General features: G+C 35.5%; 4 protein-coding genes across 5 annotated transcripts; 1 reads left to right on the top strand and 3 right to left on the bottom strand.

The window, feature by feature from the left end:
- Positions 1-14,605: 14,605 nt before the first annotated feature.
- Positions 14,606-16,818, bottom strand: LOC131060615 (small ribosomal subunit protein uS19). The gene is made up of 5 exons (XM_057993924.2): positions 16,474-16,818; positions 16,167-16,312; positions 15,991-16,048; positions 15,128-15,262; positions 14,606-15,036 (listed from the first exon to the last, which is right to left on the bottom strand). Exons 1-5 carry the CDS (start codon positions 16,474-16,476, stop codon positions 14,923-14,925), a joined length of 456 nt encoding a protein of 151 aa, XP_057849907.1. The 5' UTR covers positions 16,477-16,818; the 3' UTR covers positions 14,606-14,922.
- Positions 16,819-41,645: 24,827 nt separating this feature from the next.
- LOC131060614 (cyclin-B1-2) lies at positions 41,646-56,150 on the top strand. 2 transcript variants are annotated; one of them, XM_057993923.2, is made up of 5 exons: positions 41,646-41,879; positions 45,543-45,643; positions 55,452-55,549; positions 55,803-55,910; positions 55,941-56,150. In XM_057993923.2, exons 1-4 carry the CDS (start codon positions 41,754-41,756, stop codon positions 55,901-55,903), a joined length of 426 nt encoding a protein of 141 aa, XP_057849906.1. In that variant the 5' UTR covers positions 41,646-41,753; the 3' UTR covers positions 55,904-55,910; positions 55,941-56,150. The 2 variants fall into 2 exon arrangements, with proteins under 2 accessions (XP_057849906.1, XP_057849904.1); XM_057993921.2 differs by having other exon boundaries at positions 55,803-56,150.
- LOC131060612 (uncharacterized) lies at positions 47,709-48,854 on the bottom strand. Its single transcript, XM_057993919.2, has 2 exons — positions 48,450-48,854; positions 47,709-48,326 (listed from the first exon to the last, which is right to left on the bottom strand). Exons 1-2 carry the CDS (start codon positions 48,799-48,801, stop codon positions 47,821-47,823), a joined length of 858 nt encoding a protein of 285 aa, XP_057849902.2. The 5' UTR covers positions 48,802-48,854; the 3' UTR covers positions 47,709-47,820.
- Positions 49,671-50,761, bottom strand: LOC131060613 (uncharacterized). The gene is made up of 2 exons (XM_057993920.2): positions 50,085-50,761; positions 49,671-49,989 (listed from the first exon to the last, which is right to left on the bottom strand). Exons 1-2 carry the CDS (start codon positions 50,684-50,686, stop codon positions 49,749-49,751), a joined length of 843 nt encoding a protein of 280 aa, XP_057849903.1. The 5' UTR covers positions 50,687-50,761; the 3' UTR covers positions 49,671-49,748.
- Positions 56,151-72,089: the final 15,939 nt, after the last annotated feature.

Below are 72,089 nucleotides of genomic sequence, written 5' to 3' on the forward strand. Positions count from 1 at the left end.
TAGACAACCAGGTGCACCCCCGCCCGTTAATAAATGGGCATTGATTGGTCCAAACCTTGTGGTTCTTCCCAAGAGTGCGGACCTAGCACATGTTACAAATAGTGTGCCAGATGACACTCGACAATCCATATTTTCCAGTATTGCTACTATAGCCACACAAGTGGATGAGATGACATCAGATTGGGTGGGTAGATATTTTTTGTGTGCTCTCATACTAGCATTCATGATGAATCAGTGAGTGATGATCCATATGTTCGAGTAGACATACCATCATCGATGGATGTTGCACGCATGCATGACATAGATCATTTACGAAAGATGAGTGCATGCTTATCCAGTGATCTCTTGGATGCATATCAGGTCATTGCTATGGATCATGGGATCCCACTACAGGATGCCCCATCATTTGTTAGGAGTGCACTTGGTAGACCGAGTGCATCTAGCCGTGGTTGTGAGCATACAGATTCTTAGCCTACTAGTACTGCACATCCTACTGCCCTGCCCCAGCATACAGCAGTTGGTCAAGATACACCTCCTCCCCCTATTTATACATCAGTTGATCAAGCCACAATACCTAATACTGGATTTTTTGGGATGTTCACTACCATGCTTATGGAGCCAGATAGTGAGGGGGATCATGTTGCAGTGGGCTCCTTGCATGATTCTGACATCAGCAGGATCGGATGAGCCTTACATGCTGCAAGAGAGGTATGAATTATATAATATATAATTTACTGATTTTAATTTTGATATTTTATATAGCTACTTGATTGTACACATGAACTGCATAGATTAAATTAATTAAATATATATATTAGATTGTATTTTTTGAACTATATAGGGTATCACGTTAAGGTCGATGTATGGAGATTTGGATGTTGCCACTGACCTAGTTGTTCATCAGGAGACACGGGTATATATAAAGTTTAAATTATTATTATTTTTGTTTTTAAGTTCTATTTAAATGGATATCTAGGTGTTGATTAAATAATTTCTTGAGCGATTTAAATTACATATATATATATATATATATATATATATATATATCAAACAAAATGTGTTCGTTGTCTAGGATGAGCGAGCTTTGCGCAAGATGAGCCATTCATTCTGCAAACGTTCTAGAGTCCAACATGCGCGTGATGGAGGTGTTAGAGACCCCAATGTATGTTTATCTAGACAACCTCATGTACATGTACATGTTCAAGTAGATTAGATTTAAATAATAATGAATTTGTTTAAATAATGTACATGTTCAAGTTCATGTGTAATTTATATTGCAGGCGCAAGGGGCGATGTTTGAGGATTTGCACATTGCCACCGACCATGTTCATCATGAGACACAGGTACATACATTATAACTTTAAATTCATTGAATCTTAAATATTTAAGTTCTATTTTTAAAGGGTTAGTTTGCAAGTTATGAATATATGTTTACACATGTATATCTAACAAAATTTTAACATTGCATGATGCACCACTATCACGCAGGTTGAGCTCCTCATCACATAGATGTCCTAGAATCCTGCATGCACATGGTGGTGATGTTAGAGACTCTTCACAGGTATGTTTGTCTATGTACAAATGCTCATAATCTATGTTACTTAAAAAAATTTACTTTAGTACATTCAAATTAAATGTTTAATGTATGATTTTATGCGTGCATACTCTATTGTAGGCGCATGGATCGAGACATGCTTCAGGGCAAGGCCTCGAGTGACCCATTCTTTATGTGTGTGTGTGTGTGTGTGTGTGTGTGTGTGTGTGTGTGTGTGTGTGTGTGTGTGTGTGTGTGTGTGTGTGTGTGTGTGTGTGTGTGCACATTTTATAGACATTTCATATATATTTGTACAAGTGTGCTTGACATTTCATACATGTGTATTGTACACATTTCATATGCATATGTACATACTAGATATTTATTTTCCATATTTCATGTGTGTGTGTGTGTGTGTGGTAGATAGATGTACACTTCATAGACATATATGTGTATGTGTTAGATAGATCTACATTTCATACTACTTTGCACATTTATATATAGATAGATTACGTTTTTGAAAGTTAAGTGTTTAAATGATAGAATCTCTAAGTCATTTGAATTTAGTTAAGTGTTCTAGTTAATTGTACATGTGTATGAGAAAGTTAAGTGTTTATGTCTATTTTAACTTTGTTCATTGTTAAACAAAATTAGTCATTGAAATTTAATTTCGTTGTTCATTTTAGTTAAGTGTTTATGTACATGTTTAATGAACTTACTTCAAAACTTTAATATCCCCTTAAATATCCCCTTAAATCCCCTTAAGACCACTTAAAACACCTTAGGACAACATAATTAGATGAATCCAAACAACATAATTAAATGAAATAATATATGTGTAGATATAAATGAATAAAACGAATACATGCATGTGTTAAAATATAAAAGAATCAATCCACTTAATTATCCCCTTAAATCCCCTTCAGACCACTTAAAACACCTTAGGACAACATAATTAGATGAATCCAAACAACATAATTAAATGAAACAATATATGTATAAATATAAATGAAATGAATGTACATAGATGAATAAAACAAATCCATGCATGTGTAAAAATATAAAAGAATCAATCCCCTTAAATCCCCTTAAAACCACTTAAAACACCTTAGGACAACATAATTAGATGAATCCAAACAACATAATTAAATGAAACAATATATGTATAAATATAAATGAAATGAATGTACATAGATGAATAAAATGAATCCATGCATATGTAAAAATATAAAAGAATCAATCCCCTTAAATATCCCCTTAAATCCCCTTAAGACCACTTAAAACACCTTAGGACAACATAATTAGATGAATCCAAACAACATAATTAAATGAAACAATATATGTGTAAATATAAATGAAATGAATGTACATAGATTAATAAAACGAATCCATCCATGTGTAAAAATATAAAAGAATCAATGACGCAAATATCCCCTAAAATGCCCTTAAGACCACTTAAAACACCTTAAGACAACATAATTAGTTGCTCATTTTAGTGAAACTATATATACATGTGTAACTATATATACAACATTATAAATGTGTAAATCAAAATTAAATGAATACATAGATGAATAAAACATGTAAAATCAACGTATAAAACAAAAAATAAATGCATCAACAAAACTAAATTTCCACAAGTTATCCAAATTGCTACACATGTCTAAAAATATCTAAATATATATATGAGTTTATCAAAATAAGACCTATCTAATATATTTTACTTGTTCAAACATGACAAGTGAACTTAAAGCTCGTGGTACATATTATCTGGATCCTCCCTATCTTTTATAATTTCTAAAAAAAATTCATGATCTTCAATAGGCAACCTCCACTTTTGGTTGCCACGTCCTCTTTTTGGCAATGTCTCCAACTACAATCTTGTCACTATTACTAAGTGACTGTAGTGTAGAACTTTTTGGCCAGGCATATAATCAATGAATGTTACACCATTTGTATCTATCTTTATTTGTTGATAATAGGTGTCTTCAACAACAACTGAACCAGTGGGATATTGTTGCCCATCATCATCACCGACTAATTCGAATAACTTGCATTTTGGTTGTGTGCATCTCAGTAGATAATAATTTACACTTTCGGTATTGTCGGGATCAGCAATCACCTGTGAAAATAGACCATGCATGTATATATATTACAAGCAATATTAGTTCGTTACACATTTTTAAATTAATGAAGAATTTAAAATTTTGTACATGTACATATATGTAATTTACAAAATATGCATGCACGCACCTGTAACAACTAAATCAGAAACACATTCATAATCAGCTGAATATAGAGGATCATGAATATCAATAATGTTACTATCTTCGTAAGGAGGCATTGTGATAAAATCTTTCATATCCCATTGCAAAACATATCCATCAACAATATTTTGACAATGAGTATCTCTGTTGTTCACAATGCAATCAACACAAAAGCATGATTTTCCTCTTGCAAGAATGTGCTACATAGCTCCCACGATCTTTAATATCTTCAAAAAACATTCCAAAACAATGTGCTACATAGCTCCTATCATGACACGTATCATCACTGATATAGAAATGGACCTCCTTGATGATAATGTGTTCATTTTCAATACTCTCTATACCATCCACATGAAATTGTGCATGTCTATAGCAAACTTGTACAAATATTGCAACTTGATCAAAATGATAATATTGACTTTGAATTTTTGTGTGAGGACTAAATGTATAGTTCTCGGAGAAATCTACAATTGAAAGATTACAACCTGGTGGAAAACAATTCTTTGAATCACGAAACTGTTTAGCTCGCCATTTTGCACCATGACGATGTTGGATATGTGGATATATCATATTACGAAATCTATCTATAAACTGAATGTAGGGAAATTCACTCTCTTTCAACATAATTTTTTTCGATTCAGTTCTTGACTTACTTTGGTATGTCTCGTATTCAAATCTCTTCCATATAACTAGTGCATGAATATCAAAATTCTCCGTTTGCAACACAAACTTACTCAAAAATCCACAATCATTGCATTCACCTTTTATACATTATATTTTGAACTCATCGGAATCTTCTAATTTATCACATAAAATAGACTTCACAAATTGTGTTGTACTTGTAGGAATGACTAGATTTAGATTAATTGTTGCCATGAACTTCTTATATGATTGCAAGTGTAGATGAAATTCAACATGATTTCGACAACAACAAGTTTCACGTACCTTATTTATGTGTACAAAGCAAGGACGAAATCTCTCAAACATCCTTTGGCAAATCTTTACATCTAAAAATTCTTGCTTGAATGCTTCAAACAATTCACTTTGTGTTGTATCTAAAAAATGTTGGAAGAATCACGAGATTGGTTGGTCCAATAATCAATGACCTGTCTTTTTACATCTTCAGAAATTCTGTCTTTTCTAGGAACCCTACAGATATTTACCCAATTCTTTTCGATGTTTTCATCCAACATATTTTTCTTCCTAGTGTATCTTTGAATAGTTATTCTAGATACATTCATTAATTGAGAAATTGCATTAACTTGTTTTTTACGAGTCAATTCCTTACTAGTAATCATAGTCATCAATGCTCTACATGCAACACTTAAATCAACACCTCGACTTGTGTTCTCAATACAATTCAATGCTTCTTGAAAATTTTCAATTATAGTTTCTTTTACTAATGTATCACTAGAACTTTTCTTATTACCAACACCCAACAAGTCCAAACCAGGTTTCATTTCATTTTTCCTAAATAACTTAGCAAATAATTGTGCTCTTCCAACAATAGACTTATTTTTAAAATAATCATCCCACAAATTATTACAATGCAACTTTAATGTGCTTTCAGGTATCATATCTTTAGATGGAATTTCATTGAAAAGACTATCTTCATCCATTTCCATCAAATTTTTCATACCAAAAAAAAAAATCATCTCATACCTGAGTAGATGTTTCTTGAACATCATCAGGTTGATCTTGAACAACAACAGATTGTTGTTGACTACGTTTTGTATGACCTTTCATCTTATCGTCCCTTTTACGATCATACAACCTTGATCTTGTCCTCTTATTCCCCATTGCAAAAAATATTTAGATCTTCAAAATTTTGTGCTTTGAACCTAAAAACAACACATGTAAATATGCATATCTTCAAAATTTAGTGCTTTGAACTAAAAAAATTATATATCTAATAACTTTTCGTCGGTTCTTAACCAAAAAAATGTAATTAGTGAAATGTATAAATAATTTTGCATTCTTAAATTTAATATGTGTAAATTTCATCCATTTAAATCATTTGACTTGAAGTCCAATTTTTATAATTTAGAAAATGAAAAAATAAGGCTCAAGAAATTTAGGAGCATTGATAAAAAGTAAGAAATTAAGTATACTTCAATTAGATACATTTGACTATATGCAATGTACATATGAACATGATTTAATTTAGCATTAATTGCTTGAAATCACTTAGCTAATATATATAGAGAATTTGAATCAAGTATTACAAAATAAAATATAATATAATTCAGTACTAAATAGTGTTGGATATATGGCCAAGAAATGGTTATCGTTGTATCGCAGTGACTAAAGAATATGGTTAATCTAAAAAATATTTAATTTCCAAAAAAACATCTAATATTGTAAATTAAGCATGATTGAAAAAATAATTTCAAATAACATACTTGGAAAGGGTAGACGCCTTCCGAAAAAAAATTCAAAATCTTTGCCCTTTTACAAAATTAGAAATATTCGCCCCTTTATAATCTTCCTACTTGCTCCAAAATGACACTTTATTTGAAAAAAAAAAAGATTGTTTGCAAAAATAATTCTTATTATTTTCGCATTTGATTGATTCGGTTTTTTTAATGGAAAAAATAATTCATTTTTATATGTGGTTCAAGCGACTGGTCGCTTATGTGGAATGCCAAGTGGCACCCACATCAACAAAAATGATGATTTTCTCAAACTTGTCACTTCTACAACAAAATTAAATAGGTAAATTAAACTTATTAAAAAAAAATTAAAATACATTTTTTTAGAGATCGAAGTCACAATTCTACTCATATAATTTTTTTAATGTTTTGATTACATTTAATATATAAAAAATTAAAAATACTACAACTAAGTATTCTTTTGTTCGATATAAATCTGCTTTGAAAATATATATATATATATATATATATATATATATATATATATATATATATATATATATATATATATATATATATATATATATATATATCAAATCACTTAAAAAAAAATTGAAAAAAATATGGTTCACTAGAAAAGAGTATTTTCCAAAAGGGTATTTTTAGTTTTTGGATTATCATAAATTGAATAGACAAATTGTAGTGGGAGACAAAAACTATCAAATTCTGGTGTATTCGACTTCCAAATGCTATTACAAAGAAAATATACATCAAATTTTTTTATTTTTTTTCATGCACTATATAAAATATGTGATCTATAACTGATATCAAAATGAGAAAACAAAAAAGTTGATTTACATTTACTGTTGAGGTGGGAACCAAACCCCCTGTTTTTCAACGTTTTCCAGCAATAAAAAAATGGATTTTAAAGCTAAAAAAAACATATAAATTATTGACCAAAAAAATTCAAAAAATAGTAAACTTAAACTTCAACAAATTTTACACATTTCATCAATCTACATCATCTTCAAATTTTATGGCGACGAAATTGAACAGTTATTGTTGTATTAGCATTTTCCTTTGTAAAAGTGTGACACAGGTTTGTGTTTTTATCCTATAATACAACTTGTAATGATGCTTTAGAGACCCGACTTTACAACTTGACTATTAAAACAATTAATTAACTTGTAATCGGATCTTAGAGGCCCAATTACAAGTGCATTTACTTGTAATGTCTTCCAAAAGCTCCTACCACTTGCAGTGAGGTCAAAAAATTCCTACTTGTAGTGACTTTACTTGCAATGACAACAAAAAGTTCCTACTTGACCTGAAACCCGAAATTGCTCAATAAGCTAGAAAAATGAAGGCCAAAACTAACCAAAATTTTCACAAAGATGGGAGATAAGCTTGTGATTGTTTTATCATCAAGAAATGCAGACTTTCCACCTTGGAAAGTGTGCCTTAGAACCTTATAATCACAAATTTTAAGCACAAATTTGTGATGTCATCTTAATTTGTGCAAGTTCAAAAATGAGGACAACAAGAATCAAATACAAAGACAAAGAAGCCCTTGGCATGTGTATATATGTTGATTTCCTCGTTTAATCCTTATTTCCAAGACTCCTATAGCTAGCTATGTGAATCGCACATATTGGGCCATAATCTTGTAAATCTACAAATTAAGGAACAATCTTTTGAGTTATTCTTCCTTGTCCATAATTTCTTCATCTTCCTTACAAATTTTGGAATGTGATCCGAGAGGTGAAGCGTGGTAGGGTTGCCAGAGATGGATGAGCATCTATGTAAATCTTTCTCATGCCTATGCATAAAGAACCGCCTTTGTGAATTTGTTTTTGCCACACAGCGAAGCAGAATCTATAGTCTATGTTGGGGCAAGCTTTGCTACAACATGAACACCATTGATGAATTTAAAGATTGAATCATTTTTGGAGACCAAATTTGGGTGGCAAAGGAAAAATAGTGGCAATTTTTTTATCCTTTAGCCCTACGTTTATTATGACATCCTCAAAAGCATGCCCTAGATTTCACATAGGGCGTGATTTTGAAATGCCTGCCTCTATATTCGGATCTTGCTGTGGTTCATCAACATTATGAATGGCCAAACATGGCTCTATATGTCCTGCAGCATGCTTGTAGAAAGTTAGACACTACACCATTTGTGGCTCTGGTACCACCTATGGAGTACTTGCAACACAGCTACACAAAGGATAAAGAATATGAAGCATTTGCAAACTAAAATTGAGTTGCACCTTATCTCCAAATAATGTGTGATAAAACACTCAAATATTGTATTGATGTGAAAATAAGATTGATTGGTTATATAACGAATAAGCCTACATAATCACATTTAGTGAACCTTCTTGTAACTTATCATGTAGGGTACCTAAATAATCTACCTACCACCACTCATTACCATCAGTTGCATAACATAAAATGACAAATATGAGCTTAATATCAAAATAGCTCATTACATTCATAACACAATATGTTGTGTCCAGGAACTCAATTCATGGTTTACCTAGAAGATCTTTTTGATTCAAGTCCGGACCTTCAATGCTGATTTACCAATCTCCCAATAATCTTTAAAATTTTAGAGATAGATACTCCCTTAACAATAATGACTTACAGATTCTTACTTGTCAACTCTACTCAATACCTCCTATGAACTGAGTTCTTTTTCTGTTTGCCTTCAAGTTTTGTTAGATTATTCAATTAACAAGTAAACATGGAAAAAAAGTAATATGAGTCCATACATATGCATCACACACCATTAAAGAGATCGAGCATATAGAGGAACCCTCAAAATGAAAGAAAACTCCAGAAATGTGAACTTCTGTCTTCATGCTATCAAATCCAGTTAAAGGGTTTACAATGTCCTGTGAATGAATTGGACTTATGTCAACAAGTTTGACAAAACTTTAACACTTGCAGATAGTCACAACACCTTGGAAATCCTGTTCTCCTCTAGCAACTGAAATTTTGAAAATATGGAAGGTAGAATTAAAAACCAACCCTTGCACAATGTATTTTGTTGTTTGCAACTCTTTCCCATGTCCATCCTTGGTGCCAAGATGAAGTCCAAATGTTGAAAATTGAACTGAGGAATCAAAACCCTCCAAATTTCACATTCTATCCAATCTGAGCAAAAATGCCACCTATTGACTTCTGGCGGTTCCAAAACTGTCTCCTGTTGAAAAATGTTGGCTTCGTCACCATTCATTTTCTGCTTAATGTCAGTGCCTGATCCCCATGTTTTCTGGCCTCCTTGTGATGCTCTAGATCAGCCCAACGTTACCTTCAACTTGAGAACTGGCATTCCAGCTTCAAAAACTGTCTTGCTGAGGGAAGACATGACAACATAGTTTTGTGACAAGTTCTTAATTGAAAACGACATGAATTGATCCCATGTGTTGAATAATATAATTATATTACATCATTTTATAAATGTAAATAATAATAATAATAATAACATACTATTATCAACAAAGGTAGTTTTGCAGTTGGTTGGGTGTGCCTGACCTGATCAATTAATCTTATGACTGACTTCCCTTTTTATATATTGCAATCTCCTATCAATAATATTCTTCACATTGCTTTCCTGAATCTATTATGGGGTATGCCTGACCTGGTCAATTTGTCTTATGACTGACTTTCCTTTTCATATATTGCGATCTCCTGTCAATAATATTCTGCCCATTGCTTTCCTGAATTTATTATGCTATCAGAGAGTATGTCCTGTCTCTGTGATTGGTGAAATTGCTGTGTGGAGAATCTGCCATTGAATATTTGTAAATGCCTCGCATATATGAAGATAGGGAATAGTGCATAGATTGGATAGGTTGAAAGTTCTCCATGCACGAGCAAAGTTGTAGATTTGGACAAAGGATGTTTGAATGTTTTTGTCAAAGAAGAGTCTGCTGTGAGAAGAAAGTTCACAAATTTTGCTCCCTATGTAAAGCAAGCGATGAGAGGTTTATAGAAGTGCTATATGCATTCTGAAAGCGTTGTCATATACGCTCAAAATACTGCGAGACAAGGTGCCAACATGAAGGAGATAAAAAGCAGCAGGAGTTTGAAGTTACCAAATTTGTTTGGGCCATCCTACATGATTTGTCTCACGTGTCAAGGAGAAACCAAATATTGGTAAAAAATAATTTTAAAAAGGTGAGGTTTAGAGAAATTGAGTGGAAAAGGGTGTCAGGCCTGGGAATGAATTGACAAATAAAATGCATGGGAACTACACAACCAAAATATATTCAATGAAAGCTCATACCATTCAAACAAAATGTGTGTATTTAACACTCTGAAAATGACTTGTTCAGTTCATCTTCTAGATGACTGTTCAACACCTAGTGTAGCTACGAAATTCAATATGAAATTTATTATCGTAGTAGTCATCTTCTAGATGATTGTTCAACAATTAGTGTAGCTAAAAAATTCAAAATATAAAATTTATTCATCGTACTAATTCCAGGACTCTGTAGATCATTGTTACATCCCCCTCTTAATCGGTAGGGGCATTTATAAGATCATTGTTTATGTTACGCAGCATTGGGCAACTTATTTGATAGCTTGGTCCCTTCGACATATGGACTTGTCAAAGACCTGAGTTTGTATTCTCAAGTTGAGTCAGCTTTCTGCTATGCTAAATCCCATTTTAGGAGTGTATTGCACTTGTTTGTTGTGAAATTTTTCACCGTCATTTCTTGTTTGAGTGATGAATTTGGTTGAAGAAGGTTGTTCAACTTATGTTAACAATTACAATGTCATTATCATCAATTTAGACAAAGATTTATATTAGAAAGACCCCCTTTGAATCCCAAAGATTCTTTTAAATGTTTATCGATTCTCAAATATTAGGGTGAGTAATTTGTTTAAGCTCATACAAGGACTCAATCAACTTCCAAACTAGATGTTCTTGTCCAGCAACGTGAACACGCTCAGATGCACCATATAGGATTTGTCATCCAAATCTCTGTTTGACGAGGAACTTTTTGGCATCTATTTGATACACCTTTCATCCAAATCAAGTAAATATGGAGAGAAGCAACCAAAATTTGATACACCTTTCATCATATTAGGGTGAGTAATTTGTTTAAGCTCATACAAGGACTCAAATCAACTTCCAAACTAGATGTTCTTGTCCAGCAACGTGAACACGCTCAGATGCACCATATAGAATTTGTCATCCAAATCTCTGTTTGACGAGGAACTTTTTGGCATCTATTTGATACACCTTTCATCCAAATCAAGTGAATATGGAGAGAAGCAACCAAAATATGACCATCTAAGAAGAGAAAGTCTCTTCAAAGTCCATAATTTTTTTGTTGCTAAAATCCCTTAGCAACAAAATGTGCCTTGTACTTGTTTAATGAACCATTAGCGTTGCATTTTACTTTATAAATCGATTTGCACTCAATGGGCTTTTTATGTTAAGGCAATTGACCAGCTTCTAAGTACGATTTTTCATCAATGCATCATATTCAACTTTTATAACATCATCCCATTTTGGTTTCCCTCTGCATCAAAATAGTTTTGTGGTTCAGAAACCTAAAAAAATATTAGAAGATAAAAGAAAAATAAATATGCTCAACAGTTGAACGAAAGAATATTTTCCAATTTCTCCAAGGACACTCAAGTCTCGCTTGATTGAGGAGTTCATCCACATGTACACCTTCCAAAGTGGAATAGTGCCATCATTAGGTCTTCGATGCGTCTTAGGTGAATGATGTGATGGTATGCTATCATCTAGAGCCATAGTTGGAGCGGAAACATTATGTGGTTCCATATCTTTAGACAAATGAAGAAACTTAAGTGTTGACTTACAAGCTGATTTGATGATCTTCTTAGAATTTAAGCTCCAAAATTTAAGGAAGCTGATGGTCTCATAAATATAATAACTTTGTCATCTATACCATGTGCATGATAAAAACAAGTTAAAAAAAAACATTTTCCCTCTCAAACTATTTTTTAATGAAAATTAACTTAAATGTTTGACAAATGACAGATACATCCCTAAGCTGATGGGGCAATTTGTAACCCCGCCCCTTTTTCACCTGCTCAAATTTGTAGGCCTAAAAAGTAAAGGCTCCTATTTTTAAAGAAAAGATTCCAAATAACCTCACAGCACAAAAAAAAAATTCTTCATGGGACCACATCTTCTTAAACATAGAGCTTAAGCCCCCATGAGACCACTGCCTTAAACCCCTAAATCCCTATTCAACTGGGTAGATATTTTTTTCTGTTAAGGATCAAACCGTTAGCCAGTTAGATATTGTTTGAAGGGCTAGCCAGTTGGATATTGTTTAAAAGGCGATCACTAGGTATGAAAAAGTATTCACCACTTTTTATCTTTTATCTTTAGATCATTAAAATATTGTTCTCTTTTGAATTTAGTTAGGCCAACTGTTCCAATAGGAATCATGCCATGGAATCTATAAAACGATGAAAGCACTGCATTTGAAAACAATCGTTTGAAATCAAGGAAAAGAGAGCAACTAGCAAAGATATGTTTCTGTTACAGTGTGTTGATCAATTAGCTGTAAGTTCTTTATGTTGAACTAAAATTAGCAAAGATATTTATTTACCAGAGTAATTTATGTTTTTCATTGATTGAGTGCATGCTGCAATGGTCGGTTCATTTTGTCAAACTTCAGTGGCTACCTTGCCTTTTTAGCTCCAACTTTGCTTGTGTAGTCTTTTGTGACGGCAATTTGCACCATGGAACTGCCTGGAATACACTAAGAATGGAGGTGGCAAAACATTTCGGGATGACCATCACTCAAGGCTTGGCTTGGGTTCTCATGTCTCAATAACAATCCAATTTAAACTGTCCACAAGATATTCCATTTAATCCTTGGGATTCTGATCCATCACATTTAAATCCAACAACAATCTGAGATGCACCCCAATTTTTATACTACCGTAATTTACACTAACAGTTTTCTGATGATTCCACTACCTGAATATTGTTCCTACCGTCATTTTCATATGATTAATGCAATACAAACCTCAAGGACTTGTAATACTCCCACGCGAGGTTTCAATCATCTTTTGTGATGCTTTTGGTTCATATAGAAGAACTTCCAGGTTCAAAATACATCTGTATAGACACCATTACTATATCCATTTTAAGAGAAACTAAATATAGACCATCCATAATCTTTATCCTTCTAATATAATTCACATGACAACTCACACTACCATAGTGCAAGATAATTTTAGGCAATCAAAACCTTTTATAAGATAGTCCTTTCACCTACAAACTTCGGTTTTATTAGTATTCCTTCTAATATAATTCACATGACAACTCACTACCCATAGTGCAAGATAACTTTAGGCAATTAAAATCTTCTTCAAAATCTAGGTTTGACCATGATTGGCAGCATCAAATACCAGACACTACACCAAGGACTTTTAAATGTTGGCATTTTTAAATCAAATACAAGCGATTAGGAGAGACCCAATGTATTTAATATTTGCAAGAAGCCCAACATTGGATGTTCATCTTTTATCACACGTATCATCAGAATGACAAAAATATTTCAGCATCAGAAACTGTCCAATCATCGCAAGTCAATAGGAATTTAAGAAAATATATGCAATCAAAATTGAAGAGCTAACAAACAAATAAGAAAATACATAGAATAATAATTGAAAATATAACGAACAATTACAAAACCATATGCAATTAAAATTGGAGATGGCATTACTGAATTAGATATTCATTTTAAATTACATACAGTCAAACTTAGAGATATATTACTGAATGCAAAAATCATTTTGAATCGGCAGCATCAACAAATCCTTAGTTACTCTACATAATACCTTAGCTCAGTTTACATATTAGTAAGATAGTTCTAAAGCCCCCAACATAAAGCATAAAAGAAACACATAAAGCATAAAAAAAACTGCACTCCATGTCTGGATATACCTCTCTCTCTCTCTCTCTCTCTCTCTCTGAGATGTTCTATCCCTAAGATTATAAATTAAAATAATTGAACACACACACAGACAGAGGGAGAGATAAATAATTGAATATATGTAAATTTCTATAGTTGCCATTTAGTATTTGTTTCCATTTAGTATATCCATCAGACCATTTAGTATTTGTTTCCATGTAACAGAGATCTACAGTTTACAAAGAAAACAACCAGTGGTTATAAATTAACTCAGAAAACAGTGAATAAAAGTACGATGCTTAAATGAGACAGTATTGCTCTCAAACCAAATTAAGCTTGTTATCCCTGGATAATCAAAATGTATATGCTTTATGGAGTACGTATGCTTTATGGAGTACGTATGCTTTTGCAACTATTACAAAACGTTTCCATTTCCATTAATTTGCTTTTTGATCATCTTACACCTTATAATTTCTACATTAACCATATCATAATGCTGTAAGAAAAATGGATCTTAAGTTTCACCAAGCAATTAAAAATTATGATTTCACGTGCATAAATAAATGTATTGCCTTGGGAAAAACACAAGGCTGGCATCATTTGCATGAAACATGCCTCTTCTTAGAACACCATTTTGCTTCTCAAAAGTATTGCATATTCATCAGAGAAGTAACAAATGATAGACATAAATCCTTCAAAATATAAAACAATGTACTTGAGATCTTAAAGTGGGCTAAAATGAAAAAAGTCCACCAATAACTAAACAAAAGAAAGTTCAAAATGCCTCTCGACTCTCATTTGTAGCCATATTAAGTATTGGTTAAGGCTTATTTCAGAGGAATAAACCTTGACGAGTGTGTGGCACCAATACCAGGTCTTCCATGTTTTACAGGCTTGTAAGAAATAGAAAACTCTGCCAGATAATGTCCAATCATCTCAGGCTGAAATGACATCACAAGAATCAGTATTTATCAAAATAACATTCATATTGGTGGCATTTGAGTTATTAAAGTATAGCACGTAGCAAGTTACCTTGATTTCAACCTGGTTGAAGGTCTTCCCATTGTAAACACCAATGATGCTTCCAATCATTTCAGGGACAATAATCATGTTTCGAAGGTGGGTTTTAACTGGTTCAGGCTTCTCACCTGCAGGAGCTTCTCGCTTCTGCTAACAATTAATTGTTAGAATTAACCCAGCTGGGATTTATACCAAAAACGTGTTCTGAAGAAGTGCCCATAATATTTTTATTTAACTGAAATTATTAAACTCATTCTAATTGATTATTAAATTGTATTAGATGCCGACACATATTACAATCAAAAGGCATCTATTGCTTTCCAATGGATGTTGGTGTAATCATTTTGACATCTATTCCAATTAAATAGCATCTGTTGCTTTCGCATAGAAACATATACCTTAGTTTGAAAGATAATACATAGTCATCCAACTGATTAGAGATAAGTATTCCAGTCATAAGATCCTCTTAAAGTACTTGTGTTTTGGTAAGGAAGTTGATCTTCAGGGTCATACAAGTCTAATTAAAATTACACCTCAAGTTTTGTTTGAATTTAAAAAGATCTAGTAAAATGCATCTCCAAAATAAAAGGGATTTAAGATACTCTAGGCAAATATATCTTCACAATAAAATTAGCCTTCAGGTTTTGATTTTAACAATAATGAGTTAAGTTTTACATCTGAAGTTAATAATGCTGATAACCTTTGTATCAAAATTATATCACTTTTAATTATGCAAAATTGACACTAGAATAATAAAATGAACCACATTTGCGACTCATCGGGATATGCATTTTGTCTTGCAGCTTCAAACTTTACGATAGCTCGATGTCTCTAAACCAACATCTAAAATTTAACTAAATGTTAGCGTTACTTACTGCTTTACGGAGCTTCTTGATGAGAGCCATTGGCTGCCTCTTCAAGCCTCGCTGGAACCTTCACAATTACATCCAACAAATCAAAAATCAGCAACAACCCCGATTCTCATAAAGAATAAATGAAACCCTAATTTAGTTAAAATATCAATACTAGGATTTCAAAAAATTCTTAATACCTTCTTCTTGCACGGGCATGGAAGAGCTTGACGAGATCATCAGACGACATATCAAGAAGGGCATCGAGATCAACGCCTCTGAAAGTAAACTTCTTGAATGTTCTCTTCTTCGGAGCTGAGGCGCCCACATCGACTTCATTGTCCGCCTAAAAATTTTTAAAAACCAAAGGGAAAAATAAGGATTTCAAACATCAGATTCAACGCAGTTTTCAGTAAACCCTATAAATACTACACCGAAAAAAAAAACCTAAGGAACATTTCGAGGGAAAACAAAATGTTGCATTCGAACATACAGATTTTCACTTACCATGGTTGTTGATGAATCCGCTCAGCAACTACTCCACACAATACCACCGCTCGTCGCTCGGCTTCAAATTCCCATATATCTAATGCAAAGAACCTGAAAACCGGACAAGGGTTTAACTTATACTCTTGCGTTTAGGGTTTCGGCGTTGAACCCTAATTTTGAGAGGAAGTAATGATTTTAGCTTATTACGCCGAAACGGATCGGCTGTTTTCACAAATCAACGGTTTACAATTGTATTTCCCGGGCTGTTTAGTGCGTATCAATTAAATTGGTTTGCAGCTTTGACAAATGTAAGACAAGTTGAAGGGAATGCTTACCTCTATTAACCTCATATTGTCCCTTAATAACAGCCAGTTATTTTTGGGTTTTGTTTCTTAAATTAGTAGTTTATTTAAAATAAAATAAAATAGAATATGTAGTTAAATATTAATATATTTATTATATTATAATAAATTTATACAATTTTAGTCTGTTTATGGGCCTCTCTAGATTGATTGATCTGGATCCCAAGGAGAAGGAAGTTGTTGATTGAAAGGGCATTAAGAGGCAACTCGGGACCTTCAAGCGCAAGGTTTTTGGCAAGAGATTGGAACGGAAACATTCTAGCATTTGGAGCTAAAAGGTTGAAGGACACAAATAATGAATTAAAAGGGTCAGAATTGCTATCTCCCTTTCGTCCTCTGATGATGCCACCAAAAAGAAGTTGCTCCTATCCAAGGAGGTAACCCCTCGTATTTATGGGGTTCGTAAAATCCACAAGGTCGACATTCCCCTCAAACCTATTGTGGATACCATTGATTCCCCAACTTACAATCTTGCGGCCCACCTTGCTAAGTTGATTTCCCCCCTCGCTGGCGAATCCAACTTTTACATTAAAAACTTTGCCCGCTTTGTGGATTTCATAAAAGACAACAAGCTTGATGATAATGACCTTCTTGTTAGTTTTGATGTGGTCTCTCTCTTCACCGAGGTCCCTATCTCCGACTCCATTGAACTCATTAGAAATAAGTCCAGCCCCGAGATTGGTGACCTTGTTGAGCTTTGTCTTAGATAAACCTTTTTTACCTTCCAAGATTTAATCTTTTTATGGACCATTTTGAAGAGGTTGCTCTCCACTCCTTCCCCCTTAAACCCAAGTGGTGAAAACGTTATGTTGATGACACCAACATTTGTTGGCCCCATGGGTGTGAAAAGCTTGAGGAGTTCCACCCTCCCTTAAATAGCATAACCCCTTGCATCTCATTTACCAAGGAGGTTGAAGTCAATAATGAACTCCCTTTCCTCGACATTTTACTCATGAAGAAGGAGGATGGTTCCTTAGCCCGACGAGTTTTTCATAAAGCTACCCATATTGACCTCTACCTTCACTCTTCTTCTCACCACCAACCTTCTCAAAAAGTTGGTGTCCTCAAGACCTTGACCTCGAGAGCCTTTTTTATTTGTGATGATGAGAGCATTGATAAAGAAGTTATTCACCTTACCCAAGTCTTTAAACTTGATGGTTTCAAAAGCAATCACGTTGCTAGAGCGATTAAACATGCCAAATCTTGGGCTTCCACCAAGCATGGGTTTGCCTCCTCCTCTTCTTCCCTTGAACCCTTACCTATCACCTCTCTCCCTTGTGTAGACGGCCACTCCAATAAGATATCCAAGATCCTTCTTAAGAATGACCTTCGTTGCACCTTCAAGCCCATTTACACTCTTAGGAATCGCATCCCTTCCCCTAAGGACACTTTGGACCCTTTCCTCAATGTTAGTGTCTATAAAGTAGTTTGTTCCTGCGACCTTCCCTACATTGGAGAAATTGGTCACTCCATTGAGACTAGAATCAAGGACCATTGCACAGACATTAGACATGAATAGGTCCTTAAATCCGCCCTTGCGGAACATTCTGCCAAAACCAAGCACCACATCCCTTCGGAAGATACTTGAATCTTGGTCAAAATCAGCCCTCCAATCTCATCTAAGATAGCAGTTGGATTCTCGCCAATGCCTGGCAACCTCTTTTAAACCACCTCAAAAACCAACCTAACCGATATCATGTTGATCAATCCTTTGCTTAACTCTTCCCCCCTTGTTTCTTCTCTCCCCTCCCCTCCTGACCGATTTTTAGGGCACGTTCATATAGTTATCCTAGTTGGTTTAGGTTTTATTATTTCATTTGTTTCTTGATATTTTTTGTTGTGTTTAATTTTGCTTCCTTTCCTATTTTATCCTTGGTTTTTCGTTGGCTATTTTCTTCTTGGCAGAGGTCTCTTCATGGACACTGATTAGAATAGAGTTTGCCAAGAACAATCTAATTAGACCCTTGGCTTTATGGTCCATAACATCATACTAAGCAGCCATAGTAGGATCTGAAGGTCTTAAGACATTCGCATCAAGAGAATCCCATAGATCTCGATCTATTTGCAGATTCTCCATCTTCAACTTCCACATCTAAAAAATTCCCCACCTCTATTCTCCTTGACGAACTTGCCATCTGAAAATTCCTGCAACAAGATCAAAAAATATCTTTTGCATAAGCTCCCACTCAAATCTGGATTACTTCAAAAAACCCAACAAACCATAACTAAAACCAAAGGTGATAAAGCTCTGATACCACTTGTAAGGAAGTTGAGTAGAAAAACTACTTCCTACACTAACCTTGAGAGGAGGATAATGCAAAAACTTTTACATATCATTATAACAGTTACAATAACTTAATAGAAATAGACATAATAGCATGCATACCACAACGCAGTGATTTACGTGGGGAAAACCCTTAAAACCCACACTCCAAAAGCCACCCAATATATTCTTTAGAAATCAATAATAGATTACAATGTACTTCCAAAGCAAGCTCTTCACGGGAGTACCACCAACCAGAGATTCAGAGGTAACTCAATAGCTATAAAACTCTTACACACAACCTCTATCTCACACACCTCACATATAGGAGATACAACACATGAAATCGTCAAACGGTATTACAAAACCATGGGAAAATACCACCCAATAAAATGGAACCAACCTTACCTCCAATCAAGATGCCCTATGATGTATCAGAACACACATCAACACATGTTCCTCTATTTTACAGCTCATTTATGTGTCTGATGCATTTTTTATATTTCTTATTTTAGGAGACCAAACTTTCGGAGGTCATAACTTGTGAGCCAAGTGTCTGATTGACGAACCGTTTCAAGCACCAAAAAGCTCGTTAAGTGCTCTATCACCTCATAATCTACTACACTGGTTACATCCACTTTTCAGGATGTTTCAAGGCCTCTAAAGTACTCAAATTAAATTTAAACCATTACTCGCAACCTTCAAAAGAAAAAACTTTAATATCTTCAAATCTAGTTATGATTTTCCAACGAAAAATTTAACGACATGCTTATCTAGCCAATTCGAAGCTTTGGGAAAAATTTTGAAACAATTCATGCCCAAACAAAAACTTACTATAAATAGTGACCTTATGTAAATGCAAGGTTGAGACACCATTTTTCCAATATTGGAGCTAGAGGTCTTGATCATGTAATTTCTACACGAGGACCTGCAAGTGAAGTTTGAGGTAGTAGATTTGTTTCAAAGGCTCGAGATAATTGTTGTAGGTGTGTGCGGAGTCTTCAACAATTGAGAGTTAGGAGGGATAGACCATGGAAAGAGAGTTGAAAGTGTGCAGAGGTTGTGGAGAGCTCAAAAGGATCATTGCAGGTGTGCAAAGTCCTGGGCAATTGAGAGCCAAGAAGTTGCGAAGGAAAATTTTATATGGATTATAGAGGGTGAGAAGTGATTGCAGTAGATTAGAAGATGACTTCAAATAGTAAGATGAGGTGGGTCGCAAGGAGACCTATGATGATTTCATTTTTGGAATGATATTGGAAAGAGAGAGATGATATGTGGAAAATCTCATTGAAGAAAGATAGTTGAAATCGAAAGGAGAAAGACATGAGAGCAACCCACACAAGTGAAAAAAGAAAATAAATGAGGTGAGAAATGAAGAGAAGAGAGAAGAGTACATGGTCATGGTGGAGCGTAAATTGGTGAGTGAAAGCAAAGAATGTGATGCAAGTGAAAATACTTCACAACTTGAGGTAGTAGAAGAAGAAGAAGTTCAAAATATAAAGTTTGTAGCAAAGGTAGATCAAAGACCCGATAAAGATAAAGTGTTGCTTGTAGAAGAGGTTGTGAAAATAAAAGTTTTTTATGTCAAGTGAAGAAAATGAGAAATAAGATGAGCTATTTGAAGAAGTTGCAATTGTAGAGAGAGGTGATGAAGAGGACATTTTCGAAATAGAGGTAAATTCTAAATTTTCTACATTATGTAATGGAGAAGTTGATTTGCATGTTTTTGAGGGAATTCAAAAGATAGTGGATATGAAGAAATGTTCGATTGTATATTTGTATGGAGATGTGGTGTGTTTGTATGTGGAAGCAACAGAGGATGTTGTAGGTAAAACTTGATGGAGGTGGTCGGTTGGTGGTGGATCAAAATCCACAAAAAAAGGATAAGAGTGCATATATTATTTGGTAGGGGAAGCCAAATAATGGTGGGTTAGATACCACGAAAGAGAAGAGTAGAGAAGAAAGACTTTAGTGGAGGGGGATGACAAATGGTGGATGCAAATCCACAAGAGAAGACAAGCATGGTGAGCAGAGTTGTGGGAGGAGGATGACACTCCAAATGTAACATAACACTATCACGAAGTAATTAAGCAAATGATCTTGTACTCAATACAATGAGAACAACCAAGAAGATCAATGTCAAAGCTCCAACCATGGAATCGGGAACATAAACATGACAACATGATCTAACCATCTCCTTCTAGGAGATTCCATTCTCCATACGAACATATAAAATAGCTATACCATGCCAAAAATCTAATGCACAATCAAGAATAAACCATGGCATAATAGCAACAATGATAACATGTCAAATGAAAACATAAACCACACCTCAACCAAACACTCCAAGAGTCCTCCACGACTCCAAGATGTCTACATCCTCAAATATCGTGAAGATCGCCATCTCCTATCGGTGTACCCCCAAATGTTAGAAACTCTTCTGCAATAACAAGATCTAAGGAATCCTCCAACATTTGCACACTAAGAAGATCATCTACCATCCAATAGTGAATACACATCATTGCCAACAACTCCCACTGAACTATAATATCAAGTCACACACAACATTATGACAACCATCTCCTAAACGAAAATCATTCAGGTATGCACACATTCAACTGAAAAGTCAATAACATCGAGTGTAACCATGATCTCCAAGCCAAGAAGATACATACAACCGTCAACAAACCACCAATCAAGAATCAATCCTACATTGCCAATACATCATTGGTGAAAGCTCCCACTGAAAAGTGTAACCAATAAATAACCAAGGTATCATGACATTGTGAAAAAACCACATGCTACAAGTCCCGACACCAACTATCCAGATAGAATAAACATATCCATCTTCTCATCTCAAAGCAAACATACCGATGTAGTAATGACCACAAAAAAGGCCAACTTAGAACAAAGTTTGTATCAACAATGAGTCAATTACGTGGATAATGAGTCATCCCACTGCAAGTGAATGGATAGCTAATCCACAACTTGCACAACTCGAAGATCTAATCAGCAAATTACAAACTCATCATCACATTAATAACCCACAAAGTGAGATATCAAAGAGAATAATCATGCAGACCAAATGACTCAAACACCAAATCAACATCCAATCTAAATTTTCAAACAATGTCCACAACCAAGTACCACAGTGAAGCAACTAAATAAACATCTATGAGATAAACAACTACCTCCTGACATCAAACGAAAACGCCACCAAATCACCACAAATATGCCTATGTCGCGTAAATGCAAAAGGTATACCTGCATAACTACGACACTATAATCATCACCAACATTGCACCTGCATCTAACTATTAGCCACATGATACTCCTAGTCTCAAACCATGTCTAACCATGGCCTCAAACCAAATACAACTTGTGTACCTATCACCATCAAAGTCCAACTCTAAAAAACACTTGTAAACTTGTACCAGGAAGAACCAAAATTGATAATTAGTTGTAGCATCATAAATATCTCATAAAAGCATGTACTCCCTCAAGGTTTTGCCTCTTGATTCATATGGATGCTCACACAATCACACCTCAAATCTAAGTTACCTACAAGTGATCAGATAAATACACAATTCTACATACTCATCAAATTGATAAAATAATAGCACCATTGTGAAGTAGATTGGACATGCTCTCCAACGCCTATTTGAAATAAAAAAAATCAATTTTGTAAGCAAAAAATATGTCCAAAATGGTGTATAGGAGAAGATTTGGCTTCTAGCTCCAAAAAAACATGTCAAAATGGCAAAATTGATGAATCAAACTTTTACCACTACATAGTGCTTAGAAAAAGCTTTCTAACAAGTATAAGAAGTCTTAAATTCGACAATCTAGGTGAAAGTTATGCTCATTTGAAAAAATAGCCTCCTTGCCCATAAAAGCAACACTGTGGATTTGAGAAAATTTATCCAATTTCATTAAATTTGATTTTCCAAATTTTTAAAAACAATAATATCCAGACTAGGACTCAAACCCAACACTAAATCAAATTAAACCTTTTTCCTAAACTTTGGTGGCATTTTTATTTAATAATTTAACATGCATTAGATATTACACGAACCATTTCTTAAACATTGTAAACAATTGTTTTATTTAAAAACATGGTAGTTTTCATTTTTAACATGCGGGAGCAAGGATTTTGGCAGTCCTCCGCTAGACCAAGGCTAGGGATAGGGGGACTATGCCCCATCATCTAGCAACCCCAGCCAAGGAGTTGTTGTTGTGAGCATTTAACTGTCAATCTAACAGGCCTGCATACTACAAATTGTGGTAGGGGGAGTGGTGGGTTGGTGGCCCCACAGCCCCTCTCCCATGCCCTCCAAGTTTTATTTTTATTATTTAAATTTCAATAAACCTTTAAAAATAATGCCCCTTCACATATATTTATTTAGTTTCTATTTTGCAGGTAATAAATTTTTTGACGGTAATCAATAAAATATTTTTATCTTTTCTACAAACTTAATGCCTAAAGTCATACGGCCCGACCTAGCAAAAAAAAATCATTTTTTCAACTATTCCAAATATAGGCAAATGTTATAGCAATCCTCATTTTTTAACCAACCTAGATCAAATGGTGAGGCTCATTTTTTCCTATGGGGTTATTTTGCAAACTTACACACCCCCCCCCCCCAAAACACACACACACACAAAACAAAAAACAAAAAAAAACCCTCATTTAAATGCATATCCAAAGGAAACCCATTTGACCAATATTTTCCAAACCTTAAATATGAAAACAACCTATCATAATAGCAAACCCAAACATCATAGATCTGCAATGAAACAACCTACAAGTGTGTTTCATATCTTCTAATGTCACAATCCTTTCATGCATAGCCATGGCTTCCACTTTGCACCTCTTCCACTCAAACTCGGGTAATAACTCCAAATAAACCATGAAAGGTCTAATACCACTTGTTAGGAAATAATGGTCTAAACCCAAAATCATTTAATCTATTTCCTACATAACTCATGAGATTAAAGCATGCAAACCAGCTTATAGAATCACCACTATGCAAAGATCAAATAGACGAGCTAGAAGACAATACAAGATATACCCTGGGAAAACCCTTAAAAGGGAAAAACCTAGCTTCCCAAAGTATCCATATTCCATTGTATTAATCAACCATAAAGCAATACAAAACACTTGTGAAGTTACAATGGATATTGTCTTGCAATTGTGGCTCTCCTAAGGATCTTGTCTACAAAAGCTAAGTTTGGTTGTCCTTGTCTACTCCACCTGATTTTGCAATTGTGGCTCTTCAACCTATCACTTGCATGTATAGAAGAAGGGAAATTATGTTTGTTGATGGGGTTTTGCTTAGGTCAAACCCTAGTTTAGGAATTAACCCCAATTGAAATAGAAGTTGAACTTGAATTAAATTGGAAAGCTTGACTATTGAGGGCAAAGCTAGATCTGAAATTGAAATACTTGAATTTAAGTGATAAAACATTCAATAGGTTATGCAATTCTCTTAGAATAAGTCATCTATGTGTTGATGCAATAACATGATAACTCATAGGTTCCATCGTGAAATCATAGTTGAAATATAATATGAAGATGCCTTGATGTAGCTTGTTGCTCCTTGAATTAGATCTCTTGAATTGGAGTGATGGAATGCAATAATGATAGATGTCAAAATGGATCAAGGAGGATGCCTTATATAGGGATTTCATAATTAAAATCACCTTTAGGGTGACTTAGATTTAGTGTATTTTTGCATGTAGCTATATTTGAACAGTGTAGGGTTGCCATATTATCCTCCCAAAATTCAAGGCAAAAAGTGTGAGATTGGGGCGCGCTTGGGGTGACTTGGTCTTGACAACTTTTTCCTAAATTTTCAGGGATACAAGATAGCTGGGTATTAATTATGATTCCAACTTGATGGCTTAAAACATGATGTATAGATATGCAAAATATGTTTTGGAAGTTGGAATTGTGGTAGGATAAGAATAAATTAGGATAATAAAAAATAAAGGGCACACCTAGATTTATAGGCCCAAAAAATAGTGTGATAAGACCCATAATATTAAATTATATATCAATTGATTACAATAAAGGTCCATAATGCACAAAGGAATTAGAATTATCAAAATGAGTGCCAGAAGAGTGTGAAATGAAAGCACTAATAAAGGTGTACAATTTATGATGCTACAAATGTTCACATCAAATTAAATGAAGTTTTACGTATGCCACTTTGAATTCTTCAATCTATTGAAAACCTTTGGGACGAAGCATACATTGGATAGTACTACAATGCTTTCAATTTGGATATCTTTACTTGCGATTAATCTTATTAATGATACCTTTAGAAAGTGAAAGAGAGATTACCCACTCATGGTAATCGGTTTTAAATCACCCGTATTCAGTTGATGGGTTGATCAATACCCCTTTAGAGTGATATTTTCCTATCCCTAAAGTTGATCAATTCCTATAGGAGTGTGAATAGTGATTTTGGGACCCTACATTAAAGGTACCTAGGGAGATGATATCATAATGTTTTTAGGTGGATGTAGATGTTAACATGTGGCACACACCCCTTAAGTTAGTTATATTGGGTCTTGTGGGCAACTTGTATAATTAATTATAATGGGTGATGAGTAGGTTGCCATTAATACTATTCCTACATTATATTATTAAGTGAGGGTTTGTGTAAAGGAGGTGTTTATCATTGTGAGGACATTTGTTGAGTATGACATTGTATTTGGGCTAGATATTGGAGATATAGCATGGAGTGGCTTCTTCAGTGGCTTCTTCCATATGGAGCATTGTACTGTGTTACCATAAATCAATGTTTTGTTACCATAAATCAATGTTTTATTCTATTTCTTCTTATTCTTCTTATATTGGATATTAGATCATCTTGGACCACAAAAATATCTTGTGTGGTGTGTCATCTATATTCTACATTATTCCAATTATATTTGTGTGGATATTAATATGAAAACATGAAAGAATACACATGCAGGTCTTTATAAATAAAAAAAAATATCATTATTATGCATAGAGAAATCCATGGATAACATTGAGAGATGCATGGATGACATTGAGAAAAGGAAACTACAATATGTGTGAGGTAATGCAAAAACTTTAACAAATCATTACAATAGTTACAAAAACTTAACAGAAATAGACATAATAGCATGTATACCACAACACAACGATTTACATGGGGAAAACCCTTTCAAGAGAAAAACATCACACTCCAAAAGTTGCCCAATATATTATTCAGGAATCAATAACAAATTACAAGATACTTGCAGACCAAGCCTTTCACAAGAGTACCACCAACCAGAGATTCAAAGGTATCTCAATAGCTATAGACTCTTACACACAACTTTCATTTCACGCACCTCATATATAGGAGATACAATACATGAAAACGTCAAACGACATTACAAAACCATGGGCTAAAGTCACTCAATAAAGTGGAATCGATCTTATCTCCAATTTTAGATGCCCTATGATGTGTCAAAACACACATCAACAAGTGTACCTCTCTTTTACAACTCATTTACATGTCTGATGCATTTTATATTTCCTATTTCAAGAGACCAAACTTCTAAATGCCTTAACTTTTGAACCGGGTGTCTGATTGACGAATAGTTTGAAGTGTCAAAAAACTCGTGGCGTGCTCTATCACCTCATAACTCATTACACTGATTACAACCACTTTTTTAGGTCATTTAGGAGCCTCTAAAGTCCTCAAAATTGAATTCGAAACATTTATCGCAACTTTATAAAACAAAAATTTTAATATCCTCGAATCTAGTTATGATCTTGCAACAACAATTTACCGACATTATTATCTATCAATTTCGAAGCTTTGGTGAAAATTTCGAACCAATTTGTGCTCAAATGAAAACTTACTATAAATAGTAACCTCATGTAAATGCAATATTGAGACACCATTTTTCCAACATTCTCCCACTTGTCGAACACCTTGCAAGAGCAAAGGGAGTATCTACACCATAAATTAATTGCTAGGGGCCATGAGGCCCATAGACTCCAAACACCATCTAAACTTCTTCATGCTCACAACCTTAGTTAAAGAATCTACAACATTCATCAAAGTCTTTACCTTAAAGTTAGCTTCACCCTACCATCTTCGACCATATCTCTAACAAAATGATACTGAACATCAATGTGCTTGGTCTGGGTAGGAAATGTCGGGTTCTTCATTAGGCAGATCATACTTTGACTATCACAATAAATTGTCACTACACCTTATTTTATTCCAATATCCAAACACGGTCTTTTAACCCGAATGGTTTCTTTACAAGCATGAGTAGCTGCCATATACTCTAATTTTGTAGTGGACAAAGTAACTACAACTTGTCTCTCACTTGTCCAACTAATTGCACCACTGAATAAAGTAAACACATAAGTACTGGTGAATCTTCTGCTATCAATATCACATGCCCAATCTAAACCCACGTAACCATGAATATCAAGGGAAATCACATCTCCTACCAAATTACCATGATAACACAAAGAATAATCTATGGTACCCTTCAGATATCTAAAGACTCTTTTAACTGCATCCAATGAACTCTACTAGGATTAGACATATATATGGAATGAACTCCCACTACTTAGGCAATGTTTGGTCTAGTGCAAACCATAACATACATCAAACTTCCAAATGCACTCTAGTAAGGCACTCTGCTTGTGACTTCCATCTCTGATGGGTATGCAAGACAATTTGAAACAAATAATTTTGTTCCCACTTTGGCCTATAGTCTTGCATGTTGAACCTTCATAAAACTGAATTCACATACTTACTTTGGCCTGGCCATAGCTTTCCATTCACTCTATCTCTTCTAATTTCCATCCCAATAATGTGTTTGGCTGCACCAAGATCTTTCATCAAATTTAGTAGCAAAATGAAACTTTAGTTTTGAAATCATACCTTCCCCTTTACCAATAAATAACACATCATCAACATATAATGCAATGTACAGGAAACAATCACCATTGGATTTTTTAAACACAGTGATATGATTTAGGATGCTCAAATCCCAAACTCAACACATATGTATCAAATTTATGGTACCACATCATAGGACTCTATTTGAGTCCATACAAAGATTTCTTTAATCTACAGACCAAGTTACTTTTAACTTTCACCACATAGTGCTCTGGTTGGGTCATATAAATAGAAGGAAAGTAGTTTTCACATCCATTTGCTTGACCTCTCAATCTTATGCAACAACAAAAGAAAGAAAAAATCTAATGGATGTCATTTTTGTAATAGGAGAAAATATATGACCATAATCAACACCCTCAACTCGAGAGTAGCCTTTCACAACCAACCTTGTTTTATACTTCTCAATACCTCCATCTAAACCAATATTTTTCTTCAGCACACATTTACAACCAATAGGTTTTTGCCCTTCAATGGTACAAGATCCTATGTATCATTTTTTTTCAAGGATACCATTTCTTTTTCCATAACAATCTTCCAGGATTTTGCACCATTCATACCTAATGCCTCTTCTACAAATCAAGGTTCATCCACATTAGTATTCAAAGAAAAAATGCATCTCCAATCATCAGGTGGTTGTTTATGTCTTGTAGACCTTCAAACAAGCTAAGTTGGAGGTTCTTCCTCCTCTTCTGAAGATTCGGTGCTAGACGAGCTCTCCTCAACTTGTTGCCCATGTAGTGGTTTCAATTCAACTCTTTCAGACATAGAAGGGAATTTAATGATCACATCTTCTTGTTTAGTCTATTCTGGTTGCAATGTAATTGAAGGATACTTAAATTATCTAAAAATAACACTTATACTATTTATTACCTTTTGTGCAATAGGGTCCCAAAGCTTGTATCCTTTCACACCATAATTGTATCTGATGAAGATACATTTCACAACCTTGTTCTCCAACTTTGTTCACTTCTCCTTTGACACATGTGCATATGCCTTACAACCAAAAAATCTAAGATGTCTAAATGAAGGCTCGTGACCCAATCATGCCTCCATAAGCGTTTTATCAACAAGAGCTAATGTAGGAGACCCGTTAATTGGGTAGCAAGCAATGACAACAACTTCAACCCAAAACTTTTGTTCTAGACCAACACTACTCAACATACTCCTGGCCTTCTCCATCAGTGTCTTATTTATTCTTTTTGCAACTCCATTTTGTTGTGGAGAATACAGAGTTGTCTTTTCTCTATTAATGTCACAGTCTTTACAAAATCTATCAAAATTATTAGAGCAAAATTCACCACCATTGTCAATACTTTAACATTTTAAATTATTTTCAGTCTGCAACTCAACCATTGCTTTAAATTCTTTAAATCAGCTGAAAACTTCAAATTTACTATTTAGAAAGTATACGGTCCATGTTCTTCTACTAAAATTATAAATAAATAAAACACAATAAGTGGATTTTCCAATGGAAGGAACATCTATAAGACCAAACACATGATTCAAAATACCAAACAATTTATGAGAACTCGAGTAAAATTGAACACGAATTTGTTTTCCATAAATGCAATGCTCACAAAAATAAAAGTCAAGATTACAATCATTCAAACCTTCAACAAGGTTTTTATTTTTCGAGGTCCTTAGACCCTTTTTTCTAATTTGGCCAAGTATCTAGTGTCGTAACATAGTCTTCTCTGCATGTAACTTTGCTTCAAAAGAAAGAGTACCCTTAGGTACCTAAAAGCCATGTCCATCCATTGAAAATGAAATCCTCAATTTTTCCAATGAAGTATCTACATATTTAATTTTTATAGAAGTGTTATTACACTCAACAATGTATGCTTCCAACTTATACAAAGTGTCAAATCTGACACATCTAGCAATCACCATAGCACCCTTAACCATTTTACATTCTACATCAAAAAGCCTACTTGCACACCCACATCTATCAATTTATTCGTAGATAATAAATTTCATTTTAGTCTAGGAATATGTAAAACACCACCAATCTTTTTTATTCTACCATTAGGAAACACGATTCTAACTTTACCATGACCAACAATATCTAAATGTGAATCATCACCCAAGTACACCATACCTCTATTAAATTCTTCATATTCAGAAAACCAATCTATATTGGAAGTCATATGAAAAGATGCACCTGAGTCAATTAACCATGCATCATTACTAGCACAAGCAACCAAAGATACAATGAATGCATCACTGTCTTCCTTCTTGGACTAAAAATCAAAATAAAACTTCTTCTTTTTCTTCTTTGTAGTCCTTATGGATGCGTCTTGATTTACTGCAATCCCAACAAATGACTTTGGACTTTTCAAGAGATTTAAATCTCCCTCTAGACTTGGATTTGTTACGCTTCTCAATCTTATTGCCTTTTTCCTTAGGTATTCCACAAACAGTTAAGGCTTCCTTCGAATTCATGGATACCTTCTTTCACATCTCTTCACCAAGAAAGGCACCCACCACATCTTCAAACTTCAAAATAATAGAAGTACTACCGATAGCCATAACAAGAGAATCTCACGAATCAAGCAAAGAACATAACAAGATCTAAGATTTTTCCTCCTCATCCATCTTGACACCAACAAATACCAATTGAGCCACCAAAATATTAAATGCTTCCAGATGATCTGTAATTTATCCATCCTCTTCCATTCTCAAGGAATACAATTTCTTCATCGAGAAAATCTGATTCAATAAAGAGTTGGCTTGATACAATTCACCAAGCTTAGTCCATTACTCCTTTGTAAAGGTCTCTTCGTGAATATTGATTAGAACAAGGTTTACCAAGCATAATCTAATTAGACCCTTGGCTTTACGGTCCATAACATCATACTGAGCATCTGCAATAAGATCTAAAGGTCTTGAGACATTTTCATCAACAACATCCCATAGATCTTGATCCACTAGTAGATCCTCCATCTTCAACTTCCACATCTCAAAATTACTTCTAGAAAATTTCTCCACCTCTATTCTCCTTGACGAACTTGCCATCTAAAAATTCCTGCAACAAGATCAAAAAGTATCTTCTGCACAAGCTCCAACTCAAATCTAGATTAGTTCAAAAAACCCAACAACCCACAACTGAAACCAAAGGCGATCAAGCTTTGATATCACTTGTAAGGAAGTTAAGTAGTGGAACAACTTCCCATACTAACCTTGAGAGAATGATAATGCAAAAAAATATATAGATCATTACAACAATTACACAAATTTAACAAAAATAGACATAATAACATGCATACCACAACATAGTGATTTACGTGGGGAAAATCCCACACTCCAAAAGCAGCTATAATGTCTCTTTTTTCCCCTAGTTGATCACTTAGGTGTTGATATTTTCCTATTATCTATCTCAATAGGCAAATCCAATGGATAAGAGATGTTATTCCTGGCAGGGAAGGACTTTATACACCAGAGTTTAGCAGTCGGTTTTCTTCATCCTAGATCAAATAATGTTATTTGATGGTTGAGTCACTTTTTGCTAAAAATAGACATCCTCCATGGCTAAAACGGGTAATTCCTCATTATGGTGGCTATTTTTAGCAATAATTAAAAACATATTAAACTAACTTTATAATCTTATGTTATAAAGTTAAAAAAAAAATATTAAGGAGAGACCCCCATGGCATGCCCCTTGGGTGTTATAAGGTTGTTTTAAAAGGTGGACTTTTATTAATGGTGAATAAGACCCTCGAGGTAGTCATAACACTTAAGGGAGAAATATGTTATAAAATAAACTTATTAAAATGAAAAGGAAACCCAAAAGAGGTCAATTAGGGTTTGGGGTTAATAAAAGAACATTTTGGGGTCTTATTTGAGCATTCACACATTCATTTTTACATCAACAAATTAAGGATTGAGCTTCGAGGATGAATTTCAGCAACATATCAGACTTCTGGGAATGAAAACTCCCCGAAGATTTGTGAATTGGACAGAAACCCAATTCATAGTTGTGGGAAATCTATGCAGGGTTTTTATTTGTGCTTAATTGGAGTATTTTATAGGTTATTTCCAACAAATAGGCATCAAGGGTTTGATGCACTTAGATCAGGCAAAATTCAATAAGAAATAAGCCTTCAAAAGTTCAATTGGTCTCTATTTGACAAAGCTCTCTGCAAGTGCTTTAAGGGAAATTGTTTACAACGACTTCCAGGGGATTAACACAGACTTTGAAAGGGTTTGAAACTCACACAATTCAGTTGTACCTCTCCTAGGGTTGGTTGTACCATCCCTAAGGTTGGTCGTACCTATTTGGAGCCTAGATCACCACTCTACCAAGCCATACCAATCAACAAGAGCTTAGAAAATGGTTGCAGACCTCATATTCAATATTAATTGGTAGGGTCTTTGTGACCTCAACAAAAATTAGGAGTTACATGTGGTTCATATTGTTTGTTCATTTGGTAAATTCAGAAAATTCAATAACCTTGCCTGTAGGTCGGGCGTGAGACTTAGTATTACTATAGTTTCATACAATATTTGGTTTTGATAATTATTGTTGATGCAAATAAAGTAATTTCGTGTCATCCTCGCTAGTTGGAAGCTCATAGACTGTAATATCCTTTGAATTCATCAATAAAAGCCTCTTCTGGTTGAGTGCTGGACTCTAGGTATGCAAATTATTGTTGTGGTGAATTAATTCTCTTAATTATGAAAATTATTGTATTGTTGTTCCAAAAAATGACTTCTTAGAATTTAATATTAGTCATTTACAACTTTGCATTTTGGGTTCAAAAATATTGTTTCCTTGGCATATGTTTCATTTTAAAACCCTATACAATCATTGACATCAAAACTCAAATAAAACCTTTGAAAAACTACCTTGAAACCTTTAATCAACAAGTGTCAAACGAAAAAAAAAAGAAGGTCAAATTTGGTTGGGGATATTTCAACCACCCAATATATTATTCAAAAATCAATAACAAATTACAATATACTTGCAGAGCTAGCTTCTCATAGTCGTAGCACCAACCAGAGATTCAGAGGCACCTCAATAGCTATAAGACTCTTATACACAACCTCCATCTCACACACCTCATATATAGGTTATACAATACATGAAATCGTCAAATGGTATTACAAAACCATGGGATAAAACCACTCAATAAAGTGGAACTAATCTTATATCCAATCCTAGATGCCCTATGGTGTGTCAAAACACATATCAACATGCGTACCTCCCTTTTACAACTCATTTATGTGTCTTACACATTTTCTATTTTCTATTTCAAGAAACCAAACTTATAGAGGTTATAACTTTTGAACCAGGTGTCTGATAGGAGAACCATTTGAAGCACTAGAAAGCTTGTGATGTTCTCTATCACCTTGTAACCCGCTATGCCGTTCATGACCACTTTTTAGGTCATTTCAGAGCCTCTAAAGTCCTCAAAATTGAATTTGAAATATTTATCGCAACTTCCAAAACAAAAACTTAAAAATCTTCAAATCTAGTTATGATCTTGTAATAAAATTTTATGGGAATGCTTATCTATCCAATCCGAAGATTTGGGGAAAATATTGAACTAATTCGTGCTCAAACAAAAATTTACTATAAATAGTAACCTTATGTAAATTCAAGGCCGAGACACCATTTTTCCAACAATCATCTTCATCACAAGAATAACTATTGATGTGCTTGTCATTAAACACGTCATTAATAAACCATGAGACATAAGATGGAAATGATGGACTTATGACCTTAGGTGAAGGTGAAAAGGATGCATGTCATGTATACGCATGTCTCTAACAATATATGTACAATCACAATAAGGAATATCACTAGAGTAATCAACATGGTAATCCCAAATTGACATGTGTATCTCTAAGCATGGACAAAGATGCACCATCATATGTAGGTGAAGATAAAATACTTGTATCTATAAATACTAAGGTCCTCAATGAATAAAGAATCAAGAAAGTCATGAGGAGGATAATCCATTGTTGTAAAATAAAAACTACCATGCTCAATAGATATTGTATATGGTGAAAATGGATAACAATAATAACGATATTGAAAGGCAAAATGAATTCAACCACAAAACCCTAGCCTAACAACAACAAAGATCCACCATAACATATGAAGATTACCTAAGACAATGCAAATCAAATGAAATCACAAAGATTATACCATCACATTTCCAATAGGGTTTTGATCTCCATTCTTCCTATCTCCATTGATCTTGCTTGATATATTTGCGCTTAGATTTTATGTGCACAAGAGCTCAACAAAGAACGGAATGTGGTTGCAAGTAGGATCGCACATGCCAAGTAGTCAATTGATCAAGTAGTTGGGTTTTGATAATGAAGGAAGCATCTTCTTGTATAGAAGACACTATATGAAATGGAGGGATAAGATTGAGAGGTGTAAAAGGAGGTCAACTATGATTAGAGGGTAGGTAAAAGAAATAATAAAATAATGAAAGGGGTAGGTAGTGTATGAATTAAGAGATGAATGACATGTGTCATGGGTAGAAGAGGTTAATGAATTAATTAAATAAATAAAAATTTATTTAATTAATAGAAGAAGTGGGATAATTAAATAAATAAGATATTTATTTAATTTAGGAAAATGATAATTTAAATAAATAGATGTATTTATCTAAATGAGAAATAAGGCTAAAAGAGGATAAATGAATTAATTAAATAAACAAGGATTTATTTAATTAATAGATGAATTAGGCTAAAGTAATTAAATAAATAAAGATATTTATTTAATTAGATTGGACAATTTTAGGTGTCTACAGATATAATATCACATGAGTTGAAATACCTAATTGTATCAATAATATGTACAAATGAAATAGTAGCCAAGTCACAATCATAGGCCATAAAATATGTTTTGTCAAGTAATATAGTGATAAAAGAAGTGAGATTGGTAAGGGGCATAATATATTCATAATAAAATAATAAATCATCTTCAAATTTAAAAATTATAAATATAAATGACACATCAACTCTAAAAGGAAACCCTAGTAAGGTAGCGAAAGGGTGGTAAGGTGGATAAATGATAAGATACCTAGGTTTGCACATAATAATTAATTAAAATAATTAATTATATGCACCTAAAGTTAGCTTAAGTGTAAAATAGATAAAGGGAACTTAAATAATTAAACAAATATTGTTTAATTAATCAAGTAAATACCTGAATACTCTAACACCCCCCCTTAAGATAGACTTAGGGAGAAGCTAAAACCTAGAACAACTATTGAAAGCAATAAAGATGGGTCCCGACAACAAGGCTTGATCAGGTACCCAAATACAATGAAATCTCTATGAACTAGAGAAATAGAGAAAACCACGTGGGAACAAAACTCTACTCCAAAAAGAGATGGAAAAGAATACCACTGAAGCATGAAGAACCTGTAAACTTTGTCAAAGAATAACTGCTGATCCGAAGAACCTCCACTGAAATAGAACATGACCAGGTAGAGAAGACTGTAATCTGTATGAGTGCCCTCAAATGACACTACTCAAATCAGGAGGCAAACAAGGCAAAAACAACTGAATTCGAAGATACAAATGGCATGAGAAACCAAAGCCTGAAGAGCTGATCAATCGAACCACGGAAGCAATAGAACCAACAGGATAAACCTCCCCATAATGCTGAAGTGGGAGAGGGACAGGAACACTAAAAAGGACAACCAAAAACAACTACATGACGAAGAACCAAGAACATCAAAGATGTTGAGACACATCATCATGAGGTGAATGTCGTGGAAGGAACACTCATTGGACAAAGGAAGATGGCAAACAACAAGCAAACATCAACCCCCTCATGGCACTTGATCAATAGTGCATGTACAACAAGACACAAGATATGCAAGATTCCAAGTAAATAATGCATGATGGCACTTTATCTCAGTGCGGTTGCATAAATACAAGCTACAAGGATAAGAAGACTGGAAATAGAAATGTGAACCAAAATAGAGACACCCTACTCAGAGAAAAGATCCCAGGACCTGAAACAACCACGATATCCACCAGAGTCCTGAAAAGCAAAAAACTGAATAAAATATGCATGGAGAAGAATCTGGAAATAAAACTTAGATGGCTGGAAATTACACAACACACGCTTTCCAAAAATATAATTTTTTTGAAAAACAGAGGTCGGATGCTCATTCTATGGCTCTCGGAGTGCAAAAACTAGACCTCACTTTGACTGGAAAAAAACATAGTCAACCAGCAAAATTGGAAAAAATTACCAACACCATGAGGTTGGCCTTGGAACCAGCTTTCCGACGCCTATTCGTTTTCGAAAAAACGACTCTATATGCCTAAGATAGAGCCAAAAAACCAAACCCCCCCTGAAAAAGGCCAAAAAAGAGGTTTGGTGGCTTGTTTGGGCGGAGGAGGCCAGGGAGCGGCGCTCCGGTGGCGGACGGGCGGAGCTCTGGTGGCCGACGGCTGAACCCAGTGGTTGGGCGGCGCAGGGAGGCTGCGGGCTGGCGACTGAGCAGCGGGGCTGAGCGTGGGGGCCAATTGAGCGGAGCGAGGTCGGGCTGGGAAGGCACCGACGGTCGGGAGGGGGTTGCAGCGTCGAGTGGAGCGGAGGAGGCAGTGCCCGGGGAGAAGCGGTGGCTGGCGGGAGCAACAACGGCGACAGCCGACGGGAGCAACAAAGGTGGCCGCAGGGTGGCGGGGGACCAGCAGGCGGCGGTGTAGCGGAGGCTGTCGGGGGCCGGAACGGAGTCGCGGGGGCAGGAAAGAGCCTGCTGCGGGGGCTGGAGGCAAGGCCGCCGGGGGCTTGAATGGAGCCACGGGGGCAGAGGTCGAAGAATGGTGGGGCGGGGCCCGAGGGTGCCCAGTGGCAAGGGCCATACTGACACCTGCAGGGGCCCCACAGTACCCTGCGTACCGTGGGAACCCCAAATTTATTTATTTATTTTTTTTTAAACCCTATTTTTTTTGCTTTTTTTTCAAAAAAAAATTAATAAAAAAAGCAAAAATTCGGCCTGCATGTTGTAAGAAGGCAAATTTTTTTTCTTGATCTACGTGCTAGGGTCGTATGCCCTGGATTTGAGAAAAAAATTCACCTAGAGGCTCAGGAACCAAAATAGGTCGAATTTTATATGACAATAGGGGTTTTCAAGCCTTCTGAGCACAATGGTGAGGTCCATTTAGGCCCAAAGTGCTCAGAAAAAATGTCAAACCCTAGGTACATAAAAAATTCCTGAAACCCCAGATCTACTTCCAAAGCCAATAATTCTCAAAACAAGAACAGGTAGCTCCAGATCTGAAGCTCTGATACCATATAGGAGTCGAGAAAATACAACACCACAGGAGCCCAAATAATCTTTGCAAGCTGAAAAACCTATTACAAGGAGAAGCAATGAAGCAAATCACAGAAGGAAAGAATACACAAGAAAAATATGCTCCAAAATGTATTGTCAATAATAATCCTTCTTCATACAATGAAAAGAAAGAACTCAACCTTTAATAGGTCAAGAAACCCTAAAAGGGAAAACCTAGGTTTGCACATAATAATTAATTAAAATAATTAATTATATGCACCTAAAGTTAGCTTAAGTGTAAAAGAGATAAAGAGAACTTAAATAATTAAACAAATATTGTTTAATTAATCAAGTAAATACCTGAATACTCTAACAAAGATATGCAAATAAGCAGTGAGCCCCCAAAATAAGGGGGTACTAATAAAACATAAAGATGAAAATGGGAGATTTAATATGAAAACAAGACATCAAATAAAGAACATAGATTCGAAAACCCTTATGGTGATGAAAAACCCTAAGAAGAAATTAGTTCATTTAAGATGCATGTGGATTAGCACAACTTGGCATGAATCTAATAAGTGATATATTTAGGCTAATGTTTTATGAAACTAGTTGCTAGGTTGTAAAAGTAATGCAATGTATATGGGCACTTAGCTCATTGATAAAATAAACATTTACACATTCGATGAAGATTCTAAACGTTGATTATTTTTTCCCTAAAAACATGATCTTTTCCATTAATGAATTACATTAGATCTTGTGTTGGAATTCATGACTTGTTTGAGACCATTTTTGTGGGCTTGGGTTTAGTATATAGTTGTATGTTATTCCTTTGCATTTGGATTTGATCCTGCATAATTTGCAGTTTTCTTTTGCTACTTGTATAGTTGACCTTCAGTTGAGCTTTAATACTCTCTTTTATCTAATGATAGGTGATATCTAAAAATGCCTTGGAATGGGTACTATGTTGCAATGAGACACACTCTTCTAGTTTAATCATAAAAAAATGTGTTAAATATAAACGATAGTAGACATGAGCCCTAAAATGATTTATGCAAACTCGTTGCTCCTTTTACTTTAGCAAATCTAAAATAATTTCTATTGTTTACTCCTTCAATCCTTTGGGACAAGAGAGGACATGTGGATTCTCGATGTTTAAAATGAATTCCGAATAATGCCTTTAAATACTAGTAGGTAGAATTAAATTTCATAACATGTATACTTCATCAATTAAGGGTGATAAATAAGGGGGGTTGATTTTAATCAAAAAATAAATCTGAATTTTAGAAAGGCGAGGTAAGTCCTGGATCATAGAAACAATCATAGGTGGGTAACCACTCATGTCTAAGCATATAATAACTAATTGAGGCAAGTATATACATAAGCATAATAAATACAAGGCTTGGGTGAATGTATTGGGGTGTGCATGTATGAGGGTAATGTGAAAATATGTGGTGATATATATGCATAATGATAGGTAACTTGGCTCAGGGAATAACACCAACCTCAACAAGATTGTGACATTTATCGATACACATGTATATTAGGACATTTTCTCTAAATAGACAAAAAATAAAACAAGACATGATATGAGCGTTGCTAATTTCACTATTACACAAGTATATCATCCAAATTTCATTTGGAAGCTTAAAAATATCCTCCTCTATAATAAATAAATAAATTATATAGAATATATTAAAATATTTTTAATGTTTGCGAGGCCAAAGACAGTCTATAGGACAACAAACCTTACTATTTTTTCTTTGTGAAGTGTTGATCTTCTGCCATTCAATTTGATAGTGAACTCTCCCATTATCTCAACCATCTCGTAAGTGATTAAATCTTGAAAAGAAATTGTTGTTAAGTTACTAATATATTTAATTCAATTTTATTTGTAAGCTTTACAATTCAAAATAAAGTTTTTTTTAATTTCATTTGTCTCAACTCTATAAAAAATATATTCCTTCTCTTCCATATCTCTTTGATCCTCTTCCATCTACTCAAAATAATACAAGTTGATGCTCAACTTAAATCATAAGAATCTTTGATATCAAGAAATTTTGGCTCATTTATAAACCTTTTGTTAATGGTCAAGAGATTGCTAAAAGAGAGAGGAATGGACAAAGAATAGAAGAAAAAATATGAAAAATTCATGCAATCTAAAAAAGAAGATTACGTAAATGAAAGCAGGAAGGAGCTAATCTCTCTTAGAAAACATGATCCCAAATCTTTTTGGAAGGATTTGCAGCAAAAGAGAAAAAAAGATTGAAAAAAGTATTATGGACGTCCAATGGTTAGAATATGTTAGACTCCTTTATGAGCGGGTTCATGAGAAAGACTATCCACTTGTTGTTAGCACATCAATGGAACTATTCATAGTGGATGATATTAAACAAGGAATAAATAATTTAGTAAGTGGTAAAACATGGGTAATAGATGGGTTATAGGCTGAATTTTTAAAATGGGGGATCGAGACTCTTGCTCCTCACATAAAAAGAATTTTCAATAATGTCAATCAATAAGTATTTCTAATAGATTAGACTACTAGTGTGGTCATCCCTTATTTAAAAGTGGTGATATCAATAATCCATCTAACTACCCCACGATTATGGTCAATCCTCTCTTTGGCAAGCTCTTTGGGAGCATGATTGAACGAAGGATCAGCAGTTGGGTAGAAAATAAGGGTAAAAGGGTGAAAGGACAAGCATGCTTTAGGTCAAGACACTCTACCATTGATCATTGCATCGCCCTCAAACATTTGATAGAAAAAAATAGGGACACTAAAGGTGGGGAACTTTATTGTTGTTTTGAGGGCTTTAAGAAAGTTTTTGACATGACACCTAGAGACAAATTATGGAATATAATGGAGGAATTTCATAGGCTGCATGAGAAGGTTAGAGATAAAATCAAAACAAGTGAACGTATGCTAGAGTGTTTTGGTAGCAACATTGGAGTTAAGTAGGGCTGCCCTCTATCTCCCATGCTTTTTGGGCTATACATTGGTAAGTTGGAAGCATGGTTAAGCAAGGCAAATGGGGATGATATTCACTTGGCAGGTTATGTGATGAAACTAGTTTTATATGCTAATGATCTTATCCTAATTTCAAAAATAGCTCATGGGTTAAGAGAACTTTTGAAAGCATTATAACACTTTTGCCAAGAGGTTGGGATGCAAGTGAACATTACCAAGACCAAAATCATGATTTTCTCATTAAATAGAAAAGATAAGAAGATTACCTTTCCTTTTGAAGTTAAATTGCTAGATATAACGAAAGAATACAAGTATCTTGGGATTGACTTTCACTATAAGCTTAGTTGAAAGACTTATAGAACATAAAGGATACATGGAGGTTGGAGAGCCTCTTACTTACTTCAAAATAGGTGTAAAAAATTTTAACTTTTGGATTGAAAAACCAAGAAAACCCTTTTTGGTTTTCTGGTCACACCAGTTGTACTTTATGAATGTGTCATGTGGGGAAGTAGTATGTCAAAATTTAGTTGAATATAACTAGAATGATCTACAAACATCTAATAGTTAATCTCAAAGTTAAAACCATAATCGCATATGAAATTCTTTTAGCTAAAGTAGGGAGTTTTCCATTGGAAGCATCAACGATAACTTGGTTAATAAGTTATTTAAAGAAGGTTGAGAACATGGATAACCACTGTTGGCCCAAAATGGCTATGCAGGAGGTGCCAAACCACAAGAAGAAAACTTGGATGAAACAAAACAACAACTAAATGAACAAGTGGGATATCAATTTGCAAGAGTGTCTTAGCACCAATAATGAAATAAAAAGTTATGTGATTGGAAAATTTAGAATTGCAATGTGGACAAAATAGATTGGGCAAAAAAAACACACTACATCAAAGAGTTTAGTCCAACAAAGGATCATGGTGTAAAACTTATTTAAGTGCGACTATTAAAAGGAAAGCGAGGTTGTTAGTTGCACAATTGAAGATGGGATCACATCATCTTAGTTGTGAAATTGCTAGGTGGAAGATGCCTAAGAAAACTTGGGAAGAAAGAGCTCACACATATTACAATAAAGAGGTGATGAAAATAGATTGACACTTCATCATGGAATGCATGACCCATGGGGATATTTGTGTGAACAATTTTTTGTTGGAAAATTAACAATATGAATCAATTATTTAAAGAAGATAGGATTAACCAAACGACTAGTCTGCTAATCAAAGTTAATAGTAAGAAATCCAGCTTAAATTTTTTTATGAAAACAAATTAAATTTACTTAGATTTGTAGATATCATTAAAATCTTTCTTTCATTATTTATTTATCCATTTATCAAATGTCCAAGCCCTACATCTCCTATAAGACTTGCCCTTTTAATGCTTGCTTGGGAAGCAAACGAGCGCCTGAGAGCATTAAAAGGAGGAAAGTAGCACTAAATATTCGTTTGAGCTGTGAACGGAGAAACTTATTGAACGGAGAAACTTACAAGCAAGGAAAACATGGATTGTGCAGAGCAATCACTGTCGCACCAAGTAGGAGGCGTTCACGATACATTGCGCTTCGGCCTCCCTGGAGTCAAGAGCGACATCATCGTATCACACCCACTTCAAATTCTTCGCGAAAATGTACGTTTTTAAATTCATGTTTTTGTTAAAACCTTAAAATTTAATCTTCCCTTCTGTGGAAAATCCAAAGGGGAAATCTGGATCCACTTTCAATCCTTCGGCAACATTTTATGTTTGATTCACAGAGATTTTCTACTTCGTAAGTTTACAATAATTATACCATGATTATAAATTGGTCCAGTGATGCCCTCTATTTTCTGGCAGACTTCTGTTTATACAAATGAACTTTGAGGATGATTTCATATTGTTTTTTCTTCAGTTAACTGGTGATATGTTCATTAATTGTTTATCTTCCTTACCGATTCGACGCTGAAAGGGTGTCCTAACTGGTGTCTTTAGTTACTTTGGGTTCATGGATGAAGAAGAATCATTAACTTGGATGCTTCTTACCCACTTTTCATTTTTTGGTTTATCGATTTTTCTTTGTCATTAGTTCTGTCTCGGCACGATTTTTTAAATTTTTGAGACGGTTTTTTGTAGAAGATTCCAGCAATACAGTTATTTGAAGGTTCTAGACAGAACTTTTTTAGGAGATTCGAGATATTAATGATGGCAATTAGCAGAAAATCTTGCTTTATTACACTTGTAGTCTTATGCTTATAAGATAGATGAATCTACAGTGGGTGTGACAGCGTTTACTCATGCCCAAACCTCTTGTATTGTATCTTAGAAAGAGTGAATCCCTTTTGATCTCGTGATTTTTTTTTCATATAATCAATGGTTGTATCAAAGAAATTTTTTCATATTTATCTGTTCAATTGTATGTTAAAATTATTTGATTTTGAGAGATCATATCTGCGCTTACTCCTAGTGATTATGCATGGTTCCGACATGCTATTCGCTATCAAGGCGTATGAGTTTCTCAAAAGGCCTAGAGGAATTTTGACAGTCAAGAGTGTCTGGTAGAGAGGGTTTGCAAGGTTGAAGAATTCTCTATAAGTTTCTCAAATACAAGATGCATAAAAATTTGGAAAATTATCAGACCATTTACATTATAGATTTTATCATTAACATATACACTGAGGTAGAATATCACTGGATTCTCAAGAATAGAGAAGAGCATACGTTTCAACATAAACTGTTGGATGCAATGCTACAAAAATGTCTTACTGTTATTTGTTTGGAATGTATGAATGTACACATGTTGACCTCCTCAAAGGGGTGTTGGGTCCACAAAGGGCAATTTTTTTATTGTTCTTTTTTGTTTCGAGTATTTTTTTTAAATTCAAAATTGTGTTGGAAATGTGGGCATGGTTGGCTATACTTGGGATGGTCGAGGGATGTCTAGACGTACCCTCCGCGTCCCAGGGACAGCCAGCTGTTCCCACCTCGTTTCCTAGCCGTCCCCCCGGTTCAGGGATGTTTCATCTCAATTTTTTTTTTTTTTGGGACAGCTGGGAAATGTCCCCAAATTGCCCCTTGTCCCTAGGACATCCTTGTTGCAGGGACGGGCTAAAAACCTTGGGTATGCGTCCCTGTGTTTCCTTGGTGCTTATACTTTTCTCTATTGCTGCTGTAGTTTCTTGGTTTGAAACTTGAAACCCTTGAGTAAAACCTTGGTTTTGAAGAGACATACACACTCCCCCTAGTCAGTAGGGTGTGTTTTGGTGGAAGGGTTTTTGGTTTTGATTCCTAGCACATCATTTTCAGAGTTGCCTATCCTTATCAGGTTTTGGAGACCATTTTGGAGGTGTGATCTAGATATATCAGAATCAGATTTGGACAACCTACAGCAAAGTTCCTGCATTTTCCTGAGTGTCCTTGAGGCTTACATCAGCAAGGATAAGGGTGATGTCATTGTGAGACCCAATGCTGATTTTCTGCGTGTTTTGGTAGGGATGATTAGGGTTTTGATTCACATAGTTCCATGGAGTTTCCTAAGGGGGGGATGGGTTTTGGGGACTGGGGGACCAAGGGCCTAAATTTGGGGGCAGTGAGGGGGCGGGATGGGGATAATGGCAGAGTGATGGTGGTAGGGCAGTGCTGATATAAAAATAGAGGTGAATTGAAATCTTCAAGGACAAATCTGGAGTATAGCATCTTTGTGAGTGCCCCATGAAAGGTTTATTAGTTTTCACAAAGTTAAGGTTGCAATCAGTATGTAATGGGATGTGCCATATAGCAAGCAACTTGGCAGTGTCCTTGATAGAGGTGGCAGAAGTGGTGGTGTTGTGGGGGGACGTTTACCCCAAGTCCCCAAGTCTCGGAAACGCCCCCCTATAGGGGACACAAGATTTTTTGAGGGGGACACATCTCTGTGGAACATTGGTTTTGAATGCATTTTTTGAGTTATTTGGGCATTAACTTGTATACTGTTGATTACATTCATCTCAGAAAAAAATAAGAAAATTAATATAAGCTGTTTCTGAAATTTCTGGGCAGTTTTAGTGTGTTTTCTATAATTTTTTTAATATTCATAAATATTCAGAAATTTCTATTAAATCGTAGAAAAATCAGAAAAATATTCTGAGCATAGATCTGAGTTTGTTGAAGGGTTATCTATTTGCAAATAAAATTTCAGAATTTTCTATTTGATACTTTTGGAGATTTTGTGGTTTTTTCCATTATCCCTATTTGGGGATATTACATTTAATCAACGATATGGATATAATAATATATATAATAAAATAAATTTTCTACAATTCATGGGTTAAATTCTATTTTATTTGCTTTCTATATCTCTATTTTATGGAAATGCTTTTATATTTAAAAAACAAATAGTTTGTCTTTTTTTTTTTCTATATTCTTTCTTAAATCAATTTTTTCTAATTTTTTGAAAAAATCTTTTACTTTTGATTTACCGATCTTTCCCCATAAGATTTTTGCTGCTATGGGTAAAATATTGAGAGCTGGGATACAGCAGCAAAAATATTCAGAATTGGGATACAGCAGTAAAAGTATTCAAAGTTAGCACATTTTGAGATTTGATGGAGGAGAGACAGTGATTCTCAAAGAAAAGAAGCATATCTTGTTAATAAGATTTATATATTTTTAAAGCATGCTCACATTGCAGAAGAGTAGCAAAAGGTCATCTGAGCTTGAAGTTGTAAATCATGACCTGCACTTTGATGAAATTTTTCAAGAAATATTTTAGATCAAGTAGTTAAGCCGCAGAAATATGTTTCGGATTTTTATTATACTATCTTCTAATGAAGGTAAAGAAAAATTCTAAAAAATTTTTAGTCTTGAGCATCCTTGGGTTGTTGTAGCCACAAAAGTGCAATGTCTAGTTTTGAAATGTTGCACCTGCATTATTTGCCTTGGATCTATCTGAGATAATTGTTCACTCCACAATTGTTGGAATTTGCCTCTGACTTATCGTACATTGTGTAGCATTTGACTATTGCTGGCTGTAGTCTTGTCCTGATGAATTTGGATCCAACTGTGAATATTCTGAGGATAGAATTTGTTTGGAATTAGAGTGTTTGTTCAATATGCACACTATTTCATAAATTATTTAATATATGTGATGTTATATGCAATAATATTGCTGGTTCGCTGGGTCTTTATAATGTCAAGAAGATTACAAAATATACCATATTGACCTCTTTCTTTTTGTTCCATGGAGTTGGATTTTTCAATCTTGCTTATTCATTTTTGTGAATGTTGGGCCGAATAACTATGGGTTTGTGCTGATGTTTACACTACTATATGCTGGTTCAGGCCCAAAAGCAGCAGGCAGAAATGAAGAGGAATATTCTCGCAAATACTTATGGGTCTGCGTTTCCCTTAAAGATGGACATTGAGAAACAAATACTTTCAAGGTAGTGAGACTTGATATAATTTCATTTTATTATAGTTTGCTGTTGAAGTGGTTGTGAGATTGCAATATTAATCCAAGAATGTTACTTGTTACTGGGATCATGCAGGAAGCATTGAAACCTCACACATGAATAGATTTGAGATGTGAATTACTGTTTTTAATTTAAATAAGGAAACCTCATACACACTGCACAAAAATGGAAAAAATTCTAAATTCATACTGAATTTTTCCAGAACCCTCCTGACAAACAACGACAGGTTTCTACTTTTGAGTAAATACTCAAAGTTTCATATGCAGCTGTCAAACAGAATTTTGCCAATTGTTTAACAAATTGTGAGATAGGGATGTAAAGGATATCCCATAGTCCCTACTTTTTAGACAACAGTTGTAGACTAAAATTTGACTGGCATTTAACAAATGGGTATGTAAAGGAAAATACTTAGTCCTTAATTATTAAACACCATCTTTGAGCTAAAATTATGACTTCTGTTTTCTGGAGTTGCGACCTGTTTGGAAAGGTTTTTATCTTTCCTAAACCTCTGATGAATACGCTGGATTCGATTTCAGAGCGATAGTGCCAGCGGTTGGAATCTTTTACCTTGTATCTGAGTTAGATTTTTACTGAAAGTCATACTGATGGACCAAGGTAAATTTTAAGCCACGTAAATTTTTTACTATTTTGTATTTGCCTGAGTTATTAACACAGAAGATGGCAATTGGTCCTTTCACAGGAAACAGTAATATCCTGATGCCAAATACCAGCACGACGAATTAACTAAGCTTTCTGGTATGCTTAGCTTTAAAGTTTAATGCCAACCAGTAGATAGTCGTTGCACATGAAGCTCTTCTTGAGCCTAGGAATGATGGATTTTGCATTCAAATGCATGTACTGGGATTAATATTAATGAAACATTTTGGAGTATTTCTACAATACAATGTTTATCGATGATCCTAATCTTTCTCAACAAACCCCTATTCTATTCTATGTGAACAATTTCTTAACAATCCTATCTTTGCAGATGTCATAACAAATCATCCAACAACACACAAGAACAACTACTCAAGTTCAACAACCTAATACCAAGCGTATCCTACATGGTTGCTGTAACAATGTGACTAATATGTGTTTAAATAAATATTTAGTTAAACGTATTTACCATTACCCTACTTACTAACCTATGTTTGTAAACAATATTATTGGATTCAGAATGGAAGCCTATGAGAATGTGTAGAGCAACATTCTTTGCTTCCAATATGGCTAACTATAGAATATTTCTGATGTTTGGCAGGTTGCAAGCACAGGTGAAAACTTGAACGTGGAAAAAACCCAGCAGGCCTAAAATTTGACTCAAGACTTGACAAGAATGTTAAAAAAACACATATTTACAAAATACTCTTAAAAAAATACATAAAACTGAATTTAGAAAACTGATAATTATTTATTTATAGAACCAAAAAGAAGTTCAATACAAATTCTAGTGTCATAATCATAAGTTCCAAATCCATTTTAATATTTTACAAATTTCTTTTACAAGTTTTGGTTGTGTGGATGCCTTCCAAGTGGGTGGCAATGGTTCCTCTTGAGGAAGAATATCTACATCAGGCATTTCATGCAAAACCTTGTTCAATGAAGCCGCAAGTGATTTCTTGCCTTTTTATCTCCTCTTGTGCTGCTACATCTGTATCCCAGATTGTTTCATCTCTCTCAAGACAGAAAAGATGAGCTCTACATCAGCAGGGATTTGATCTAAATATGGATTTATGTCAGCAAGATCAATGGCTTCATGTGTGTCCCCTTGTTTGGCTTTTTTGGTATGTAGGTGAAGGTTATTTAGGCCAAAGATCCCAGACTCGGACTCGGCAAGGCCGACTCGACTCGTGACTCGGCTATGACTCGGCAAAATAAAAAACCCTTGAAATTTAGAGATTTTTAACGATTTAAAACTTGTTTCATGCACCCATTATTGAATAAAGCTTAAAGACACTATAACATCATCAAATAGAAGCTAATTTGATCACATACATAAACATACATCCATCACATGCGTAGAAATGTAAATTGTAGCTGAAGGAAATAGAAAACATAGATATATAGAGTTATAAATGTTGTCAAATGTATATAAAATCCATGACATCAAATGTTCCCAAACATATATATAACTGTAAACAAAAACAAGTCTATGGCTCAGGCTCTAGCTCATCCTCAGCCTCAGAGTAGTCTGTCTGCCTCCTACAAATGCGTCTAAGGTAGGTCCTGGATGACTGAGAAGCCATAGTCTCCGCCTGTGAGGTGCCTGTGCCGGATCGTGCCCTATCCTCCTCCTCTGCCATAGCCACAGCCTCAACCTCTCTGTCTGCCTGGTCAACCCACTCATGGTCCTCCTCAGTGAAGACGGGATCGGTAGACTCAGTGATCCACTCAGACTCTGGATCGATCTCCGCTAAAGTGATCGGAGAGGAGTCAGTGTCCAAAATCTGTCTGGTCCTAAGACGGAGGTTGTAATGAACAAAAACAAGATCATTCAACCTCTCCACAGACAATCTATTACGCCTCTTCGAGTGGATGTGCTCGAACATGGACCAATTGCGCTCACATCCAGAAGCACTGCATGGCTGGCTCAAAATACGGATGGCAATTTTTTGAAGGTTTGGGGTTGAGGGCCCAAACATTTGCCACCATCTATCTAAAATAACGAAAAAGAAAAAAAAATCAAACTCATTTCCAACTTTAAGGCTAGATTATAAAATCAAAAATTAAAACGCATAAGCCATAAACTTAAGAATCTTAAGTTTACATATATTTCTACCTGGCTGCAATTGTGTTCGAGCCTCTATGCACATGCTGCTTGCGAAGATTGCCCCTTCTCGATTATTATATTTATCCAACTGGAGCGTTGTACTTGAGGCTGTGCCATCAGTACACAACTTTTGAACCACTGTATACAGGCCACTAAGAACCTCCTCATCCGCCTTGAAGTCATCACGGAATCGAAATGCCGGATTGAGGTAATAGGCTGCTGCATGGATGGGCCTGTGAAGCTGGTTCTGCCATCTCCTATCAATAATCTCCCAAATGGGGCCATACTTATCCTCATCTCCTGCATATATGGACCTAATGGCCTCCTTGGCCCTATCCATACCCTCATATATATAGCCCATAGAGGGCTTCTCCCCATCAACAACTCGTGGGAGAACTACGAGGGGCTTAGTGACCTACACATAATGTTAAACAAAAACAATTAAGTCACAAATTAAATGAAAAAAAAAGAAAAATTGCAAAGTTAAATTGTTAATAAATTAAAATTAAATTACTAAATAGTAGATACTAGATAGTAGATACTAAATGTTAAATTGTAATAAATTTACCTGCACGGTTTCTCCATAGGGGGTCCAAAAACCTGGCTCATCAAAAATGCAATTTACCACATCTATCCCTGTAGTGGTCGTAGCATAGGATGAGGAAGTCCACTCCTCACCAACAAACATACGCGTCAAAGCCGCCTTTGATTTTATCAAGGATTTCAGTGTGAGGAAGTTTGAGGCAAACCTCGTGATACCAGGACGAGCCAACTCCTTTTGCCCGGTGTATTGCCTCATAATGCTAAGGACCAATGCATGATTGTAGATAAACTTGCTGATATTTTTGGCCCTTTCAACTATTGATTTCACCCATTCAAGCTTACCAATATCCTCCAACATGAGGTCAAGGCAATGGGCCGCACAAGGAGACCAAAAAATTTTCGGGTGCCTCTCCATCAAAAGTTTACCTGCAGCAATTTTAAGTTAATTAGAAATTTTGATGTGTTAAGAAAATTTTAAATAATCATAGATGCCTCTCCATCAAGACTTGAAAAGTTCAAAATTTACTTGCAGCAACATAACTTGCTGCATTATCTGTCACCACCTGCACCACATTTTCTTCCCCCACCTCTTGTATGACTTCCTCAATAGCCTCACATAAGTATGTGGCATTTTTCACATGTGAGGAAGCATCAATAGACTTCAAGAACATGGTGGATCCTAAAAATAGAGTTTCAAACTTTCAACAAATCAAAATTTAATTTATTCAATGCATTTAGGGAAGTACAAATTAGAATGAATCATGATCAATCACCTCCGCAGGAAACAAGAAAATTTAGGAGTGTTCTATTCCTCCTATCCGTCCAACCATCTGTCATGATGGTGCAACCCTTTTGGCTCCAAGACTGTCGGTGGTCCTCTAGCTCAACTTTCATATCCTCAACCATTTGTAACAAGAGGGGGCCACTTAACTCAACATCGGTAGGGGCTTTAAACCCCGCACCACAAATGGTTATGGAATCTACCATTCCTTGCCAATAAGGAGACCTGTCACAAATAGATTATGATTAGACAAAGTAGAGTTCAACTTCAAACTATAAATTTACTTTTAAACTTAAAGCAATCAAATCAAAAAGAATTACCTGGCTGCAATAAATGGAATGTTGCAAAAGTACCAAAACTTGCAAATTTGTTTTCTTGCAGCATCATGAACCTCCTTGTTCCAACCCATGCCCTCAAGTGAGGGTTGTGCCCCAGGAGTACTACGCGGCACAAAATAACTATCCAACCTGGATTTCCGAACTCTAGGGCCAAAGGTAATAGTGCCACTAGGAGGAGTAGAAGTAGAAGCACTAGCACTAGCAGAAGCACTAGGGTGAAAGGGAGGCATGGAAGAACCCTCTCCAACACAGCCTACGGATGTGGATGCGGATGCAGATGCGGATGCGGATGCAGATGCGGATGTGGGTGCATGGGAGTCAATAGCACTTAACTCTTCCAATTGCCTCTTCTTAGTTAACTTTTCTTGTTCATGTGTTTCTAACTGGACATAATAGAAACGTTTTGCCTCAGGAGTTTGTAATTTGCATACCTCAATATCATGGCCAGGTATGTCGGCAATATGGTATTTAAATCTATTGATGCCACCAAAATTAATTTCTTTACAAAAAAAACATTTTGTTTGATTTTTTTGTCTGCCAATAAAGTCTTCAGTATATTTCCAAGCCTCATCCTTTTTAGGCATTGTGAAAAATGAATGCTTTTTAAACGTGAAGGCTGCTGCAATAAGAAAATTTAATAAAGTTATAAACTAATAGAAAAAATCAGCAAACCTTACTTTAAAAAAAAAAAAAATTGTAAATACATGTTTACAATTTTTTTCTAAAAAATGTAGGGTTTGCACTTTTTGCTATTATTCTACTTCTCTCATTGTAATTAAGCTAAAAAAATAAAAACATTCAAGATTTGGAAAGTTAACTGTTAAACTAAAAAAAATTAACAAACAAATGAAAAAAATCCATTAACATACCCAAAAAAACCAGCAAAATCTACCTTACCTCTTTCAAATGAGTTGAGAAGTCTTGCTTTGGACTCCTTGATGCTCTCAATGCAAGCCTATGGCCTCCCCAATGTGATTTGTGGTCTCTCTTCCTTGCTGGTTGCAAACCTATGGCCTCTTGTTTTCCTTCCTCTCTCTCACTTTTCCTCTCTTCTCACAACTAACAATTAGAAGACCTTTTAGGGTTATATGAAAGAGAAAGGTAAAAAAAACAAATGAAAAAGCTTTTATTTTTTTTGTTTTTTAAAATCGGAATTGCCCATTTGCGCCGCCGAGTCCTGGAGCTCGGACTCGGCGAGTTTTGGCAAAACTTGCCGAGTCCGACCCGCGAGTCAGCAAAACTCGCCGAGCTTGGCTCGACTCGCCAACTCGGCGAACTCGCCTGACTCGCGGCGAGTCTGGGAACTCTGATTTAGGCAACATTTGAGTCAATTTGTTGCACTTCTTAGTGTGAATGGTCTCAAATGTGTTTCAACTTTGCTCACATCTAGAAGTGCTAGAAAGCTGGGATAATATGTGGATGACGAATTTTGAAGATTAGGTGTTTTTGCACCATATTCTTCTCTCATTGCAAAATGGCAAGGACAAAATCTATAAGTTGCTTAGTAAACTAAAATTAGACTAAAATTTAAATTTTTCTTAGTAAAGTTTTAGTTAACAATGAAAAATTTAAATTTTAGTCTATTTTTAGTGTACTACTTAGTCTTTAATTCCTTCCACTTGTTCCAATCTTGTGTCATAATCATAAGTTGATATGGCTCTTGCAACTCAAGCATTCTCTCTATTAGAATGAAAGCAAATCACGTCTTAACCAGTTTGAAGAATTCTTGTTGCAACGCAACGCTTGGGTTTGTGACATGGCTTAGTCGCCTCCTGTGGATTCTAGAAGTCTAGAAGTTGTATTGGAGATTAACAGGTCGATCTTTTGGTGCAACAGCAACCGTACTTCTAACAAGTGGTATTAGAGCCTGGATCATAGGTTCAAACCCCCTCGCTTGCGTTTGGGGGGATTGTTGCAAGGTGTGCGCCCTTGGTCTCCTTGTGCTGTGCAGCGCAGCGCTCGGGTTTGTGACATGGCTTAACCGCCTCCTATGGATTCTATAAGTCTAGTGGCTGTATTGGGCATTAACAGGTGGATCTTTTGGTGCAACAACAACCGTACTTCTAACAATTCTTCCTTTGCAAAGGTCCAAAACAATGCCATTGAGGTGTGGTGGTTACAAATGAGCATTTCCACCTCCTTTTCTTTGATCACCATCTATTTCAGCCACATTATCTTTCCAATGTCATTGAGTGCATTGTTCATAGCATTCACACAAGGGGCCCAATAGATGTGCTTGTACACGAATTGAATCAATCTACGTGCAGCCCTACAAGCATATGTTGCATCAATGGTCACTTGTGCTACATTTTGAGGACCAATCTCAATGTCTTCTCTTGGGATCTAAATCTTAAACACATCATCTTTGTGTTTTCCAAAGCAATCAATTGTTAATAAGTAAGGTTGATCAATGCATGAAGCTATAATGTTGACGAGTGGACAGTATCTAATATTTGTCTACCAATTCATGACTATGTTGTAGCCATGTGTTATCCATTTGGTCTTCCTCTCCTCCATTGATAGGTTAGCCTTGGAATAAGTTTTTTCCAAGAGAGTGCTTCTCAATCTAACCTTGCTAGGATAATTTATCAGTGCCCTCTGCTGATTAATTTGTTTCATCAGCCATAGAGAATCTCCATGCAGGTTCCTCAGTAACTATTCAGGATGTTTAGTTGCTTTGAAGGTCTTGGCTTACTAATAAATGCTCTTTGTGTGTCCCTTTGCAGGAATTGTGATATAACATAGAGCAACCACATTGGATGACTTACTGAAACTTTTACAGTTCAGAGCAATATGATGTCGACTCTTTGTATTCCATTTTCATAGTAACATGTAATCTTTTTATCCATGTGACTTTGTTTGTGTATGGTTGGAATATAAAGAACCTTAGATACCAGTGAGGACATGTTGTAGGCCTGGAGGCTGTTACATACAAGGGTGCACTTTGGCCTGCACGAGCTATACTTTTTAATGCCGAGAGACAATCTACAATGGCAGAAAAGGGTGGAGTGTAATGGTGTGAGTGTGTTAATGTTAACACTTACCTTTTAGCTTAAATTTGACAACCATTTACATGTTAAAACATTAATATTAAATATAAATATAGTATTAAAAAATATTAATTCAATAAAAAAATATATTTAATATTTTTTTATTTTTTAAAATAATTTGATAAGGAGTTTAAAATTTAAATATAAAAAGGTAGATTGATATCAGGGAAGAAATTTTTTTGAAAATAAATAAATTTTAAGCTAAATAAAATAAGCTCTGATTGATATCTCTTGGCATTTCTTTAGATAGATGTATTCAAGATATCTATACTAGTATTTAATAGTAGCATTAAAGGCATGCATTTAAGGGACATGGATTGCCCTAAAATTCAAAATAGGTTGGCTACAGTTGAATGGGTTTATTATTGATAGCTTCTCTATGCTGTAGTTGAATGGTATCATGAACAGTCATGTTCAATGTTCCTCGAGAGCTGAACCAGTCAACTTTATTTGTGGTTTCTTTTTAACAAATTTCAGACCTGAAATGCTTGAAATTTTTGTATTTGCTTCCATAAGGCAGAATATCTGTGGCATTATGAAATTCAGTTAGTGATGACATGGTTTAAGCAGTACTTGTCATGGGCTGGCCTTTTGACATTTCTTGATGTCTCTTCAGTGTATAGGGAGTGGGAAAATTCACTAATTCGCCGCTTTTTGGATGAGCACAGACATACACACTTATTTAAGTTTTACTTTCTTAATTACAATGAAGACACTATTTAGAGGTCTTAAACATAGAATCCTACGTCTGTCAAAACGTTGTCTTGGTTGTGATTGCTTGGGTCGGCTCCATTATTCCTCGCTGTAATATTAATATTGTATTAAAGTTTGCCTTATCTTGCTGGACTTTAACATTAGTATCATATGAGCGTGTGTTTGTTTATGTTTTGTGCTTATTTGTTCAATGTAATGGGCCTATTTCTCTATTATATTCTATGCAAGCAATGAATTATCTCCATTTTGCATTTTTTCTTAGTAATCAATCCTTTTTTGCGGAGGACAACAATGGAGTTGTCAACAGTCATGTATGTGTGTTGTCTAGCTTGATTTTTGTCACGCATAGATGCATTCATTTCATAGTACATATACTTGGCTACCAGAAAATCATATTTGTTGGGATTTGTGTGTGCACTCATATATAGTCTGGATATTCTCTTAAATCCTTTATATTATTCTACATGCACACATTGAGTGACATTAAATGGACAAAGATTTTTTGGTTCTTCCTTTGGCATTGCAATTATATTGTAACCAATAAACTAATTATTTTTCCTAATTTATTCACTGTCCCATATAGGGTACCCTAGTATTGGCTTAATTGTAGTTTAATTCTTTCTGTATTCCATATGGAAATTCTTTTTCAAATCAAATTATAGAAGGCTTATTAGAAGCATTCAGAATAGAAATGCTTTTTCATTTGCTTATCTCTGTTTCACATTTATGTAACTCCTACAAAGTATGGTTTACGATAGGTTGTGTCAATCCCAAACAATTAGATCTAACATTTAATGTAGTTGGTGTAATTCCATCACAGTGTCGATACTTTACTAAAGGCTTTAGAATGACGATAGATTTGCCTTTAACTATTCAATTGATGAAAAAAAAACGTGCCCAGTTAATTTCAAAAGCACGTGCACAGTTACTCACCTTCATGGAGTCTAGAAAATCCATGTCTATCATTCAATTCTTGCCAAGCAATACGGAATTCATAGGTCATTTTTTAGCACTCTCGAGAAGTCTAAGAACCTTCTTACACGGTTGACTGTTTTGCTTCAGAATTTGACCTTTCGGTTAAAGGTAAATTTTACCAGGTACCATTACCTTTTCTTTGATGGTAATAATGTATCCTTGATTTTGTTTTAAGTTGTTTATTGACTAGAGTTTTTAGCTAAGGAGATAATTGAAGCATTGTAAGGAGATAATTGAGGCTTTGTCAGGAAATCCGTTATTACTTACCATGTTAAATCATTAGCAGTCAGGAATTGTTGAGGATATATGGAACATTGCATTATAGCGAACATTTTTATGCTGAGTTTAATTTATAAAATAAAAAATTGTAATTTCTTTAAAATGTGTGAAAATTATACTCACTGCAGAATGTCATTGTAAATTTAAAATATTGCACTTATACTGCAGCCATATTATAACTGTTTGTACAATGTCCGATACCTCCCGAGATTTTATTTTATTGACAATGTATCGGAGTTGTCACACCTTTTTATATTTCTTTGTAGCAATACAAGATGATGTGTACTGGCTCAAGTGCCCTGGATTCATCTGTGCAATTTTTCTTCTGCAGATTTCAGAGGCCTTCTGGTATGTTGCCTTCTTCTATGCTAGGTTTTGAGTCATTAACTGGAACCTTGGATGATTTTACTGTGGAAGATTATCTGAATGGTAAGTGCATTCAAGAATATTGCTGGCTTGGTAGGATCACTCTCTTTTGCCATACCATAGTGCTTTAGCTTTTAGATGCAAATTACAATAGAAATGTTTGAGGTTACCAATGTTAATTGTTTTCAGAAGTAGATTTTTCTTTGGAATGATGATTATGTGTTCAAGCAGTTTCTTTGTTTTTCTCAGTTGAGATTCTAAATACACTAGAGAAGATTGGTTATGACTTCAATTCTTTGTTATTTGTTGCCTATAGATCCGAGGGATTCAGAAACATTTGTGACTGCTGACATGCACCATGGCATGGAAGTGCGTCTTGGTCTGTCGAAGGGGCCAGTTTGCCCTACCTTCATGTGATTAGTTTTGGATCGATACATTCCAACAACTATGATCCAGAGATATTGTTTATCGAGTAAAATAGTGTAGTGAGTGATCAAACTGGATGATGTTGTTTGCCATGTATAACTTTGCTAGGTTTATGTTGACTTTCTGCAAATGGAGATATTTTGATTTGTAATAACTACTGCTTGCATAAAATTTGATGCAGGTTTAGGAAGTTTATATTGCTGAATTTTTATATGAATTGTTTAATCTTGCCTTTCAACATCTATCATATTTTGTTTTGGTCTGCAGAGAAAGCTAAAACATGCATTTTTTTGACTCAGGGCTTTCTGATTTCACCACAATGACGTTAAACTGAAGTTTGAATTTTGTAATTTATATTTCATTCGGTGAGCAATTATGTATCAATTTGCTCTCTTTATTTTTGCACTTGCAGATCATGTTATTCTTTAGCAAGTTAATTTTTTTCTTAATGCATCTTAATATCACAAGAACCTTATAGGCCATGAGTTTCTTCCATTATCATGTTACGGGAACAAAAAGCCTTGATGAATTACATATATATTCAGACTCTATATATTTTTTATTATTGCTAATTGTTTAAAATACTTTGTTCATACAACCATCAACTTGAGGTCAATACAAGCTCCATGAGCACAAATGTGAGACTAATACTAGCTTCTTTCGAGCAACCCTTGCTAGAAACCATATGGAAGACAAGAGTTGCAAGTGCAACTTTAAAATCCACTTTTTTAGAAATCTCAAATCACCTCCACACTAGTAGCCAATTATGGAAGATATTCAGTTTCTATATCAATGAACACTTTCTAATATATATATACATAAATTATGTACACCATAAATAATTATACTATAGACTTGACATGTGTGAGCAAGTAATGGGCAACTCTACTGTAGTGGTGACATATGAAGCTGGCTTACCCCTTATATGATTGTTTTTTTGTTCCAACAACATTGCAACCTCTAGGGCTAGCTACTTTTTATGTGTTTTGGAAATTAAAGTTTCATACATTTTGAAGCTCTTGTTGCTCTAGATTTGTCTATTTTAACATTTCTTTCGGTGTAATTTTGCATAAACCATCAACAGGCCATTGGAGTTCTGGATTGATGGTGTTGTATAATATTTCCTATTTTACTCTTATTCATGTATACCTGACTAATGGACATCTGTACTGTAGTGGTGATATTTAAATTTTGCTCACTCTTATGATTGTTGTTTGTTCCAACAACTCTGCAACCTTTGGGATTACCTTTTATGTGTCATGGTAATTAAAGCTTCATACATCCTGAAGCCCCTGTTCCACCAGATATATCTATTTTTAACATTCCTTCAGCATGGTCTTGTATAATCCATCAACATATCATTGTAGATCTGCATGATTGATGTTGTAATATTCTTCACTTTAGATTCTTGTTCTAAAGTCGACGGAGTGAAGTTCAACTTTGTCTACCATTTCTTTGTAGGGTTAGAGGCCTTGATCTTGGAAGAAGTAAAATATTAGCCTCCTTTAGGAGCTGGTGGTAACGACATGATTTCTCATTTTTTTTGGCCTTTTGGCCATTATATGGTCGTAGAATTGTCAGAAGTAGGTGAAAAAAAGATACTACTATGTTTTATTTTGTTTAGTGGTTGTATGTATCTTTACCTTAGCAAAAAGTTAACCAAAAGTTACTAAATTTGAAAGGGTGAGGTAAAAATTTAAAACAGGTGAAACATTTATCAAAGCAAAGTATTGACCTGACTTGAAGCTTTTAGTGGAGATTGTTGTGAGCAAGATGTTGTAGATATAGGTAATAAATGTAAATTGAAGATTTGGACATTTGGGTAATGTTGAATGCCGAATTGGTTTCTGCTTTCAATACTATAGGGATGCTTCTCTCATCAATTCCAAGATTATATTTATAGTTTCATTGACCAAAATATACTATTCTTAGGCTGTCTAAATATAACCTTTCCATAACATTGGAGATTTTGTCTGAGGAAAAATGGAGCTGCAAGAGGTCTACTGAGGGTTTGATAAGATGAAATATTGATCTATGATTCGAGGGGCATGTAGGGCGATAGTTTGATAGTTGATCATGGTAGTGACTAGATCCATTGGGAAAATGAGAGTGCACAATTGACCACTTGGAAGAAAGAAGTGATGCAAATAACATAAAACAGGGAAGGCAAAACTGAAACAACTTATGTTTGTGAGAAAGAAAGCGGAGAGAGACCGTGACGGGGAAGAAAGTGTGCCGCTGAAGGGAAAAGCGATTGAAAGAAATGAGGATGGTGATGCTAGCGAAGAAGAATTTAGTGTCATCTTGCGGAAAAGAAACAAAGTAAAGCTTGCAATAGAGCATACTACAAAGTGGATAAATAGCCAAAAAAATGTTTGGAAAAGATGGATGGTACATGAGATGTTAGAAGTAGGTGGAAAAAATAGTAATATGAATCTGGAGTAGGTTAGTAGGTTTAGTGGTGCTATGGTGGATTGTTACCTTAGCAAAAAAGTTACTAAATTTGTATTAGGGGACAAGAAATTAAAAAAAAGGTGAAGCTGTTAGAGGTGAAAATAAAAAATGGATGATTTTTTTATTATTATATTGAAACAAAGTAATGACTGGATTTGGAGTTATTAGTGGAGATTGTAATGAGCTCGACATTGCTTGGTTACATAAGCAATAGGTGCTAATTGAAGACTTGGGTAATCTCTGATGCTAAATTATTTTTTTCTTTCCTTTTTCTTTCAATGTCACACATTCTTCTCTTTTGTCAATTCTAAGTGTCTATTTATAGTTCGATTTGACTTCATATAGTTTTTTAAAAAAAATTCGGCCTTCACATAATGTTGGAGATCATACAATGACGGAAAATTGAGCTACGAGAGGTATAGTAAGGGTTTGATAGGATAAAGATATTGATCTACAATATTTAGGTATGCAGAAACACAATTTGATAGTTGAACATAGTATTGACTAGATCCAAATGGAAAAGGAGAGATTACAATTGACTACTTGAAAGAAAGTTGACACAAATAACATAGGCTAGGGAAGGTAAACCTAAAAGTTTGAAAGAGAACACAATGGCACAATTGACTACTTGAAAGAAAGTGGACAAAAATAACATAGATAGGGAAGGGAAACTTAAAAGTTTGAAAGAGATCACAATGGAGAAGAAAGTGTGCCGCTTAAGGAAAAACAATCAAAAGGAATGAGGATGGCGATGCTAGGGAAAATGAATTTAATGGTCTCTAGAGGAAGAAGAACAAGTAAAGCATGTAAGAGAACATACTACAAAGTCGACATAATCAACATGAGATGTTCGAAGGGGGTGAAATAAGATGGTAGTATAAATTTGGTGTAGGATAAACCATCATGTGGAGAATTGTTACCTTAGCAAAAGAGGTGGAACACAAATGTTACATTCCATTAGGAGGTAAGAAGTTATAAAATGTTAAAGGGGGAGAGGTCAAAATATAAAATAAGCAAAGACTTTATCAAAACAAAGTATTGACTTGAGTTGGAGATTTAAATAGACATATGGTGAGGCTGATTAGAGATATAGGTATTTGGGCAATGCTTGATGCCAAATCTCTCTCTCTCTCTCTCTCTCTCACACACACACACACACACACACACACAAACTAGTTGAACCAACCCCACTCACACACAAGGGTGGGGTGGGGTCTAGAGCATTCCCTTTGCTTTCAAATTCGAGTTCAATAAAGATTTAGAAAATTAGGTTTGTTCCTATAAGAGATTTGAGTTTTTAGCTTATTTTAAGATCTCTAATTTTATTTTATTGGATGAATTCTTGATTTTAATATGTAATTTCTTGTCAATACAATAAATCACTAGTGGTAGTTGTATATTGTTAAATCTTGACCCAAAAATAATTAATAAAAAAATGCTAAGAACAATAAATGCTTAATGCCAAATGATAAAAAAGTAGTGACAATTTATTGCCATTAAAAAGAAATTACAAAATCATCAAAGTTGATAAATTTTAATATTCTAATTATAAAATCATCAGGTATAAAGGGAGAATGTTGATTGATTGGTCAATGTTTTAACACTCTCAAGCAAGCACAAGCCCTCTATAAGAAGCTATTGAAAGAATGCTACACTAAAGAGAGGGATGATGCAATGGGTTGGGTCAAATAACACTTTAAATTGGTAGAGGAAATTGTAGAAATTTTTGGTTAGAATATGTGGTTAAATTCAAGATTAAGTTTATTGTATCAAATCATTTAGCAACAAAATGAAGGAAGAATAGAGATTCAAATGAAATCCATATCACTCATGAGACATGCCTTTTAGCTTGGGAAACCTTTAAAAAATCAAGACCAAAAGAGAGCCATGATTGTATTAATTATTAAAGCACAAAATCCAAATATAAAACAATTATGCCTAATGTCATTATCCTTAATCTATAGAAATCCAATGCCTAGCCTCTTCACAAACCCATCTCAAGTGGCACATTCATCACCATTTTTATTAAAATTCTCTTCTCACGACTCAACTAAATTGCAACCAAAGTCTTTTTATGGCATACCAACTAAATCCACATCCTAACCATATTTGGAATATCAATTGTCACACAATTGAACTAGGACCTTGTCATGATGTCATCTTTGCAACATGCTAGTCCCATGAGGTGTTCCCAACTAATAGAAAGCATTCAACCTAGAGACTCTAATGATTAATATGGTTATCAATTGTTGACCATACATTCACTATGTAGAGAAGAATGCAATGCAAGAGTGCTTTTGGCATAATTTTGGCATAATTTTGGCCAATGATTAAAATAGAATTTTAGATTATGGGATCAAATTAAAGAAGTTTATTGTATCAAATCACTTGGCACTAAAATTTAGAATAGATATTCCAATGAAATCCATATCATAAAATCAACACCATAAGAGGGCTAATGATTATGTTAATTTGTAAAACACATAATCCAAATACAAAAAAATTATGCCCAATGGCAATATCCTTAATCTATAGAAATCTAATACCTAGCCTCTTCACAAATACATGTCAAGTTGCACATTCATCATCATTTGCTTATCAAAATTCTCTTCTCACTTCTCAACTAAGATGCAATCAAAGTCTTTTTATGGACACCAATTGAATTTGCATCCTAACCATTTTTGAAATATCAACCATTACATAAATGAACAAGGGTCTTGTCATGATGTCATCTTTGCAACATGTTAGTCCCATGAGATGTTCCCAACTAACAAAAGGCTTTCAATCTAGAGGATTCGATGAAATTGATGTCATCAATTGTTGGCAAGTGTATCTTAGGCAAAATTTTTGTCAATGAATGAAATAGAATTTAAGAGAATGTGATCAGATTAAAGATTAAGCTTATTGTATCAAATCATTTAGCAATTAAATTAAAGAAGAATAGAGATACAGATTAAATCCATATCACACACGAGACACAACATTTAGATTCGGGAACCTTTAAAATACTAACACTAAAAGAGAGCTAGTGATTGTATTGATTTGTAAAACACAAAATCTAAATACAAAACAATATTGCTTACTGTCCCTATCATTAATCTATAAAAATCTAATGTCTAGCCTTTTCATAAACCCATCTCGAGTTGTACTTTCATCACCATTTGCTTATCGAAAATCTCCTTTCATGTGTCAACTATGTTAGTCCCATGAGGTTTTGCCAACTAACAAAAGGCTTTCAATCTAGAGACTTCGATGACTGACATGTCATCAATTCTTGACCAAACATCTGCTATGTAGATAAGAATGCAATGTAAGAGTATCCCAACAATGTTGTGTTACCACCAAGGCTATTTGCATGGCTTGCAGATCCAACACACTAGAACACATAAAAAAGTCTAACTCACATGCATCTTATTACACAATACCACAAAGTCAAATTCAAATTGCATTATTTCAATGATCAAGTTGCACAACTTTTCTTATTGTACACCATTTCCTTATTTGGCATTAAACTTTAGCTACAAAGTTCTCTGTAGGTGAATAGCATATGAAAGTTCTGACACTCCAACATGATATTTATTATAGGAGATTTATAATAAAATAAAGAAGAAAGAAACTAAGTATAGAGAAAAGATAAACCCATTGCATCCTTGTACCAACAAAACTTTTCAATGCTCATTGACTTACAAATCTTCTACTATCAAAATCACTATTCCACTCCAATTCTTTTAGTCCCATAATAAAAAAATATATCAATCAAAAGTTCCTTTCAATTACTAGAAAACCTTTTTCACATAAGTTTAATGTTATTTGCAAGAATTTGACATGAACCTAGTATTTGGGCCATGTGGTCAAATACTAATTGTGGCATACACCAAACTTCCTACCACATGAACATAAGGAAGTTGTAAGTGTTGTTTATCGGTTTTCTATCTTGTATGTTAAATCTTTGCAAAATAATTGTAGTGTATTTCCTTTGGTTCAAACATAATTTTTTTTATTAGTTGATGAGTCAATTCTTATGACTTTTATTTGGCTTAATAGACTTTTATTGTCTATTTGCTATAGACTTTTAATTTAAAACCTTGATACTTACCCACTAATAAGACTATTTTACAAGTATTGAAGAATGTTTACTTATGGATGATAGATAATATACAAATGCATTTGTGTAAATATGTGTTGAAATTATATGGTTATAACTGTGAGGGATGTTTCTATATACTAATACGTCATTGCAACAAAGGAGTCAAATTTCTTGTGGGTTTCTTGCAACCATTGATAGTAGAGTCAGAGACAATTCCTATAGCCAAAGGAAAAAAAACAAAATGGATGTTTAGATGATGAGGTGTCTATCCAACGATACCAAAAGGACTCCTGTTAGTAGGACTCCTGTTAGTAGCATACTTTTTTAGTACACGAGATATCTTCACCATAATAATTGTCATCAAGTTTTTGTTGCATTTGCATTATTGAAAGGAAAATTACATGAAAAACTAGTAAGAACTAATCAATGAGCAATTGTTTGAAGTATGATAGTACCATTAAAGTTGAGAAGCTAAGAGAACAAGGAGAAACCACACCAAATCCAAGAAGGAGACACAAGAATATGTAAGGGGTAAAAAGAAAAGAAAAAACCTCTAATACTATGAAGATGGCATAAAGACTAAAGAATACACAGAGAGAGAGAGAGAGAGAGAGAGAGAGAGAGAGAGAGAGAGAGAGAGAGAGAGAGAGAGAGAGAGAGAGAGAGAGAGAGAGAGAGAGAGAGAGAGAGATGAGAAAAAAAAACCTCAAATTAATAGAGGGGAAAGAGGAGTTGCACATGTAACTCGCAAGTCTAAGGATGCCATCTATCATCCTATTATGTACAAAGTTTCACAATCCTCATAAGGAGGAATATCTAATGCTCCACATATTGATAGGATTTTTCAAAAGCAATGGCACTTTGATTGTCACAATATAAAGGTGTAGGAGTTCTTGAGGTATCTCCAAGTCTTCAAGTAATCTTCTTAACCATACTGCCTCTTTGGATGCATTGCTACAACCTTTATATTCAACTTTTGTGGATCCAAGAGAAGTAGATTGTTGTTTCTTACTATTCAATGAGATTGCACTTAACCAACAAAGAAACAATAACCACAAATGGATCTCTCATCATTGGGATCTCCCCCTAGATCTGAAGCAGTATATCCTTTCAAAATAAATTTCACAATTTGCATCATAAAATGAACCAACATTAAGAGTACCTCTAACATACCTTAGAATTATTTTTGCAACTTTAAAATTAGTTTGTTGTGGCATAGACATGATTCAAACTCGCCTTTATGGAATATTTCATTCTTGTCCCTAATCTTAACTAGCTATAAATTAATCCATGATTAATTAGGCTAATTTAGTGATTCCTACAAACCTATCATCTAATCCCCTCATTATCCTAATTAATCCAAAGCCTAACCAATGTTAGTATTTATTGAAATAAAAAATACTACACATCTACCCAAACCCACATGTGAATCACAAGTCACTTCACATGTCCACATCACCTTTGACCAAGGGGTTCTCACACATGTGTGAGGATGATCTTCCCCATAGAGCCACCCTACTCTTTCCCCTTTTGGCCCGTGTGTCATAAACTCTCTTCCACTAGCCCTTACACCTTTCCACAAGTGTTTCCACTTGTCACCTCTTGGTCTTCCCAAGATTTGCTCACACATGTGTGAGCACATTTACCCTTGCACCCACTTGTCCTTGTGACACTTATCACAAGGCTAAGCCTTTCAACCTAGGACCACATTCCCTTTCAATCTAAGCCCTTGATCCCCCTTTTAATCTTGACCGTCCATTTCTAGGCTCCCAACTCTATAAATTGAAGCTTCTATCCATCAATCAAAGAAAGAGAAGGAACTTTTAGGCATCCTCATGCTACCCTTTTGATCAACTTTTATGCAAACTTGTGTTGTCCTCTTGACATCATAAGCATCTCCAAATCATATCCAATCATCCACACCATGTTGTTATGCTAGTTGAGAGCATTCCACACTTAACGCCACTCAATCTCCCAATCTTCATTTGACAACCTCAAAGCAATGCGGTTCGTGAAGACGAGGACAAGGAAGAGCTAATGGCGTAGGGAGCATCATGAGTGAAGTCTTAATGTTTATTCATTTTTATCTCTCATATGCTTCTATGCTTAATCTTTCTTGATAATGCTTTTTAATGGTTTAGTTTTATGTTGATTTGACCAACCCCAAACTAACCATTTTATGGTGTTACATTTGGTGAACCCGACGTGAATGCTCACATGATAGTGAATCTGTTATGGTGGCATTTATTTTATTAAGATTTATGTTGGATGTTTGTTGACATTTTGATATTACTCCTCGTGGGGTATCTCTTTTCGGTTTGAATATGACTGATCAATGCTCCTTCACTAGGGATGTGTGTTTTAAAACAATAACATATATAGGCGTGTATGGTGCACGGGTTGTATAGTTGTGTATGTGTTGCAGAAGATTACCAAGTAAAAGAACATTCATTATTGACAGCTAGTGCAGTAATTATATGGTTTATCGCTTACAATGGCCTGCAATAAGTTTAATCATACGACAGTTATATGACTTGCTTCTAACAGTTTAGAAGGCGTTGGCAGGTTGTAGTTTCAGAGTTTAATAGTTGACTCCTTTCCACGTTGGTCTTCTTTCAAATATGGGTGTGTGCCCACAAAAAGATAAGATGTAAACCACCACAGGCTTCCTCTCTGTGGTAAACGTTTCTCCCAAGTAAAATCATGGTTTGTGGAGCATGTTTCACATGTATTAAGCTTTGTTGTAACTGCTCCCCACTTCGTTGATTGTTGTCACAATACTGTGAGAAGTGGTAATCACAGTATTTTCGGCCTATGACAGTTATCGCGAGTCATTTGCCCTTCACAAGACACTGATTTCTTTGACCTTAGCTGCTTCATTACTTTATGAATTGATCAAGGCTCGATTTTGCATGAGATAACATCTCTTTAGCGATGTCCATACCTGGTTTTAAAGCTCCCATTTCGCACACGGGGTGGATATATGTTGTCACGACAGGTATTTGACAAGGCGATCTCTTGATCATTATATGTAAAGCTTCCAGCGTGCACAAACAAGGGAGGTCGGTGCTAGAAGGCTTCTACGACTATCTCATCGAACCTATTTTGTTTGTATTGTGCAATCTCTGCATAACACGATCTAACATCTCTTTTTGATATTTTGTCAAACAATGCCAGCCAATTGTATTTGCTTAATGTTTTGATACCGTGGTAAGTAATTTCTTTGTTCTATGCCTCGGTTTCCTTCCCAATGTTGAACCTTTATTTAGGAAGTGATGTTAAAGGTGGGGCTCGCTTTAGTGCTTTTGAGGCATTACTACACATTGTGTATAAAGTGCCAAATCACAAAGGGGATAAAAGAGCATAATCTATTCAAAGAGGCTCTTCATTGTGTCATGTCTTTGAGCACTTCATTTTTCTTCTTATTATCATGATGAAAGATATGATGATTTCACATTCAAACACGAAGAGGGAGGCAACAAGTGGACAAAGTAAGCAAAATTGATAACCATGACACATGCACCTCTGTAAGTATTTAAATCATTTGTTTAAATTTTCTTTGATTTTCGCTAACAAAACCGTCTAACAAAAGTGCAGTTGCGGGATACCAAGGAGCGTCTTTCTAACAAATTTTCTCGCAGGGTTTGATGACTTTTAATTTGCAATATTTTTTTGTAAAATCTCTAATGGTGCAAATTGATCAACCCCAGGATAGGAATTTTTTGCTTTGCGCAACAAATGGATTAAAACGAACATTCACATCTTGCAATCTTGGGTAAAAAGAACAAACACATTTTGCGATGTTGGCATAAAAAGAATCTTCATACGTGCTTGACAATTACAAATTCACACTTTGCTATCTTGGGTTAAAACGAACATTCACATTGTCTTATTTTACGCAACAAATGGATTAAAATGAACATTCACATCTTACAATCTTGGCTAAAATGAACAAACACGTCTTGCAATATGGGCTAAAAAGAACGATCAACTTGTTATTTTTTGAGTTTAAAAAGAACAGGGTATGTGCACCAAGTTGTGGTACCAAAAGGGGGTCTTAAGATGCCACTTTTTTTTTTCTTCTGAAATCAGCAAAGTCTGAAATTCAACGACAAATTGAAGATAGTTACACTCCAAATTTGAAGATGCAACAAGAACAAGAGTCAGACTGCTTCGAGTCTACTTTCTAAACTACTATTTTTTTAAAAAAATGGTGGAGATTAAGGGCTTCAAAAAGGGGGGCCACAAAAAGTGGTCCTGTTTTTATGCAAAAAACATAACATAGTGTCTCTTGTGGCCCCCCTAAAATGTTAACTTTTTTTTTGAATTTTTAAAATCGCTTCAGTGAGAAATTAGCTAACACCTTGTAGTTTATGCCAAAAATTTTAGCTAATTTTTGAATGAGTATATGATTTTTTACTAATTTTCGAAGTGGACACATCCTGAAAAATAGAAATTTGAGCTTGCTCCCCCCTAAAATCATTGAAAACAAATAAAAAATCAAAACTTTTTTTTAAAAATTGTGTAGAATGGAGTCTAGTTTCTAAAAATGTATTTTTTTTCAAAATCTGATGAATGTGTAAAAATCTATACCCAAAATAGTGCATGTTGGTTTTTGACAAAAAACGGACACACTAACAAAATAAATTATAGATGAAAGACTTAACGAAATCAAAATTTGATATAAATTACATTTTTGGATAGCTAAGAGGGAGCTCAAGTTTACCACGGTATTTTTTTTAACTTCATTGAAACACGTGCAAACCTGACGAAGAGCACGAACAAAAATATGTCAAAATTTTCAATGTTCTGACAAAAACACATCTCTAGCCTGAAATGGTCATCCAAACCTTTTGGTTGGATGCCCAAGGCAAATCCCAAACCATAGGTTTGGTGTTTCCCAAAGCAAGCCATTTGGCGCTCGCCAAATATGGCGAGCGCCCTATTTGGTGTGCGCCAAATGTGATGAATGGATATTCCATTTGGCGCGTACCAAATGTGGTCCATATTCCACATTTGGTGTGCGCCAAATAAGGATGAAGAGGGAGATAGCTTGAGGGATAGCAGAATAAGGGAATTGTGAGAGCTAGAAATGGGAGGGACAAAGAAGAGTATGTATTTATAAGAATGAAGAGCTTGAGAAGAGGTAAAGGGAGAGAGAGAATATGAGATCTAGTTCATAGAGAGAGATGGAACTACGAGGGAAGGGAGATAAAGAAGGGAGATGTGAGATGGGGGTTTCTATGTACACATTTGGCACTTTCCCTATTTAGCGCATGCCAAATATGGAATAGATACAAAATCTTCTTTGTACCTCCCCTCTCTAGCTCTCACAATTCCCTTATTCTCCTACCCCTTGAGCTATCTCCCTCTTCATCCTTACACCCATCTAATTCCCTCTCTCACCTCTTTCCCTCAATTTTTTCCTCACTTCCTCCTCTCTATAGGTCTTAAGGGGTCATAGGACACCAGATGACCCCTTAGGACACAAAATGACCCCTAATGACACCTAAGGGGTCATATGGTGTCCTAAGGGGTCATAGGACACCATATGACCTCTTAGGTTACCATAGAACCCATAACGACACTATATTTTGTCGTAAGTGGTCATAGGACACCATATGATCCCTTAGGACACCATACAACTCATAATGGCGCCATATGATGTCTTAATGGGTCATAGGACACCATATGACCCCTTAGGTGTCGTTAGGGGTCATATTGTGTCCTAAGGGGTTATATGGTGTCCTATGACCCCTTAGGACACCATACGACCCATAACGACACCATATTGTGTCCTAAGGGGTCATATGGTGTCCTAAAGGGTCATAGGACACTATATGACCCCTTACGACACCATACAACCCATAACAACACCATACAACCCATAACGACACTTAAGGGGTCATATGGTGTCCTATGGCCCCATAGAACACCACATGACCCCTTAGGTGTCCATACGACCCATAACGACACCATGTTGTGTCCTAAGGGGTCATATGGTGTCCTAAGGGGTCATAGGACACCATACGACCCATAACGACACCATATTGTGTCTTAAGGGGTCATATGGTGTCCTAATGGGTCATAAGACACCATATGACCCCTTAGGACACCATACGACCCATAACGACACCGTATTGTGTCCTAGGGGGTCATATGGTGTCCTAAGGAGTCATAGGACACCATATGACCCCTTATGACACCATACGACCCATAACGACACCCAAGGGGTCATATGGTGTCCTATGGCCCCATAGGACACCATATGACCCCTTGGGTGTCCATACGACCCACAACGACACCATATTATGTCCTAAGGGGTCATATGGTGTCCTAAGGGGTCATAGGACACCATATGACCCCTTAGGACACCATACGACCCATAACGACACCATATTGTGTCCTAAGGGGTCATAAGACATCGTATGACCCCTCAGGACACCTTACGACCCATAACGACACCGTATTGTGTCCTAGGGGGTCATATGGTGTCCTAAGGGGTCATAGGACACCATATGACCCCTTACGACACCATACGACCCATAACAACACCATATTGTGTCCTAAGGGGTCATAAGACACCAAATGACCCCTTAGGACACCATACGATCCATAACGACACCGTATTGTGTCCTAGGGGGTCATATGGTGTCCTAAGGGGTCATAGGACACCATATGACCCCTTACAATACCATACGACCCATAACAACACCTAAGGGGTCATACGGTGTCCTATGGCCCCATAGGACACCATATGACCCCTTAGGTATCCATATGACCCATAGTGACACCATATTGTGTCCTAAGGGGTCATAGGACACCATATGATCCCTTACGACACCATACGACCCATAACGACACCTAAGGGGTCATATGGTGTCCTATGGCCCCATAGGACACCATATGACCCCTTGGGTGTCCATACGACCTATAACGACACCATAATATGTCCTAAGGGGTCATATGGTGTCCTAAGGGGTCATAGGACACCATATGACCCCTTAGGACACCATACGACCCATAATGACACCATATTGTGTCCTAAGGGGTCATATGGTGTCCTAAGGGGTCATAGGACACCATATGACCCCTTACAACACCATATGACCCGTAACGACACCTAAGGGGTCATATGGTGTTCTATGGCATGGGTCATATGGTGTCCTATGGGGTCATAGGACACCATATGACCCCTTACAACACCATATGACCCATAACGACACCTAAGGGGTCATATGGTGTCCTATGGCCCCATAGGACACCATATGACCCCTTGGGTATCCATACGACCCATAACGACACCATATTGTGTCCTAAGGGGTCATAGGATACCATATGACCCCTTAGGACACCATATGACCCATAACGACACCATATTGTGTCCTAAGGGGTCATAAGACACCATATGACCCCTTAGGACACTATACGACTCATAATGACACCGTATTGTGTCCTAGGGGGTCATATGGTGTCCTAAGGGGTCATAGGACACCATATGACCCCTTACGAAACCATACGACCCATAACGACACCTAAGGGGTCATATGGTGTCCTATGGCCCCATAGGACACCATATGACCCCTTAGGTGTCCATACGACCCATAACGACACCATATTGTGTCCTAAGGGGTCATATGGTGTCGTAAGGGGTCATAGGAGACTATATGACCCCTTAGGACACCATACGACCCATAACGATACCATATTGTGTCCTAAGGGGTCATATGGTGTCCTAAGGGGTCATAAGACACCATATGGCCCCTTAGGACACCATATGACCCATAAAGGCACCGTATTGTGTCCTAGGGGGTCATATGGTGTCCTAAGGGGTTATAGGACACCATATGACCCCTTACGAGACCATACGACCCATAACGACACCTAAGGGGTCATATGGTGTCCTAAGGGGTCATAGGACACCATATGACCCATAACGACACCATATTGTGTCCTAAGGGGTCATATGGTGTCCTAGGGGGTCATAGGACACCATATGACCCCTTAGGACACCATATGACCCATAATGACACCATATTGTGTCCTAAGGGGTCATATGGTGTCCTAAGGGGTCATAAGACACCATATGACCCCTTAGCACACCATACGACCCATAACGACACCGTATTGTGTCCTAGGGGGTCATATGGTGTCCTAAGGGGTCATAAGACACCATATGACCCCTTACGACACCATACGACCCATAACGACACCTAAGGGGTCATATGGTGTCCTAAGGACACCATACGACCCATAACGACACCATATTATGTCCCTAGGACACAATACGGTGTTGTTATGGGTCGTATGGTGTCCTAAGGGGTCATAAGGTGTCATATGACCCCTTAGGACACCATACGACCCATAACAACACCGTATTGTGTCCTAGGGGGTCATATGGTGTCCTAAGGGGTCATAGGACACCATATGACCCCTTAGGACACCATACGACCCATAACGACACCTAAGGGGTCATATGGTGTTCTAAGGGGTCATAGGACACCATATGACCCCTTAGGACACCATACGACCCATAATGACACCATATTGTGTCCTAAGGGGTCATATGGTTTCCTAAGGGGTCATAAGACACCATATGATCCCTTAGGACACCATACGACCCATAACAACACCATATTGTGTCCTAGGGGGTCATATGGTGTCCTAAGGGGTCATAGGACACCATATGACCCCTTACGACACCATACGACCCATAACGACACCATATTGTGTCCTAGGGGGTCATATGGTGTCCTAAGGGGTCATAAGACACCATATAACCCCTTAGGACACCATACGACCCATAACAACACCATATTGTGTCCTAGGGGGTCATATGATGTCCTAAAGGGTCATAGGACACCATATGACCCCTTGCGACACCATACGACTCATAACGACACCTGATGCCCTCCTAAATGACACAAGGTTAGTGAATGATTAACAACACAAAAGACACAAAACTGTTAGATTGTCAGTGTTAGTCAATCAAAAACTAATCTAAAAAGGCATATCAAGAGAGATGCTAAAAACATGCTAATATATCTAACTAAAGAAGCAAAGATAACGAGGCATCTCCAAATGCCTCTTAGCATGGTTTTGGTTCCTTTCTCCCTTGTTCCTCTCCTCTCCAAGTTCCAAAATAGTGTAGCTCTCAACAACTTTTTGCACTATGGATGCTTATGGAGGATTGAGATTGTAATATTGTGCTTCGAGTATGAAATGAGAAGCTAATGCTATGCTATTGATGCTAAAATGATATATTTTAACCAAAATAACAAGGTATTAGATGATTATGCTAAAAATGCTCTCTAAAATGTCTATAGCTTAGATGCATACAAGTTTTCAGGATCTGGATTATGAAGGAATGGGCTCTATTTATAGGGAAAATGGAGCAATGGATGGTTGAGATTGAAAGATTCAATCAAGGGTTGAGTTTGAAAGTTGGGGATCCATGTGCACAATTGGCACCAATGAAATGGTGACAAGTGTCAACATAGGGTTGGGTTGAGAAAAGGAGTTGGAGGCATTAAAGGCCTGAGAAGACCTCATGGTTATCTAAAGGCTAAGGGTCAAGTCTAAATTAAGATTACCCACTGGGTTAAGAGTTAATCCAAGGATAAACCTTTGTGCAAA

Source organism: Cryptomeria japonica, chromosome 2, assembly GCF_030272615.1.
Source record: "Cryptomeria japonica chromosome 2, Sugi_1.0, whole genome shotgun sequence".
NCBI classification, from domain to species: Eukaryota; Viridiplantae; Streptophyta; class Pinopsida; order Cupressales; family Cupressaceae; genus Cryptomeria; species Cryptomeria japonica.

What these genes read in the sequence shown, in the direction of transcription:
- LOC131060615 (XM_057993924.2), bottom strand. An exon ending in CATGCCCGTGCAAGAAGAAG is followed by an intron (nt 16,049 to 16,166) that starts GTATTAAGAATT and finishes GTAATTGTGAAG; the next exon opens with GTTCCAGCGAGGCTTGAAGA. An exon ending in TCAACCAGGTTGAAATCAAG is followed by an intron (nt 15,037 to 15,127) that starts GTAACTTGCTAC and finishes ATGTCATTTCAG; the next exon opens with CCTGAGATGATTGGACATTA.
- LOC131060614 (XM_057993921.2), top strand. Translation starts at nt 41,754, where the DNA reads ATGGATTGTGCAGAGCAATCACTGTCGCACCAAGTAGGAGGCGTTCAC. An exon ending in GAGAAACAAATACTTTCAAG is followed by an intron (nt 45,644 to 55,451) that starts GTAGTGAGACTT and finishes TTTCTTCTGCAG; the next exon opens with ATTTCAGAGGCCTTCTGGTA. An exon ending in TGTGGAAGATTATCTGAATG is followed by an intron (nt 55,550 to 55,802) that starts GTAAGTGCATTC and finishes TGTTGCCTATAG; the next exon opens with ATCCGAGGGATTCAGAAACA.
- LOC131060612 (XM_057993919.2), bottom strand. Translation starts at nt 48,801, where the DNA reads ATGGGCTATATATATGAGGGTATGGATAGGGCCAAGGAGGCCATTAGG. An exon ending in TCGAACACAATTGCAGCCAG is followed by an intron (nt 48,327 to 48,449) that starts GTAGAAATATAT and finishes TCGTTATTTTAG; the next exon opens with ATAGATGGTGGCAAATGTTT.
- LOC131060613 (XM_057993920.2), bottom strand. Translation starts at nt 50,686, where the DNA reads ATGCCTAAAAAGGATGAGGCTTGGAAATATACTGAAGACTTTATTGGC. An exon ending in ATTCCATTTATTGCAGCCAG is followed by an intron (nt 49,990 to 50,084) that starts GTAATTCTTTTT and finishes TATTTGTGACAG; the next exon opens with GTCTCCTTATTGGCAAGGAA.